General features: G+C 48.3%; 4 protein-coding genes across 4 annotated transcripts in view; all 4 read right to left on the bottom strand.

Moving 5' to 3' along the window:
- Positions 1–1,182: 1,182 nt before the first annotated feature.
- Positions 1,183–5,490, bottom strand: LOC135396893 (calcineurin B homologous protein 1-like). Its single transcript, XM_064628118.1, has 5 exons — positions 5,299–5,490; positions 5,007–5,079; positions 3,897–4,087; positions 3,070–3,173; positions 1,183–2,488 (listed from the first exon to the last, which is right to left on the bottom strand). The coding sequence occupies exons 1-5, from the start codon at positions 5,363–5,365 to the stop codon at positions 2,354–2,356; spliced, it is 570 nt and encodes a 189-aa protein (XP_064484188.1). The 5' UTR covers positions 5,366–5,490; the 3' UTR covers positions 1,183–2,353.
- Positions 5,491–12,124: 6,634 nt separating this feature from the next.
- On the bottom strand, positions 12,125–41,015 carry LOC135396894 (uncharacterized). Its single transcript, XM_064628119.1, has 28 exons — positions 40,741–41,015; positions 38,161–40,227; positions 28,509–37,679; positions 27,104–27,495; positions 25,974–26,101; positions 25,886–25,906; positions 25,793–25,834; positions 25,706–25,720; positions 25,355–25,444; positions 22,510–22,566; positions 22,276–22,446; positions 22,148–22,207; positions 21,439–21,629; positions 20,915–21,100; positions 20,618–20,701; positions 19,704–19,807; positions 18,972–19,200; positions 17,358–17,456; positions 17,219–17,296; positions 16,993–17,105; positions 16,851–16,909; positions 16,715–16,766; positions 16,176–16,243; positions 15,992–16,092; positions 13,591–13,659; positions 13,254–13,361; positions 12,413–12,507; positions 12,125–12,344 (listed from the first exon to the last, which is right to left on the bottom strand). The coding sequence occupies exons 1-28, from the start codon at positions 40,909–40,911 to the stop codon at positions 12,233–12,235; spliced, it is 14,133 nt and encodes a 4,710-aa protein (XP_064484189.1). The 5' UTR covers positions 40,912–41,015; the 3' UTR covers positions 12,125–12,232.
- Positions 41,016–51,070: 10,055 nt separating this feature from the next.
- Positions 51,071–59,007, bottom strand: LOC135398128 (tetraspanin-33-like). The gene is made up of 5 exons (XM_064629557.1): positions 58,826–59,007; positions 57,291–57,442; positions 56,314–56,571; positions 54,743–55,296; positions 51,071–51,506 (listed from the first exon to the last, which is right to left on the bottom strand). Exons 1-5 carry the CDS (start codon positions 58,851–58,853, stop codon positions 51,197–51,199), a joined length of 1,302 nt encoding a protein of 433 aa, XP_064485627.1. The 5' UTR covers positions 58,854–59,007; the 3' UTR covers positions 51,071–51,196.
- Positions 59,008–62,217: 3,210 nt separating this feature from the next.
- Positions 62,218–70,079, bottom strand: part of LOC135398129 (uncharacterized) — an 8,243-nt gene continuing 381 nt past the window's right edge. The window contains exons 3-8 of the mRNA XM_064629558.1: positions 69,441–69,544; positions 68,546–68,729; positions 65,893–66,042; positions 65,067–65,143; positions 63,796–64,000; positions 62,218–62,792 (exon numbers count right to left, since the gene is read on the bottom strand). Coding sequence (XP_064485628.1) covers positions 62,769–62,792; positions 63,796–64,000; positions 65,067–65,143; positions 65,893–66,042; positions 68,546–68,729; positions 69,441–69,544 — 744 coding nt within the window. The 3' untranslated portion in view covers positions 62,218–62,768. The remainder of the gene's footprint in view (positions 62,793–63,795; positions 64,001–65,066; positions 65,144–65,892; positions 66,043–68,545; positions 68,730–69,440; positions 69,545–70,079) is intronic.

Here is a 70,079-nt window from a genome sequence, read left to right on the forward strand (position 1 = left end):
CGACTACCAATGGGAACGGCTGTAGCTCTCCTTCCGCTGACGTCAGAGCTTGACGCGTACTTGTTGATATCCTGCGAAGTGGACACAGAAGAAAAAAAAAAAAGATTTTTGAATACTTTGGCATGTGATGCAATGCCTGCATGACTCATGAGCCACACACATTGTGTCCGCACTCACTGTGGTCAGGATTTTTCTAAATATAGGGAAATGCTTTTTTTTTTCAATTACAATAACTGACGATATGTTATTGGTCAAGTTAGCCACCTAATGACCGTCCTTGCTACATGTTTGCTAATGAACGAGATACGAGACAAAACTGAAGCCCAATGACAACATCTGTTCCCTTTGGTGCGCAGAAGCTGTTTTCGGAAAAAGGTTCCAGCAAAAAAGTGCGAGGAAATGGCGCCGGAAGAACGACAGATAAGGACGCCATTTTTGTAGCTACCTCAGAAACGGACTCTTACTCTACCCTAGCAACGCTTATTCTCCCTCCCCATGCCGAACACTCCCTTGCCTAACCTTGTAATCCCTGGCTACTTTATTTGTAAAATGCAACTGTTTGATATGGGTGTTACGCATTACTGCGAGATATTTCTTAAATTTATGGCTACTAAGCTTTGGACACAGGTAGAATGATCTCCTTGGCTATGTTAACGAGACGTCAAAGTGATGTGATCGATACTGTGTTGCATCAGTTCTTACACAATTATCACAGTTCATAACACCCTTTGGCAATACTTTTTATATTTGAAGCAGTACAGCTTGCTCCATCACAGGCCATAACACATTCATCGCCATTCATCAACAAAGAAATTATCAAACTAATCCCACCCCTTCACAAATTCTGCTACGCACTCAACTTAGAAGCAACACTCCTGCTCTTAAGTGAAGCCATGTCTTCACAAGATCACATCATCCACACAAACAAAATCAGCCATACTGAAAATCCTGAATTATATACCTTTCATCATTTATTGCTTACCAACCTATCAATGAAACCACCTCCCCGCATGCAGCACATCTATCTGGACATTGTGGCATAAGGAAAGGCTCACGGACAAAGCTGTCTGGTGATTGACAACTTTCGATTATGATGGACGAAAACCAATGTATGGTACCTACCCGACAAATACACCTCCAGTGATATTCAAAATCCCTAACTGTGCATTTGGTAGTGTCGTGAACATTTAATAAGTAAGCAACTTTTATTTTGCAACCATCTTGCATTACAAAATACTTTTGTGCAAAATATTGCAATACAAACAAGCTAATGACCCCCAATTGTTGTCCAGTATTATTGCCTCAATAAAAAAATATCTGTTCAGTAATACCCTCTTATGGTTCAATAAAGCACGCAGTGGAATACTGCTCCTTGGTTAGGAACTTCACCGGGCACTACATGAGAATGAACAATGGAACTTTAAATAAACCTCCTTTGAAAGCATGTTCTATATAACAGTGGTTGTATAACAGTACTAGATACATTAACCCTTACGAGCAAAACTACACTGCACAGAAACCGTTGTAAGAGACCCATGTGAAGAAACCCTTACAGAAACAAAATTGTGCCACAAGGTCGGAAGGCAGAGATAGAAAATCAAGCAAATGCAAACAGATTTGTACCTATCACCCAATGATGAACCGTACCAAGAAGACATTTTCTCTTTCTCTATTCATGGGACTACTCAGCAGCTCAGATTATGCTAATATCAACCTCAAGGCATTCTCTGATGGCACCCTGTACTTCAAGAAATGTTGTTCCCAATATGGACACGTTATATCATCGAGGCTGAACATAAAAATTATCTTTCTATATCACATCTCATGTTGCCAATCCACATGCAACTGCAGTTCTAACTGTTTCGCATTTCACACTGTGCAACAACCTGCTCTACGATGCAACTTTACAGGCAAACACTTTTCAACTTCTGCACCTGTACAAGAATCTTTACATAAAATAAACCATTTCTGGTCCCACCATGACACCTGCCATTCTCTGTAAACCTCACCCCTAAACAGCGCATAAAATCCCTGGAATTTACAACTACATGGACCTGCTGGACGTGTCTGTCACAAAGGCAATATCTGATGACAAGCAGCGCAGCCCTTCAAATATAGATGCAAAATGCAGGCATTACGTCTTAAACGCTCCTCAATATTAAGTATCTGTCTTTCAGCTCCATTTCCCATACATATAAATACAAATGCTCTCAAGAAACAAGGCCCAATAGAAAAAGCAACAGCAGCTAAAAGGCAGCAGAACTGCAAAAGACAGCAGGCTGCACTTTCGTCGCTATAGTGTGCGAGATACTACAAGTATAAGGGATAAGATTCTGCTCGAGATGTAGTTGTGCTAGTTGAGGAAGCGGATGCTCATCTTTTCTTCAACATCCGTCTTGTCCAAAGTAGCGCAGAACTCCTCGAAAGAGATCATATTATCGCCATCCTTGTCTGCTTCCATGATTGTGCGATCTGCAATGCTAGCCAACTGCGAGCCAAGTCAAGCCAAAAAATTAACATATTTTGTTTCTCCTTTCAGTACCTGAACTAATACAGTCACTTGCCGCTCATCCGGAACCCGGTACACCAGAAAACTTGTCATCCGTAAAGAAGACTTCGGAATGGTTCCAATCCCAATAGTGCTGCAGTGATCTATATCTGGAACGTAGTATCCCTACCCGGATATGGAAGGTTGGCAACATTTTGGACGTCTTTTAGCTATCTTGATCCCATTTTCTGAACGTGTGCCACTTAACCGCTGCCCTTCTGCCTAACTTTGGCACTGTACTAGCTGGTTTCCACGTGATTCAGTTAGAGTGTCCGTGAATTTGGGTACAAAAATCCAGACCTCGTGTACTCTGGTATATTAAATAAATGCGGAACTTTGTCGAGAGCGCTGATGAATTTAGTTTCTCTGCACTCCTTGCATACAGTTCATGTAATGCCCATTCATACAAAAATTTGTTATCTACATTGTTCAACCATGGAGACAGACAACGCAGGGGTCCGGATAAATGGGACGTGGCTGCACAAGCTAATATAATTAGCATATATAGAATGGACACTAACCTGTTCATCTGAAATGTTTGCTCCAACCATCATGTGCAGGACTGCAAGCAGCTCGTCCCGTGAGATCCTATTATCATCGTCCAAGTCGTACATTTTGAATGCGACTGAAACAGACAAACCACAAAATGTAGACTGTGTAGACTGAGGTACGATTACTGTCCACAGTTTCTGTTGGGTCACAAAGAACATCCTATTTCCATTCTTGGTGTACAGTAGCACACTGATTTTTCGGACACCGATTGTTCAGACTCGTTCGGTTAACGTTGAAGACCGAAGGCCCAGTTTTCCAGACTAAAACACTTGCGGACAAGCACTGGTGGGACTACTTTCGGCACTACGACAAAAGCTTCAAAACTGCCATTTTAGATTGTATGCTTGGATTGGATTGGTAATTTGAATCTTAGTGCGAGACTGCTCTAAAAATTTTGAGCTGTACCTCTAGGTGACGCCACAGCGGCGGCGATGCACGTCTTTTGGGGGTCTGTATTCTACAGGTTTTCCCGGTGATTTTAATCCAAGTGCCAGCTAAATTAATCCATGCCCCATAAAGTTTGCATGGCACATGGATTAATTTAGCTGGCACTCAGATTAAAATCGCCGGGAAAACCTGTAGTCGAGTTTCTGTTTGGGCACGCTTTCGCTGTTCTCCAGCATTCAACACTATGGCCACGTCTGTTCGGAAAATTGTGCAGCAAGTGCTCGAGCAGCTGTCACTATGAAGACGATCGCGTTGACTGCCTGTACCTGACGACCATTATTTTTCGTTCACACGTCGGACATGCAGTGATTCCTCCAAAAATTCGCGCCGGATCTTTCCTGATACTCACAGTGTAACTTTTCTTCCCTGCTGTTTAACTTGTTCTCTTTGTTTTTCTTCAGAGGCCTGAACCTTGACAGGACACGCACAAACTGGCGGAAGTTGATGCGATCGTCGTGCGCATCCATGAAGAAAGCGTGCACTATTCGGTCCCCAAGAGGGTTTATGGCTAATTCAGGAATGCGTAGAAAATCTTCACGACTGCAATGAAAGATATCAGCGTGCCATAGCACGACAGTAAGTACATCAGCAAAGGTGTTGCAGTTCATAATTTGACTTCCAACTTTTCTCTATTGAATCAATTCTCTCTATCTGAGGAAAGTAGCTGGAACACAGGTATAGCCGATTAGGCAGCGGCGTTTTTTTAATTTTCACGATTTATCCGCAGAGTAACAGACTAGGCGGCATTATGGACATAAAATTTGGGGGCATAATACGTCCTCTAACGTCTACTTTAGCTTTCTGACACTGTTCTTATTTGTCTTATCTTCGTTACAAACCCGAAGTTTATCTTGGCGAACCCTGTATATCTAAAGATAGGAGCAGAAACAAGAGAACATAAAATATCCTCTGATAAGCAACAGATAAAGAGTCAAAACGGAATATTCAACTGCAAAACCACAAATTGTCATGCTCTATCTGTGATGAGTAACACGAATTCTCTGCAATGTCTTTTTGGACATTCAAGCATTGCTCATACTTGTTGCTCGTTTACCAAGTCACTTGTTTATCAAGAATTGACATCCGACAACGAAGATTTACGTATCTATCTTTGTTTTTTTAGAACTCTTGGGCGGGCTATAGTGTAGCTAGTGCAGGAATCCTGTTGCAACTTCATACGTCAAACATAACAAAACCTGAGTAAACAACTATATTATAATCTAAAGCATTGCCTGAGTCACTGTCCAGACCGTAGACCAAACACGTACGTTAAGAAAGTACGCAAAGATAAACAGAGTAAACACCAAACTTAAGGCAATGTTCTGTAACTGTAGGATGATGGAACCAGTGTAGGCACGGCATGCACACCGTAACATGGATCCCGTATGTTGCTCGCGCATGAAACAGAGGAGTCGAAAGCAATGCAAAAACGCAAGCAATAAACTTTTGTGCGTCATACCTCAGAGTGCCACTGTCAGTTTTATCCAAGTTCAGAAATCGGCTGTAAAGTCGCTCGATTTGGTTTGCTGAAACTGAAATAAAGTGTACATCATTAGAACGGTTGTGACATTTCAGGATAGCACTTCGAATAGCGAAGCTTTCAACGCAACACCAGCTCCATGCAGGCGGTGCACGCATAACGTGCGACTGAAGCTAGAATTCGTACGTATATAAACTTGTCACCATCGACTAAAGCGACATTTCATGCGAAAATTCTTGTATGCCCAAAATCATCGATGCAATTCGCTTACATCCAGTCTCCTGCTGAATCTCTTGAATTTCCTCTTCTTGTAGCATAAGCGAAGATTTAGTTCCCATTGTGAATCGGGACCTGATCTCGAAAAATGACAGTCTAAAGTTGAATAAAAGAAAAACACGAAATGTAGGTCGAGGTTGATATCAGACGTTTCACTGAATTTGACTGGATTGGATAGCGGCTCAAAAATATCCACCAGTGTTGCCGGCTGGTACGTTTGACTCCGCCAATACACGAGCATATAGTCACATGCACCTGGGGCTTCGCACGAGTACAGGGCTATAGTTCCTTTTATCTCGTACAGGGAAACGATGCTATGTTTAACAACATGATCTGCCATGCTATGTTGCGCATTGCTTTCTCCGCGTTTTCAATGACGGTCCTCCATGGGTACCCCTGTAGGTGCCTCATATATTAATAATGGGGCTGCGGTCATGAGCGACGCCACTGTGATTGGGTCTGTGGATTAATTTTGCCCACCTGAGGGTTCTGTAGCGTGCGCCGAAGGCATACCGCATACCACACGGCATACCTTCGAGGGTTGCGGAATGGAGTCTCCCATTCCGTTCCATTTCCATTCCGAGGAATGGAAATTTGCGATAATTCCATTCCTTTCAATTCCACGGAATGAAAAGGTATGGTCAGTTCCCACTCCGGGAATGGCTTAGCAACCCAATTCCATTCCGTTAATTTCCTCAATAAAAGAAAAGGACCGGTAACCATACTGGCAAGTCCAGCAGTGCTAGAGGAGATTGATATTACCAAGCACGGAAAAAGCTCAAAGACAAGATTATTTCACTCTTGACCCTGTGCAGGTGCGGTGCAGAGGGTGCGAGGGCAGAAACCAGCACGTTGAAACAATAACAACAACAACAACAACAAAAAAAAAAAACTGCCACCGGGGCACCCAGACCATTCCATTCCCATTCCTAGGACAGTTTCCGACATTCCATTCCAATTCCATTCCGGGCGCTGCTAAATCTGGAATGATTCCAATCATCATTGCAACTCCGGAGTGGCAACTCCGCAACCAACTTTAATGTTCCTCGCAGAGGGCGGTGTGTTTGCGCAACTTGTACCCTTCCACCAAGTTGCCATTGTCTTCGACCGGGTTTGAACCCGCGATCTTGGGATCAGCAGGCGGGCACGCTACAGACTAAGCCACCAAGGGCGGCATGCCCATATTTGTTATCTGTGGTTGTGCATCGAAAGGTCGGTTGAAAGGAAATTGCTGAAGTCCTCGGCTACTCTGAACAGCTAACCTTGTTTGGAGGCAGTTGCTTCCATGTGCCTGCTGAACAATCGAGAGCGAACTTACATGCGATCCCCAACGTCACTCGACCTTTCGTGGTGCTCAACCGACATAATTCGCCACTTGTCGTGCGCTACGGATGTCGACACCTATAGAGGTAGCGATCATTTTCCCCTGTATCTTTCGCACGATAGACTGCCCCTCTCAGCAACTACTGAACTGATTTCTTTCACGAGCTGGAGACTTTTTCGTGAGGGCCTCAGAACATCTGTGCACACCGGTATGTCCCCACAGGCTCTCCCGCAAGCAAGTAGTCGCGGCATTCAGGACGCGGTGGCCATGTCTAAAAGGGCAACAGGCCATGTCGGTCATTCTCCAGCAATTAACCACCTTAGGGCATTACGTCGGCGAGCAGAAAGAATGGCTTGTCGGACAGGGCCTTACTGACATTGTGGAATACCGCCGGATGAAAGCGTTGGCGTACGTTTTGTTACCACCTTTCACCGTTTGACCCGGCCACGAAGATCTAGAGGACGATCCGAGCTCTGAAGCAGGCACCCCCTCAAAAGAATCCTCTCGGGGCCTTGGCGACCGTTAAGGGTGTGGACGAAAACACGCTAGCGACTTCTGTGTGGTACTATAACGACAGCGGCGGGTGCCCAGACTACCCCGGTACACCACAGTTTTGTCCACTGTTTGACGCCTGATATTCACCAAGACTGGCCCAGTCCACCGGAGGTTATGGACCTTGACTTCATGCTAATCGAGCTAAAGACAGCGCTGAAGCTTGTAAACTCCGGCTCGTCCGCGGGACCCGATAAAATCAGCTATGCCGCACTGTGAAACCTTGAAAAAAATGTCTAGGAAGCAAGCGAGGTGGTGAAGATGATGCATAATGTAAAACCCCGAGACTAGGCAACTGTTGTGTCTGTCCTTTCGTGTTCCCTAGTCTCGGGGTTTTACATTATGCGAAACCTTGACGGGCGGTTACTCCAAGCACTTCTTCATTTGTATAATACATCTTTGCAACAGCTAGGGATCTCTACCACCTACCTGGAAGGAGGCATTGGTTGTTCCCATCTTGAAAGCAGGCAAGCCCCCCAATGCAATACCCTCCTTTCGTCCTGTGAGCCTGACAAGCTGTATGGAAAAACTGATGGAGATAATGGTTTTGCATCGCCTTGATCCCGATGGCTCGAAAAACAAGGTGTGTTAACCCTCATGAAATGGCTGGATTCCGTCGCCGCCGAAGCTCCATTGATCCAGTTCTCGACCTAGTCTCTACAGTCCAACAGGCTCGTGCTCATCGGCGGCTAATCGTATCGGTTTTCCTGGACATCAAGCGCGCGTGTGATACCGTCTCACACATTTGTGTGCTGCACGCCTTGCGCTTTTTTTGGGGTATCCGGTCGACTATTCATGTGGCTCCAAAACTTCCTTTCGGACCGAGCTGTCACTGTCTGTACATCCCAAGGCAAAAGCCCTAATCATCCTGTTCATCAAGGCGTCCCCCGAGGAAGCATTCTGAGTCCAACACTCTTAATGTGGTGATGGCTGACCTACAATCGGTAATTTCTCTCAAAGTGTCGTTTTCCGTATATGCGGATGACGTCGTCCTTTGGACAGTAGGAAAATCACGTCCAGCCATTCCGCGCCGCTTGCAGCTGGCTTTAAATAATGTTCATATGTACCTCACGCAACTTGAGATGAACCTTTCGCCCGAAAAGTGCATCGAGCTCCCTTTCACACGCAAGTCTATGACGAATTTCCCTCTTTGGGTTGGTGCCAAATAAGCTTCAGCCTGTACGTTTTCACCTCTTCCTTGGCGGTGTACTCGACTCGGACCTGCGCTGGACTCGCCACATTAAGCACCTTGAAACCAAAGTGCAGCAATGGCTCCCTGCAATTTAACATATTTCTGGCTCAGGATGGGGCTGTGATCACCTCTTCCTGCTCGCAGTTCACGCGGCGTTGGTGAGGGCGACCGTGCTTCCCGATCGAAAAATCCATCAGAGCCAATCCTAATGGACCCATTAGGCCAATAGGCCTATCGTAATTTCGGACATCTCCAATAAAACTAACGGTTTGATGGGACCATTAGGACCTAAGGGTCTAATGGGAGCTTCACAAAAGTAAAAAATAAAATTTGTTCCTTTTTTTCCCGACCCCTGTCATGACAGAATTTAATTTCTCTTGCTTTAGTCTTTCTTTTGTTTACAAGACTTGTCAAAATATACAATGCGTGCAGCATTTCAAGAATGCTGCACGACTGACCATACCTGAATGAACAGAAAAAGTAAAAAATAAAATAAAACAAACGCGCCCCAGAAGTGAAGGACCCAAACCTCACTTAGGATGGCAGTGTCCATTTCCTTTGATACATTGGCATCCAAGCGGAAGTGGACGCAGACAGCACATATACTATACTTACAGCTTGTCTTCCGTGATTTGGCGAATCCGATAACCCTGCTTGCTGCCGCGGTTAAACAGAAGGGGTGAGATGTCTAAATCTATTTAATTTACTCACACACGCAACATTGAAGTGAGGAATGTCTTGGGGGTTTTAACTCAAGATTACCACAACGTCTGTGTTTCTTACTCATTTTGGTTTAGACATTCTGTATCCATCGAGATTCGATCTTCTGCAGTTCAATCGCGCGTTTTGTTCTCTCTCGCAGTAGTCCATTCCACCAGAGAATTCCGTTAATTCCGTCAAGACAAGCGTCGTGCGATGCTCAATCGCCTTTACACGCTGGGGCGTTCGCAGCTTGAATCTCTGAGAGCTAACCAGTTTTAGGGGCGTTTTACGGGGGTCACATATCACGAACGGCTGCATCTTGAAGAAATACTAGAATATTCCGAGTCGTAATAAGTAAGACGGCATAAAAAATTGCAGTCTGGGGGTCGTAGGTCTATCGGCAAGGACAATGCGAGCTGCCATATTGAATACTGGAAGGACGTCGGCTACAGGGTTGCTCATTTTTTATAACAGCTAGGACATTCGACACAAGGAAACACTAAAGGACAAGAGTAGGGCGGGACAGGACGCAGGTTCCGTCATAGCTTTTGCAATTATGTCCTTTACGGCGTCCTGCATGGAGTGTTTTGGCGATTATATACTATTCCATATCTCTGATGTCCCGTTAGGGGCCCCTGATCTACAATGAGGCATCACCTGTTCGATCGCAATGCCTCGTTGACGTACCATTAAGTTCTCCTTTGGGACCACTAAGCTCGCCTGATAGGCAGTTAGCTACCCTTTTTTGGGCCGTCAGTGGCTCTGTGGTACCATCAGGCCTTTTTGTGGGACAATTTGGCCCACCTGACAGGCTGTGGGTCAGCACTTGTCGGACCACTAACAGCCCTGTTGGACCACTAGGAGATGTTAATGTGTCGACAACCTGCTTTGATGGTCCATCAAAATATTCTAATGAACCATGGAGCATGCGGTTGGGAACGATAATGCAGCAGGAACCTGGGCCACTTCAGATCAGCCACAGCTTGATGGATTTTTCGATCGGGAAACTTACAGACTTCCCATCCTGCACAGGATCTCAACATATATCATCATTAAATAACATTCGGACCCTGTTTGTTCGAAGCCTTCGTCGCTTCCTTGGAGTTCCAAGAATAGCTGAAACACGACTGTCCTGGCTGAGGCTGGTGAACTCCCGGTTGAGGTTCTACATGAATGTGAAACGGCTCGGCACTTCCTACGTTTGCGTGCTTACATTCCCCGTCACCCGCTCGAGTCGTCACCTGTCGAGTAGCGCAGAGAACACGCCAGAGTCTCACAGGCTTCGTAGCTCTTGTAACACCGCCGGAAGCCCCCTGGTATCTGCCGGTACCACCGACCTTCGTAAGCCTTCCGAACCTTCTGGAAAGAAGAGGTCAGGTTCCCCCTCAAGTCCATCGAGCCAATTTTTATGCTCTGGTAGACGAGAAGTTTTCTACGTCTACTGCAGCATACACAGATGGCGCATCCAGAAACGACAAGTCCGCCTCGGCATTCGTCATCCCCTCCGAAGGCGTAGTGCAAGGACGACGGCTTTCTCATCCAACCTCATCAACAGCTGCGGAACTCTATGCCAATCTTTTCATTCTGCAGCACATCGTTGACTTTACCCCACGGGAATGGGCAGTCCTCACAGACTCAAAATCTGCGCTGATAGCTATTGAAAATTTCGGCATACGAGGCTCCTCCGCACCACTAGTCACGGACGCGTTAATGGCTTACCACCCTGTGTATACGACGCAGGCCACAGGCTGGTTCTTCAGTGGGTTCCAGTCCATTGTGGTGTCGTGGGGAATGAGCAGGCCTACAGCGCCACAGAAGCAGCTCTCTCGTATCGGAAGCGGACCAGTATTGCACTGCCGCGAGGAGACCGTCGTTCCATTCTGCGACGCCTCGTGACACCCCTTGCTTCCCGCCAATAGACAACCCCCCCCCCCCCCATCCTTGCTGAGGAAAGTTGATCCGACGCTGGCGTTACGCATGCCACGAAACACCTCTCGTCAAGATGCTGCATTAATTCATCGAATGTGACTCGATGTGACTTTTACAGCTCAGTGGCGTTACCGCTTGAGACAAGTTGACTCTCCCAGATGCTGTCACTGCGATGCTCTACACTCTAAGAAAAAAATGAGTAAAACGAGTAAAACGGGGAGTAATTGCAGCTTCTACTCCCCTTGTCTGCCCCCCCCAATTATTCCCCATTTTACTCCCCTAACCCAACATTTAGTCCCGACATTTACTCCCCAGGACTGCAAATTTTCACTAAACTTCGCGAATGGTCTCCTGAATGCAACAGTCTATGGAAATATGTGCTCTTGGTCAATGTGAACGACATAGGCTGTATAACTCAGACAACGTAGTAATTTTCCAGCCACACAGAGTAAGAAACAGTTAGCGCATCTTTCTTCGCAAATTGTTCCCTAGTATGGCGCAAGATTTTATATCACTCGATATATCACGGTTGACGGTTTGCTTCAAAGTATTTTCATGCATGCGCACCAATTATGTACCTGGGACTCTTACAACAGCGCGTGAAATGCGGTCTTCACTCTGACATTTGTTTACTCCCGTGCATTTACTCCCGAAAGGGACTATTTTTTTGTGGCAATGCAATTACTCCCCAAAAGGAGTAAAAGTACACCTTTTTTTCTTGAGTATAGACGGAGCACATTATTGCCCACACTACCAATCTTCCTAAACCGCTCTCTCCGCGGGCTCTCGCCCATTCATTGCTTGATTTTTGATTGCTTGATCCTTTGCCGAATCCGCTCTGCGCTCAAAGCTTTTGACTTTTCTGGACACCATCGGACTTATTGTGAAGGGGCTCATTATTGCATTCCCCACATCACCACCAGCAATGGGGTAGAGCATCGCCTCTGGCGATGAAACTCCCCACTCATCGTCTTAAAATAAAGTAGTATAGTAGTTCTTTGAGGCAGTTGCTTCTCGGAGCGAGAAGGGAATAATACTTAGGAGGTGAAACATGACTGTCACGGGAAGATGATCGTTTACTACCATCCGCAGCTGTTCAATAGAACTCGATGCCAACAGCAGTGAACGCTTTCTTTTTTTTATTCGAACAGCAACGGAAGTACATTCATTTATCCTATACATTGAGGAGCGTGTCACACTTGTTGGTCGATGGTCCCCAAAAAGTTCTGATCAGGTTGTCCAAGGCGAGCACTTGGAGCCTCTCATTGGATTCATGGGCGCGTCTCGCGGACACTGAAAGGCCTCAGCAAATTCCTGGGTGTTCATCAACGGGATATTCACCCTGTCAATACAGACAAATACCATCAAGCTCACGCTGATCCGTACCTATTTCACAGCCCTGCACATTACCTGTTTTCACGGGGGCTCTTATTTGCAGTCACTTTGAAATCCAGATCGGTTGCTAGCGCGTTAGGGTCAAATGTCTCTGGTACACCGCAGTGGCCCTGTAAAGTTTTTAGGGCAATGAAACCATGACACTCGCAAAAAATTCCACCCAGAATTTCGTCCTTGGGGATATGTTAGGCTCCGCAAGGGGGTGTATTTACCACGACCTACTAGATTATAACAAACATGTCATAATCGGCAACCCCAATGAGGAGCGCGTCCGCATGATCCGCTAGGGACGCTGCACATCGGCCCGCGAGATCTGTATCATGATTGGACAGTGGAAATTTGAATGTTGAACGCGCAGAAGCGGACGTACGACTACCGTAGCAGACGACAGCAACAGCTCCTATGAAGTCGCGTAGAATGATGATGATACTGAACTTTATAATGAAACGTCTTCCGTGGGACATCCACCGCTTGTACAAAAATACTAAGGTAAATTGAAGTACAAAGTATTGTGGAAATTGAAGAAGCAATAGCCGGGCCGATGAGTAGCGCCACCGCTAGCTTCCAAATGCGGCGCTGGGAAGGGGTGCCTATGATATCGTCGTTATAATCTAGTAGGTCATGGTATTTACGTGCTTTTGACGAAATATTGTACGATCTCACAATTTTTTTTTTCTTTTTGGGGGGGTCTCTTCCAGATTTTTGGGGGTGTTAGGAGGGAGTCTGGATAAACCACTGGTGCCACTATAACCCCTTGCCCCTCCATCCCCGAATTCACCTCCCCATTCAAGTTGCCGCTTGAAATCTTGCTGTGTATCACCATAGCACTGACAACGTCCACTGAGATCTCACTCACCAGGGCATAGTAGATGAAAAACAGTTGCCTCGATGATACTGCCGGCAAGTTTGCCAACCTGTAGTCCTTGTTCAGGTAACGGTTTGTGTAGAGACTGTCCTCGTATACCTGCGTTAAATTACGCACATTTCTTCAAGCCCACCAACGCTTCCACCAACGCACTGTAGGACTGCGGTCCTCAACTCAATTTCACCACATTACCGACAGCAATGGGATAGGGAATCGCACCTGGCGATGAAACTCCCCACTCATCACCATTTAAATAAAGTTTAAATAAAATAAAATAAAGTTTAAATATTTAAATAAAATTTAAATAGAGTTGATTTTTTGTTCCTACCTTGAGTGCTATCCGTATGGCCAAGTTATCTTCCACATCCGATAAGCCGGTAACCCTGAAGTGGTGTTTCTGAAACAGAACGATTTCAGTCTGCCAGTTATTTTCAAACTAGTCAGTCTGGAAGTGTGGGCAACGTGATTTGTCAAAAGGGGTGTGCCTGAGCCAAGCGGAATCGGTCACAGGGTTGAAAGTACTCCATCAAACAGTGGGTCGGGACCCAGCAAAATATTTTCGCAGTACAAAAGTCCCCGAAAAACCAGGAAGGCGCGTGTCAGCAACACCTTGTAGGCGTGGCCTAATCTTGCTGTCAGAAGGAGACGGGTTCAGATTTGTTACAGGAAATTAGTTTGCTACGAACACTGGTGAGCGGTGACTATACACACGCTCCGTCAACTTCTGCTCCGTCCACTAGAGTTTGGCCTCGCATGACCCCAGTTGGTCCTTTCCTGATCGGCACCTGGGTGTCAGTTCAGTGACGTCACCTGAACTCACTTCAGGTGACTAGCGGCAGGAGTGGGTAAAATCACCCGGTCGAGCAGGTCGTGCTGAAGACTGGGAGCGCGTGTGTTCGAATCCTCTCACCGGGCGCGCTGTCTGGGACTTTCCCTGGGTTTTCAGTCAGACCTTCCAGACGAAAGTCTGGAACACACACCTGAACCACAACCACTTCGCGGCCATAACACGGAATAAAAACTAAAATAAAATCGGATGGGGTGCTCGGAAGGTCGGATCACCAACCACGAACATACCTATTTGGTTCTTCCCTGGTCGTCGCGGGGTGAAGCCACCTGGATTAATTTCGAATGGGGTTCTCGGAAGGTCTGATCAGGCAGCGCGAGTAAACCGGTTGGTTCCTCGCAGTGGATGATCTAGGGGGTGGGGGGAGCGAACGTTAGTTTATACATGGATTTTCCTTTTCTCCCCCCCCCCTCCCTACGGGCTTCCACAAACAACCCCCCCCCCAAAAAAAAAAGAAAATTGAGGGTCTGGGTCGGCCTCTGGTTCTTCCCTTCTTACGGAGTGAGGTCACCTGGGCTCATTTCGTGGGGGGTTCGCAGGTGGTCTGGTCGCTCACCACGAGCAAGCTGACTGACTCATTCTACAACAGCACGAAAACACGGACAGAAGGAGACAGGACAACACAATCTGCTAGTTGGTTCTCCCCTTTATTGTCATGAAGTGGACCTGGACTATTTGGCCTGTGGTTCTCGGAAGGGCTAATCACAGACCTCCACCACGTTCATTGTTCTCATGCAGGAAAGCATGACATCTGCCGTGTATTCGCTCCAAAGACATTTCGCAGAATACTCCGGCGGAAGATGCGAAAAACGTCATACCTTTCTGCTGTCACGTGAACACGAGCGCTCACGGTCGTGTAGTCACCAGGGGATATTCCCCACTGCTAACCGTGGGGAATGTCCTGCGACGTAGCCGCAATAGCATTTACAGAAGTTTTATAAAAAAGCAACGAGAGCAGTATAGATACGGCCCAGGCGGACGTCCTCTCAAAAAAAGTGTGCAATTACAAGATGATTAATTACCTAAAATTCCTTAATTAACCTTAATTAGGGGATTTCGGCAAGAGCGAGATAGCAGATTGAGAGACTGTCTTATCTGCAAGCCGTGCCACGTTTAACAAATTAACACGTTTAACACGCGCATGCGTTTTAATATCCATCCCCGAATATATGGATATGCAAGTGAACCGAAGCTGAAACCGCGGCGACCGGTAACGCGGATAGTACAGCTACAGCGCTCATCTCACGTCAGAGGGCCACGTGATTTGGAGTGACGGAGACATGGATGGAGATGATTGGAGTAGGTGCCGCTCAGCTGGCCAGATAAACCGCTTTCCGGCCCAGATAAGCGTCCGTCGCCAAGGGTGACGCGCTCCTCAGGCGTGCTTTTTGGGTTCGGCTCATTTGCATATTAAAATTCGGGGATGGATAACGTGGAATGGCGTTCAACGAGGATAGTCTCTCTCTGTCTGTGTGCTATAGTTAGCCATCTTGTAGCTATACATATCCTCTTTCAGTGGATGTCCGTCTGGCCGTAGAACCGCAAAAACAACTATATGTTGCTCTCATAGAAAAATTCTGTAAAGGCTCCGTAGCAGACGACAGGAAAAGACGCTGACGGTGTCATCTGCTAAGTGTCGTCTGCTACGTTTGCAGTACGCCACTCCCTATATTCCGGCACCGTGTGAATGCTCAACATAACATGGGGCGGAACTTAGACGCCGTGAGCAGTTGTTTGCTTTTTCTTTCACTGGAATCTTCCGGTGAGGATTGTCGCTCGTGTGAATACACGATTGCCGTACCGCTACCGAAAAATGAACGAGAAATTTGACACGTTAATTGAGCGCTTGCGTGCCCTATGCATATGCAACATTTCTTCTTACGGTGCTCGGGGAATATTCCTTGCCATAGCAATTCTCAACGTCTCGGAACGCCGCCTTGGTGCGTTCCGTCCACCAGACGCCTTCCAGTTCGTAGATTCCGGCTGTCATGCGAAGATTATAAGAATAGACATTAAAAATATCCCCACAGAGAGAAGGAACAACAACTAGGAACTTGGCATCTTACTGTATTCTTCTAGGATCTTGAAGAAACAGCTGACCAGGCGGGGAACAGACTTCGGAACATGAAACATCCTGGAAGGAATATTTGTTCTTTATTTCCACTGAATAGTTCTCTCGACATTACGCCACTGCAGGTATGAACTCCACCCTCCCAACGCCAGTGTCCTTAGTTTTTATTATAGAACGGGCGTGAAGGCATCCTAGTTTTTGTTTGGGCGCCCTAATCCGAAACCTTTCACGAAAGTTTCAGATCTCGACGCTCGGTGGCGCTTGCAGTGTTAACATAGTTTCGGAATCGCTGTTTTTTTTTTCCACACACAATTATGATTTTGATAAAATGTTTTCCCACCATTTTCGCCAGTCCTCTTGCAAACATAAACGTCACACACAAAATATTTACGTTATTTTCTTTTCTGTTAAATTCCTGCACTCAAAATTCACTTTCAGAAAGTAGCGAATTTGTTTTCCAGCGTTTTCACTGTAATAGCTAGTACACAGACTCAGTGCCAGATGCTCCAGGGTGAATCGCTAGCAGCAACTCACCTCAATTTAGGTGTCGTGGGGATGGAAAGATTAAAAAATCCGACAGGCACATCTGCAAGCCAGTAAGTGTCCCTCAGTATCTTCTGAACATCGCGATATATAAAACATCCGTACCAATAGTGGAAAGCACACTTACAAACTATTTGCCGTTGAGGACTGTACATGCAATCGGGATCAAATATGGAATGTTTCCACCTGCACGAGAGAGAGAGAAAACAAAAAAGTTAACACAACCCTATACCATGTACAGCTACAGCTGAAGTAAGAAGAACGCTCGCCTTGGAACGTATAATTTGTTGGTTTGATCGTACTCTTCCACGGTGCTCACGAAGCGTCTCAAGTCAGAGTAAAACTTCGGAAAAGGGCTGTTGTAATTCACCACAGCTTCTATCTGTATAGGTAAAATAAAACTCAACAAGACGAGAAATCACAGAATTCGGTGACACACTGACGCTCATAATATGGCAATGGTTTCGTCGTAACGACCACTGGTTGCTTACGCACCTTCTTGACATAGATCTCGAGGTTATCCCGATTTGACAGCACCATTGGGTAGAAGGAGTAGATCTTGGTGTTCCGTGCCTGGTCGAAGAAACCTCATAATGAATGAGTACTGCGGTTTTGTGGAGTCAGATCGAGTTACCTTAATCTTGGCGATCAGCTTGGACCAGGAGTCGAAGAATATCATGCCGTCAATGTGTTCCAGGAAAGCATTGCGTCCTTCTTCGATCATTATGTCGCCCTGAAAGTGTACATACGGGATGATACAAGAAACCGGTAAGGAACTAATCGATATCCTCCTTCAGGCATTTTTCTTTCTTTCTACTTTCCTTCTTGGACAGAATATTGCCGCGTCGTCTTCTCGAGCTCATATGGCTGGGGCGAAGGCTTCAGATCAATAGTTCCTGAGGTCCTTATGCAAGGTACCTATACTGCCGTATTCTCACTCCAGCACTAAAGGATCCTTAGAGGACACTTCAAGGATCACTTTCTTACTGTTTGCTATAAGTCGTACAATCTGAGCGCTCACATAAGTCGGGGACCTGATTTTTAGGCACTAAAAAGGTCCATAGGCATTTAAGGCCCATGGATGAGGATACGGCCTTGATTATGTAGTATATTGACTTTCTTGTAAAGCTTTCCACGATATGCGATGCTGGTGCTTGCGGTCGTTGACACTATACAAGCTTCTAATTCTTCGTGAAAGAACACTTCTTTGCACGCTAGCAGAACTTTTACACTGATAGTCTAGTCTCTCATTGTCCTCAAAAGTACGCTTTAACGAACCATATGTTTTCAGTATCCCAGCCAGTGCCTTCAGCTTGCGGAATGAAAGAAACCCAAGGTCGTGAATAAGAGAGAGAAAAAAAGAAGATGAATATATCATTGTGTACCGATCTAATATACTTGCATGTCGCTTCTACCGTGGTCGTTGGAAGCCAAAATCAGGTCTTGACGCACGAGCAGCGTGGAGCGTGTCGCATAGTTAGTGCCCTCGTTCTTTGTTTTTGTGCGTAAACATACATTACAAGCGCGAAGAGGTCGACAAAGAGGGCTCCGACAAGGTCGTAACTATGGAACGAGAAGACTGGAAGATGTCGCGTTTAGGCGCTTTTAGGCATTTATAGGCAAATGCCTAAAGACCCGGATCCTACCATAACCTAGCTATGTTTCCCCCAACACAAGGCTTGAAGCTTACTTGGGACGCTCAAGGGCAACTGGAACGCAGGTGAAGGCGCTGAGCTAGAGTGAGTTTCGAGGTAAAAAGGGGAGCACACCAGGGTCAGCTTACTCGAACCTTTTGAAAAATCCTCAGTGCCGTCCTTAGCAGCTTTGGTAGTGCTCTACACACAAGCAACGTTGAATAGTGTAGCGCAGGGGAAACCACTGAAGAATCCCCTCAACGTCCGTGCAAGCGGGCCTTAGGCTCTATCGTGGCTCCAAGGGCGGAGCGGGAATACATTAAAAAGAGGGGGCCCCTTGAAGGACGCACTACGCTCTAGGAACTCCTGAGGGCAGAGTATGAATACTGTGGTAGGAGAACACAAGGTAAATTACGCGTGCACCGGAAAGAGCGCTTGAGAAAGCTTGCGTTCACTTTTAAATTACGTGACAATCAATAAATAGACAAACATACTGCGTTCCGTTGAACCGGTTACAGTTACAGTACCGCTTTAGGCCCACGTTAGGTGACATACTGTGCTCCCGGGTGATCATTCAGTTCTTTCGTCACTGGTACCTAATTTTTTTCTCTTACCATCGCCTCGTCAAATCCTGGCGTGTTTCTGAAGATGCCCTCGTAAGCAACCTGGACGAGGTTAGGTAGAATTCGTTCAGTCAAGTGAAGACAGATGTGGTTTCTTGAGGACGTCACTGAACTGTGACCACCCAGCGTAGCCACCAGCAAGGGCTGAAAATCTGGCACCCCCAGAAACGGTGATATGTGCACCAGGTAGTGAAACGACATGTACTGGTACAAGTCCTCCCTGCGTTGTTTATGGAACAGGAGAAAACGAAAATGAGGACAAATTGCTTGAGGACAAAGACTTGGTTGCTTTGCGGATTTTGAGTAGGCAAAGCAAATTTTGTCGTCTCTTCTGTACCTGCTTCTTTATGGCAAACAGAAATCACTTTCTGTCCCTAAGACCGTCAACTGCAGCGGCTCGAGCGCGCGATAGAAAGTGCATCCAGCAGAGCAGTCCCGACCTGACGCTTTGCTTGCCTTCATCGGATATCGTTGGTCTTTTCGGATCTAGTTTTGGTGACACTACTACTACTACTGGTACTACTACTATTGGTTTTTCGATCTATCCTAAATGTTGTTCGAATTCTCGTCTAGGGAAGCTGCCATAGATTCTGCTGACAGATCTACATGGCGTGACGCTGCAGGCTCGCGGATGTTCTGTTATTATATAGCTCTATAAAACCATAGTTGCGTGCGCTCCTTGGAGGTCGATTTTGGACATATCCCAGAATGGCAAATGCATACCTTCTGTAAAGGAACGATTCGTTGAACATCCTCACGTACATGGGTGCCTTCACCAGCACTCTTGTGCCGTCGTTCAATTTCCTCCCGAGGATGCCTTGGACGAGCTGAAAACATCACCTCCGTAAATGAACTTTCATGACACCTGTTCGCTATACTCTGCATTCCCACTGTTAGAGCGTTACTGCATTGTTACGGAAAAGTAGAGGGAACGCCTACTGGTGAATGTGCTACTATAGCCTGCACGCGTGGCCACGGACGTCACGGATGTGAACAAGGCGGGTTTTGCTCACGTTCTGTCCTGTTCACGCACGTACCGTCTCCCGTACCCTAAAAAAAAAGGTGTAAAACGGGGAGTAATTGCAGCTTCTACTTCTTTAGACCGCAATTACTCCCCATTTTAGTCCCCAACCCCGACATTTAGTCCCGACATTTGCTCCCCAGGACTGCAAATTGTCACTGAACTTCGCGAATAGGGCTTCTTTCTTCGCAAATTGTGTCCTATATATGTCGCAAGATTCTATATCACTCGATATATCACGGTTGGCGGTTTGCTTCAAAGTATTTTCATGCATGCACACGAATTATGTACCTAGGACTCTTACAACAGCGTGAAATGCAGTCTCCCCCCTGTGACATTCATTTACTCCCGTGCATTTACTCCCGGAAGGAACTATTTTTTGTGGCAATGCATTTAGCCCCCAAAAGGAGTAAAAGTACTCCTTTGTACGTCTTTGTCCGGCTGTGGCTGTCTCCTAATACAGCTGTGTAATATTACTACGTATTCTCATTACGCGATATTTTTCAAGCGCTTGCTCGTTTCTTCCTTTTTTTTTCACCTGAAAGCGGCGCTCTTCGTCACTCAGTCAGCTCTTACACGATCATCTCCACCAGACTACTTATGCAACTAAACTTACCTTCCGAAGTACTCCCAGCTCACTAACGGTCCTTATTTCGTAGAAGCTCATTCTGTCAGACATGTGTAAATGAGCCACGGACACCTGCCGAAGAAGAGGCTGTGAGGATCTTTGGACCCTGCATTGTGCGCGTGCCCGAAACGAATAACCAAACCCAGAAACCTCGGGAGTACAACAGGAAAACCATTGCCGGAAATCAGGTGGTCGGCATCGTCGGTTGGTGAGACAGCTTCCATGAGCGTTTCAAGGGTTGGGTTCTCTGCTTCGGAGAAGTATATGGACACACTTTACACTCACATTCATCATGTCATGAGCGAGTACCGAAAAGCTATTGCAGTCAGCACTATAGTCGACCTGGGGTCCTTCTATGTACGTAACAACTGCACACGCCCACGTCGCGAGTTGTCGCATCAGGGTCTGAAGGTACATGTTCCTGGGTCCTACAATGGATCCTTTTCCCCAGAAGAACTCCGGTTCGTTCAACTGCAAAGCAACGTAATTGTAGTCTGTAAGGACATCGGTCAAGGTCGGTGGTCATGAGAAATGTGTTGAGAAAAGTCGCTCGATGAGGCTCCATTCAGGGACATAACTGTCCTATGCTTTTACATGTCTTGCGAATGGAAGCCCTGTATCTCCAAGGCACTCGCATACAGCCTCTTGCAATTCAGGTTATGGAAATAAGGGTACGGCGACAGCGTGGATTTCTCTATATACTGAGCACTTGTTCTTCCGCATGTTTTGTGCGAGCAGCACAGCACGACAGCAATTTACCACGGTATTAACGTGTGCTACAGTAAGGGACACCGCCATATGTCACTCACTGCGACGATGGTCTTTGATTTTCCTTCGGGGTCCCTGTCGCGCTCCACAGTGAGGATGGACGAGAGAGCGAAGTCCCTGGCCAGCCTTTCGGCTGCAGTGAATACTTGGTCCACGGTAACCACAGAGCGATACAAGAAGTGAAGACCGTATTGTGTGAGCTGTTGTTTTATATCCTGGGGGGTGATGGCGGCTGTCAAAATTTAAAAAAAAAGCAATTAGAGGACTATTCTATTACAGGGCAATAACCCTACTGAAAGCACACAGCTAGGACGATACTATTTATGGCGTTGTGTATTTTAACGATATCACTTATTGCGTTTCGTATGCACCGAACGATACCACTTATTGCGCTATGCGTATGCTAAGAACAATTCCGCTTATTGCGCTCCAGTGGCTCTATTGCGCTCCATACGTTAAGAACGATACCCCGTACTGCGTTGCGTACAGCGTTGCGCGCGTTGCTTATTGCGCTGCGTGCTAAGAACGAAAACATTGTGCATGGCGACTCCTGATAGGGTGCTTGATGAATGAATTATAGCTGTGTGCTGGTCATTTCTGAGAGAAATCCGAGACATCAGACGTCACTTCCTTGCTTTTGGCAAGTAAAATTTAGCTCCTGAGCAGCCCATCAAGTTGATTACGAGACGTAGAAGTGCGGCGTGCCGCTGCCGCTGCGTTCGAGCACATCACCAGAGGACTATTGCTCACCTGCCTGCTTGCAACTGCGCCAGAACTGAAACAAGGGCCGCAGCGTGCTGTTCTCAGGCCCTAAAAATGGAGGTCAAAATGGCCAAATGGAGATCGCCCTGTAAACGGTTCAAAAACGCAAAGGTTACCATTCAAATACGTTTCGATGCGGTGCTCAATGTTGCCGGACAGGAGTTCATCCACACTCTTTCGCTCAGCTATCGTATCCATGTGCATAGCGGGCCACTGACCACAAACGTGCTGATAGAAATTGTTGCATGGATCGACGTTCGGATTCAATAGTTGAGTCAACATTTGCCCTGCGTAGAATATAGAATAAGTCTTAGATATATCTAACGAACGCGCAGTCCGACAATTCTCACCTTCCAATAGGCAGAACTCCGAATTGCAGAGCTCGGCTTCGCCTGCAGGTCCCGTACCTTCAACGATACATGGGCGTGTTAATACATGCCGGGCAACTATTATGGCTTTGACGCGCTGAACATTACCGAATGAACGGATGAGCTGATCTTACATGGGAAAGGACGAGTGTGTCTAACGAATGTGCGATCGCCCGCTTAGTACGTTGGAAGCAATAATAGCTGCCGTCTACGCCATTTTATCAGAACCAATAGAACCATTTTGGTATCTTTCTCAGCAACTTAAATCGCGACCTAAACATCCAACGGAACAAGACTTGCGCCTACTAGAGCAACGCCAGCTGCACCACCTGTCGGTTTAGTAGGCGGTCAGCAATCCGCAGACAGTCCGTGGACTGTTGTCTGTGGACCGCGGAACGTTGTAGCAGGCTATGGGAGCGCGACCATTCTTGGATAGTACCCATGGAAAAGTAATGGTGCATATATTTGAAGGGCTGTTCGCAGCTATGGTGAATAATGTCTGAAACATGGTGAACGGAGCTGAAGCCCTGCACCATCCGGAGAGTTAGACCTCTGGCATCTCGGTCGATCTTGCGTTCCACTCGCAATAAACCCTACCTACTCCGTTTGTTTGCAAAATCTGTGCTTGCTACCGTGTATTCTTTCGTGACAGCTAGATCTATGCTTGCTGTATTGTATCCTTTGGTGGCATCATGGAAGCTCACGACCTGCCCACGCTACAAAAGCTTTGCCTCTCCGGTCAGAACAAGAGAGAGGAAGTCGCCCGTGTGGACGAAGTACGGCGACAACAGTTTTTGTTATCCTTTTCTTTTTTTCTCTGCTGTTAAGTGTAGACAGGAAAGAAAGTTTATTTCCTCTAAAACTGGGCCATATATATTGAGCTCAGATACTGAACCATTTCTGCGTCCCGTGGGAGACGCGGATTTTGAGAGCCGGATGCGGAAGTTGCCGGTCGCTGTTGCGGATGCGGGTCGGATGCAGATGTCAAAAAGCTCATCCGCGCAGGACTTTAAACGAAGCTATCTGACCACAACTACTTGCACAGCGTATTTTTGAACGTAAAAGGGGTTTGACACCGATGTGTCTGGTTGAGTGTTAGGTCATTGTAGTTTAGAGCAGAAATATCACCAACCAAGTTCCAGCAAACATAGAGGGACCCTTCGTTTCGAAGCATAGTATATTTTTGCACGACTTCATATAGTGTCCCATACAAGTAACATGCTGCTCGTGCATGCGCAGACATTATTTTGCTCTGTCAGACATAGTGGTGAATGAACAGGTAATATGCGTCGTAATTCATCAGTAAGTTTGTGAACGCAAAGGTTTTTCGCGACCGCGTTGCCTTTATGCATTGAGTAAAACTACGCATTGTAAATTACAGTGAAAAATCCGTTCTGAAATTTCTCTGGCAGACGTGACGTTTAACGGGTTACTATAGCGTTACTATATAGCGTGCTGAACGTATAGCTGAAATTTTCCCCAGAACAGCGCATCATTATGCCGCAGAGTCTTTCCAGTTTTGAATGTATTACCATGAGTTACAACACTTAAGGGCAACCTCCATGGAGCGAATTTTTGCGACGAAGTTCGCGCGGCAGACTGCCACGCGCGTTCCGCCGCCAGTTGTTCGCCGGCACCAGCTCCATGGAGCGAAAAACCAGCGGACGGCGTCGGGAAGTCATGCTGTGATGTCACTGTTGCCAGGTGAAAGCTTAGTGAAATCAATTGCTCGAAAAAGTGCATTTAATGTCACAAATTTTGCAACTAAATCCAACATCTGTCTGAAAAGATGCGCCCAGTAACGTACTGAAAAGCATATTCACTACTGCGAACAGAAAATATGTTTCTTGGCAGAGAATGCCTCACGTTCTAACGATGCAGTTGGCGAAACAGCGAGCAGACGACAGCATCCAGTTGCAAGAAGAGGACGATGACGATGATTCACGAGAGCAGACGACCACGTGCAGGCGATCTGGCGTAGATTCGTAGCGGAAGAGCACTTTGATTGGTTCATCTGCAGTTGACGCTTCCGGAATCGCGGACGCTGGACGAAAATATCTGGCACGGGCAGATCGGCGGCGGACGCTCACATTTTTGACGCCTCGCGCAGGGCGTCCGACGCTGAGCGAAGTTCGCAGCTTTTTCGCTGTACATTCGCTCCATGGAGGTTGCCCTTTAGTCTGTCCATATACAAGGCGTTCATATTTATCCGTTGCAGATTTTTTAGCTATGAGAGCAACATAGGTGTCGTTTTTGCAGTTAATCCATATGGCCAGGCGCACGTCCTCTCGAAGAAAGCATGTAGGTATGAAAGTAACTGGAAGATGACTAATGACCTAAGATTCATTATCTTTTTAATTAGGGAATTTCGAACAAAAGCGAGATAACAGAGCGAGAGGCAGTCTTCGCAGAAAGCCATTACATGTTTAGAAAATTCTCATTTGATATGATATGATTTGATTATATATGATATGATTTGATATGCAAACAACCCGTAACCGACGGCGACCATGAGCGCAGGGAGCACAGTCAATCCCACCTATAGAGACAAATCCTGATTGCTTGGGTGACGTGACGGAACAATTAGGAGTCCACCAATAACGGCGTTGTTTTCAGCGACTGTATCAATAGAAACGGGTTTCCACCAGCCGTATGGGCAGTCATATCGTGGTTACATCCTTCCTTCCTTACTTACTTTCTACGTTGTTCTCATAGCTTTTTATAAAAAAAAATCTGCACCGGACAAAAATGAACACCCTGTATAGATAACCCACGTTTCTACGTTTGACCTCTAGTATTTAAACTGTACACGGCCCGTTTGCCTTACTTCCTCCCGGAAGTGTGCTGTCTGTCTTGCCCGGAACCGGAATGTGAGTCGACCCGGATGCGTGTGGCCGACTAGGAACAGTAGCAGGGCCTGGAATGGAATGCGATGCAGTTACTGGTGGAACAGTTGTGGCACCGAGCAGAAGACAGGCACCGTAGAATGTACAGTCCTGACCTGCTCTGCCGAAGGTAACGCAGAAATCAGCAGTGAGACGCGTGTGTGTAGTCACCTGAGGTGGCTATGAAAGTGAACGCTGTTTTTTTTTTTGTTTTTTGTTTTTTTTTTCATTTACGCCCTTAGCCTCTAGTACAATCTCATGGGCACTGCTGCCCTAAACAATGAAACACTTACCTTCCGGGTAAAATACTAGAGAGGTTAAGAGTAAGGATGTCAAAATCTCCATTGATACAATACTAACAATAGTGACATTATACATACGGAATGTCGGTAGTCCCATTGGTCCAGCCTGTGTGACTAGACCTGATAAATTTTTGTTAGTAACAGCGGCACCAATTGTCTATTCGGCCTTACCCTTGGTTGCTGGAATGAGTTCTGCAAGAAAAATAAAAAATAGTTTTTAAGGCCAATCAATAGGTAGGATGTGGGAAAGTAGGCGTACTGGGATGCCTTGTGCTGGTCCACGAAAGCAGTGCCGCAGAAGAAACCAGTACCATCAGTAGGGCCAACAAGAAGCAAGCTACGGTCATTTCTGGGAAGATGGTTGCCACTTTCGAAGTCCGAGTTACACTGCGAAACGTTTTGTCGATCATGCATCTGGTAATGGGTCGTAGTCCCGTTGTTAGACTAGTACGTTATCTTATCCGAGCAGGACCAGTTAACGAGTTCGGTCGCAGAGAACCTCTAGCGTGGCGAAATAGCAACTCCTCAGAAACTCACGAAATAAATGCTACGTATGCCGGTACGTGCTGTGCAGAAAATGTGCATCGTGTACCAGCCTACGGAATTTGGTATTGGATGTTGTACCATTCGCATCCGCGCAAAAATGCCGAATGGTAAAAAAAGATATTGTCTCCCAACCTGACACCCCAGCCGCCCTTTTGGATAAGTGCCCTCAAAAACGTTGTTGCAGCCAATGCATGACGCATTGTCGAAACCAGGGATTTCCCAACACCCCCCTGTATTTTTGCAACCCCCCCCCCCCCGGAGATTTCTCAGGAGACCCCACCCTGTTCGGTCACCAACACGTTCTGGTAGTGGGACCGGCGAATTACATCCTGTGCTGTCAAACTTGGGCTGTAGGACCACAGTCATGCAGATGATCATACCATGCATTTGTCCAAAATCATTTGAAAGTGAGTGTGCAATGCAATGAGTGGGCATATACGAGCAAAAATGCGTGCGGGCACGCGAACTCAATGTGGATCATCAAGAGCCATTTGCGCCCAACTCAATCAAGCGAGGTATTGTAAGGTTTTCACCATTGGTTTCTAGGTGTCCATTGACATGATGCTAGTCTATTTTCTTTGTCGGTCGTGTGATTATGCATCGTAATGTTGAAATGCAGTTCACAATGAATCTCTATTCTAATGTACTGTGTTCTAAAGTAATAACATATACAAATAAACCAAGAAAGCTGTGCAGATGTGTCACCATTGTGCCACGATTCTTCACGTGTCTAAGAAAAGTTCCGTAAGTGAAACCTTCACCAAGCATGACCCCCCCCCCCCCTTGAAAGCTCGGCACCCCCCCAGTATTGAATTTCTGGGAAAATCACTGGTCGAAACTCACTTGCTTGTAGTCTCTAGAGACGTCCGTCGCCTGTCTGCATCGCCACCGGCGCGATTCACAAAATATCCTACGCTGGACGAATGTTCGATGGATGATGCGGTGCGCAGGAACGGCGGGGTCTCCTCAGCTGAATATTTTTGCTCTTCGCCTAATGGCTGCGGCCCAGGGGGCCCGGGTTGCGCTGCTAAAAGGACCGGTGCGTCTCCCACCGGGTACTGTGCTTTGGCCACGGGCTGCATTCTATCACGTGTCGCAGGTGAACTGGACCTTGCTCGTTCTGTTGAAGAAGTCGTACTTGTTGTGTCTACACGGAGCGTTGGAGGAGGCGTCGCAGGGGAGGTTTCACTTGAGAGTACATGTTTTTCTTTTTTCTTCTTGTGCTCCAAGCCGTCCTAAAGTTCCAAGGGTGATAGCATTGATGAAAACCATCCAGTATAAAGTAGAAAGTTATAGAGAATTCAGCGAACCGGCGAGCAAATGTTGTGGGAAAAGATTCAGCACAAGAGTCGCCGATATTTTGAACAGCAAATATCGGAGCCTCTTAATTATCGTGAGGCTGTTCCCTGAACATGCAGCACAAAGAATCGTCATGAATAACGAAAGGGGGCGTCGGAGGTCCGTACAAGTGAGCATGCAAACCTTGTAACAGTGGGCGTGTCAGAATACCAGACCCCTTTCCCGACTTCATGGAAGTCGGGGGGGGGGAAGTCGGGGGATGTCGGGCCAAACACCCCTTTAAGGGGGGTGGGGGTGTTTGGCGAGGACCCCACAACCTGCGATCAGATGGGTCGTCTGCCCCCGCTTGTCCATACCTTCCGACGTCCCTAATAATGAATGGCGTATTGCTTTCGAGTTGTTATTGTCTGGTACACTCAATGCTGAACAAGAATTCTCAGTATTTGAAGGGATTTGAAAACTTGTTGGGAGCAACTCTACGTACTACACATGCATATCACGTGCCCCCTACATGAGTCCCATCGCCAACGCCATTTTCATGAGTTTTATAAACACAATTTACCACTCCACCCAGTCCTCCTACTGGGCGATGAGCCCTGATTGCCGTTTTTGAGGATTTACAACTTTTTTAGAGATATTGGTGGCCAATCAGCTACATGGTTTTATATACGATTTTACCGCATGAGATCATGGTTTGTGTGACATTTTGCCAAGTGTATAGTTTTAGCTAAATCGTATGAATTTTAACTGGTCATAATTTTCACGACAGCTTTGGCGCACTATAGCCATCATAGTAAGTGAGCGTAGAAAAGCTAGTCAAGTCAGAACACGCGTGCAGTTAGTTCTTCAAGTGTGACCACTCTTTCAACACCGAACAGAATTTCAATATCGAAAGCAATACCTCATTCGAAAGTAACGCCTTACTAGAATGCAATGTATGAACACTCACGTGATCACCATCATCGCGATCTTCACCGAAAAGATCACCGCAAAATTCGATCCGATGTTCCACCTGTTTCTCTATGACAAACTCTTCCATCACACACTCGTCTCGCGTACCGCTCGGCGGTTGGAACGTCGATATTGTACTTGTAGCCGTGTCTGCTTCTTTACCGTACAAAGCTCGGGAAAGATGTCCAGAGTAGGTTACACCTAGCGCAGGTGGGGTAGGGCCATGAATACCTGCGTAATGCATACGAGGTGGTGCTGTAGACAGCTGTGGTGTCGCCTGCGGAAAAAACTGCGGCGGCGCCGGACGAAAGGGTGCACTTGGGTAAGGAAGACCAAACGGTGAACTTGGGTATGGAAGTCCATATGGAGGACCAGGTGGTTGGGGTCTGTACGGCTGAGGGTTCCTGAATGGTTCTCCAGGTCGAGGTGGGAAATACTGGTGAGGGGGCGGACCGGTCTGGCCACCGGGGTGTGGAGGAAGACTCTCCCGCCCAGGGTATGACTTATCGAACTGGAGACTAGGTTGTGGTGATGCGGACTTCCTGTCAAACTGTGGGGCGACAATTGGTCGAGTGGGAGGTAGTGGGCTACGTGGGGCACCAGGAGGCAGTGACCCGAGGGATTGACTAGGTCGCTGCGTCCCATCAGGTGGAGGTGACAAGGAATCACGACCCTGTGGTGAAAATTTGAATGACTCTTCTATCACCTGTATTCTAGTTTGATGATCTAGGGATAATGATTCGAACGGTTCGTCCACCCAGGGCCGGTCGCCCGAGTCCAGTAATTCTTGTTTCTTCTGTCTGGGGTCAGAAGTTACTATCTTCTGTGCTGGCGGAGGAAATTGTGCATCTCGAAGTGGAGCTCCAAAGGGCAGGGGGGTCCTGAACTGTGGCGCCCTGAACGGTTGACCCTGACTGAACACTGGGTACGGTTGTGGCACCTGCGTAGACGGGTATGGTTGCCGGGCTCGAATTTGGTATTGCTCGGGCATTGGCGAAGCCTGCAGGCTATATGCGCCAGGAAATGGCTCTAAGTTGTCTGTCTGTAAACCGGCATCCTTTGTCTCCATTTCCGGCGGGAAGAGGTCCCGGAATATGGCGTATGGCTCCTCTGATTCTGGATGTTTGTCATACAAAGGCGATGGCGAACGTTGTGGGGAGTACGGAGGAGAATACTGCGGAGAAACCGGTGGCGAGTATACCGGAGAGTACGGTGGAGAAAGCGGAAGAGAAAACGGTGATGAAGAGAGTGGCGGCGAAGGGTACGGTGACCTCGGGAGCGCATGTGGGTAAGGAAGTTCAACTTGAGTCTGCAACGCTGCGTCTCGTCGTAAAGGTGTGCACGACACTTGCGCAGACACGGAGCACTCGGGTGTTATCACGCTGATGGAGCTGCCTGGCTGAGATAACGTCTCACGCTGAGGTTCGAGACTGTGCTCCTGCGGAGAGTGATGATAGCAGTGTTCGTGCTCAGGTTGAGGGCTTGGTTCCTGGAGAGTTGACGGAAGGAAGGATGGTGTTTGGGAAGGTTGGTAAGACGGCGTTTGAGACAAGTAGGATGGAGTATGGGAAGGTTGGTGAGTTTGCGCCTGAGCAGAACGACAAGGAGGAGACGGGGGTGGGTGGTAGTGCGGAGGAAAGTCGGGAGTCTGCGCACACGTCGCATGCGCTTGAAGAGGCGAGTACGGTGAAACTGGGGAAGGCGTGTGGAGAACGGGGTACGCTTGCACTTGGCGCACCGGCGGTGGCGGCAGTGGTCGGCGTTGTACGTGCTGCAGTGGCTCGGGATGTTCAGCTTGGGTTGAAGCGTTAGCCATAAGGGTGTCTCCGAATAGCTTGTCGAGCGCTTTCTCCAGGCTTCTTCGCTTCTCGACGCTTCCTTGAGACATACTGACGGAGATCTCGGAATGCACTCGTCTGATTGACGTAGCTTTCACAGTCTTGGTATCCTGTACTTCAACTCCAGTCCGCTCCTTGTAGCTAAATGATGGCGCGACACGCGGATAAGGTGGGGGTTGCGAATGAGGTCGTTGCGGAGGCTCTGCTGCGACTGACTGCTCCGGGAAAGGAGATTGCTGATATTCGGGCTGCATCGTTTGTGACTGCGCGTTTTGCTGAGCGTGAACGCATTGAGGCTGCGCATGAGCGCCTGATTGTGGCTGTTGCTGAATCTGCCGTTGTAGCTGTGGTTGTCGGTGCATTTGTGGTGGAGGCAGCCTTTCCTGCAGAGGTTCTTCTCCAACTTGCACGTGAGTGTCAACGACGACGTGCGACTGATGGTGCAGCGGCGAGTGCGCATGCATGTCATGCTGAGTACCTGACTGCACTTGAGGCTGCAGTTTTACTTGAGAACCCGCTTGAAAAGAAAAATGCAAATCCCGCATTTGTGGTGGTGCCAGCGGATCCGGTTGCTGCTCAGGACGGGTGCGCAGATGCGGTTGGGCACGCAGTTGGAGAAGCGCCTGTGGATCAGGTTGTTGCCTAGGATGGGTATGGAGATGTGGTGGGAGCGGCGGCTGCATATGCGGGTGCGCATGTTGTTCAGGTTGATGTTCAGGTTGTTCAGGCTGATGTTCAGCATGCGGGTCCACGTATGGTCGTGCCTGCAGTCGTTCCATTTGGAGAAGCTCCTGTGGATCAGGTTGTTGCCTAGGATGGGTATGGAGATGTGGTGGGAGCGGCGGCTGCATATGCGGGTGCGCATGTTGTTCAGGTTGATGTTCAGGTTGTTCAGGCTGATGTTCAGCATGCGGGTCCACGTATGGTCGTGCCTGCAGTCGTTCCATTTGGAGAAGCTCCTGTGGATCAGGTTGTTGCCTAGGATGGGTATGGAGATGTGGTGGGAGCGGCGGCTGCATATGCGGGTGCGCATGTTGTTCAGGTTGATGTTCAGGTTGTTCAGGCTGATGTTCAGCATGCGGGTCCACGTATGGTCGTGCCTGCAGTCGTTCCATTTGGAGAAGCTCCTGTGGATCAGGTTGTTGCCTAGGATGGGTATGGAGATGTGGTGAGAGCGGCGGCTGCATATGCGGGTGCGCATGTTGTTCAGGTTGATGTTCAGATTGTTCAGGCTGATGTTCAGCATGCGGGTCCACGTATGGTCGTGCCTGCAGTCGTTCCATTTGGAGAAGCTCCTGTGGATCAGGTTGTTGCCTAGGATGGGTACGGAGATGTGGTGGGAGCGGCGGCTGCACATGCGGGTGCGCATGTTGTTCAGGTTGATGTTCAGGTTGTTCAGGCTGATGTTCAGCATGCGGGTCCACGTATGGTCGTGCCTGCAGTCGTTCCATTTGGGGAAGCGCCTGTGACTCGGAGTGCTGTTCAGAATGAGGATGCAGATGGGGTTGGGCCTGCAGTTGTTGCATTCGTAGAACCGCCTGCTGATCGGATTGCAGTTCAGGATGGAGAAGCAGATGTGGATGGGCCTGCAGCTGTTGCTTTTGGCGAAGCGACTCTGAATCAGGTTGATGCTGAAGATGAATGTGCGGATGCGGCTGAGCCTGCAGTTGTTGCATCTTGGGTCGCGATTCGTGCACAAGCTGACTAGGATAATACTGCAGGGGTTGCTCTTCCGACCTTGGTGGGGTTTGTGAGGGCTGTTGCTGATGAGGAGGGCTGGACGCCTGAAATCGAGACATCAGTTCTACTTGCGCTTGCATTTGTTGCTGTTGCTGCCGAGCTACGTGCAGTTCGACTTCAGACTTCATTTTTATGTTTGAACTTGACAGTTGGTAGGGGAGCGGTTGAGCTGGGGAGTAGCCCTGCACAGGGGGCTGGTATTCTACTTGCTGTTGTGTCTGTGACTGAGGACGGGGGTGCTCTGGTGACAGGGATCGTGTACGCTCTTCCTGTTGGTACGTTGTGCGATGTTGAGGTTGTGTTTGATGATGAGGGTACAATTGTACTTGAGGCTGGGGCTGGGGCTGTGGTTGTATTTGGGAATGTGTATGCCCTTGTGATTGGGGAGTCATCGGCTGTTGAGCCTGTGTCTGATGATTGGAATGCATTTGCGCATGAGGCTGTGTCTGTTGTTGGGGGCGTAGTTGGGGGTAAGAGTGTCCCTGGGGTTGGGGCGTCACCCGTTTAAGTAGTAATTCGGAGTGAGGATGCAGCTGCACTTGATGTTGCATTTGCTCTTGGAGTTGCACAGGGGAATGGGAATGTAATTGCGCTTGAAGTTGGATTTGTTGGTGTGCCTGATGAGTCAGGAGTTGTTTTGGTTGCGGCTGTTGGCAGGAATGCACTTGGAGTTGGGAGTGCTCCGATATTTGACGATGCGTGTAAGTATCCTGCACTTCGGACCTCATCACGGAGAGTTGCTGATGAGAGTGCGGTTGAGGATGTGAATGTTGTTGCGACTGAAACAGTGGAGGCGGTATATGAGAATGCTGGTCTTTAGACTGCATCACGAGCTCTTTCTGTTGAGGCTGCAGTTGGGCATGTGAGTGCTGTTGCACCTGGAGCAGTTGAGATTGCGTATGAGCATGTTGCGGGAGTTGCTGTTGAGACTGCGGTTGGACATGTCGGAGGTGCGAATGCTGTTGCGTCACCAGTTGAGGTTGTGTATTAGCATGTTGCACTTGAAACAACTGTTCCTTTGCTTGTCTTTCCGGCTGGAGGTGTGAGTGCTGTTGCGTCTGTAGCAGCAGGTGATGTTGATGTAAATGAGGCTGGGACTGCACCTGCAATTTCATTCGAGACTGCTGCAGTTGAGGGCGAGGATGCACGTGAACAGATGGCTGCGTTTGTACGGACAGGCTTTCAGGCTGCACATGCACGTGGGATTGCATCTGCTGTTGTGGTTGAGACAGTGGATTGACGAGAGTCGGTGACGGCGATCGGTGTTGCAACAGGGGCCGCTCATGCAGCGACAGATGCGTATGGATAAGTGGCTCCATTTGCTGTTTAGCTTGCGGTTGTGTATGTATGTGAGCTTGGGACTGAATTGGCGCTTGGGATTGTGAATGTACGGGAACTGGGGTCTGTATTTGCTGCTGCATATGAAGATGAGCCTGCATTGGTTTCGGGACTGGATTTTGAGGATGTATATGAACCTGTGACCGGATAGGACCCGGAGTTTCGATTGGCAGGTGTACATGGACTTGTGACTGCACCTGTTGGTGCACGTGCGCTTGTGGAATGTGCACTTGAGACTGAATTTGTTGCCGCGATTGAGGTTGCGGTTGTATGCTTATCTGCATATTTTGCTGCACCGGTGGCTGCAAATTCGTATGATGCTCGGGTTGCATCTGCTGCGATGTTTTAGCCTGCGGATTAATGTGCGCATGCGATATCGCTCGAGACAGCGTTTGGGGCTGTGAAGGATTTGGCGACTGCACCTGAGCTTGCGGATGCACATGAGTGTGGGACTGCACCTGCTGCGTTAGCTGAGACTGTAATTGATGCAGAGAACGTGGATGTGATGGCGTAGGTTGCTGCACACGAGACAACTCATATGCTTGTTGATGAACGTGGGATTGGAGCTGCGCATGCTGTTGAAGCAAGTGGGACTGGGACTGGACGTGCTGTTGGGGCTGCAGTTCTTGAGAGCTAGGGTGCATATGTTGTATTTGTTGCTGTACCGACTGGAGTTGCACATGCTGATGCGTGGGAGAACTCAATTGTTGCGATTCAGGATGTAGGTGCGTTTGGGGCAGTTTTCCCTGCTGCGTCTGCTGATGCTGTATGTGACGGTGCTGTGATTCGGCATGCCCGTGGGGTGGATGCTGTATCTGTTGCTGCACTTGAGTGTTTTGTTGCACGTTTGCTTCTATGTGCACATGCGGCTGATGTGGCGATTGAGGTGGAGACGGTATTTCAGGTTGCAAGCGAAGTTCCGCATCCATGTGCTCTTTCACTTGCACTTGAGTTTGCGGTGGTGGTGATGGTGACTCGACCTGATGATGTGGTTGTATTTCGATTGGATTGTGCAGTTGTACTTGAGGCTGCAGCTGAGTTCTCATGTGAGTTTGAGCTTGCACTTGAGGATGCACTTCGGGATGAGAGCATGTTTGAATTTGGGTCCGCAGTTCAGCTTGGTCCTGCGGCTGTAAGTGGCCCTGCAACTGCAACTGAATCTGCGACTGAGCCTGAGGAGCAGCATGAGCGTGCTGTAGAGGATGAGAATGTGTTTGAAGCTGATCCTCTATCTGAAAGTGAGTGTGAGCCTGCTCCTGCGGTTGAAAGTGGTCATGCTGCTGCGACTGAGGCTGAGCTGCAGCCTGAGCGGGCGGAAGAGGATAAGAACGCGCTTGAACTGGATCCTGCCTTTGAATGTGGGTATGAAATTGGTCTTTTAGTTCCACTTGGCCCTGCACATGCGACTGTACCTGCAACTGTTCCTGCGGCTGAGCCTGAGCTTGTGGTAGGGTATGAGAATGCGTTTGAAGCTGATCCTCTACCTGAAAGTGAGTGTGAGCCTGCTCCTGCGGTTGAAAGTGGTCATGCTGCTGCGACTGAGGCTGAGCTGCAGCCTGAGCGGGCGGAAGAGGATAAGAACGCGCTTGAACTGGATCCTGCCTTTGAATGTGGGTATGAAATTGGTCTTTTAGTTCCACTTGGCCCTGCACATGCGACTGTACCTGCAACTGTTCCTGCGGCTGAGCCTGAGCTTGTGGTAGGGTATGAGAATGCGTTTGAAGCTGATCCTCTACCTGAAAGTGAGTGTGAGCCTGCTCCTGCGGTTGAAAGTGGTCATGCTGCTGCGACTGAGGCTGAGCTGCAGCCTGAGCGGGCGGAAGAGGATAAGAACGCGCTTGAACTGGATCCTGCCTTTGAATGTGGGTATGAAACTGGTCTTTTAGTTCCACTTGGCCCTGCACATGCGACTGTACCTGCAACTGTTCCTGCGGCTGAGCCTGAGGTTGTGGTAGGGTATGAGGATGCGTTTGAAGCTGATCCTCTATCTGAAAGTGAGTGTGAGCCTGCTCCTGCGGTTGAAAGTGGCCACGCTGCTGCGACTGAGGCTGAGGTGCAGCCTGAGCGGGCGGAAGAGGATAAGAACGCGCTTGAACTGGATCCTGCCTTTGAATGTGGGTATGAAACTGGTCTTGTAGTTCCACTTGGCCCTGCACATGCGACTGTACCTGCGACTGTTCCTGCGGCTGAGCCTGAGCTTGCGGTAGGGTATGAGAATGCGTTTGAAGCGCATTCTGTCTTTCTATGTGGGTGTTGCCCTGCATGTACATTTCAGACTGCACTAGTGGTTGTGGCTGCATGTGCAGCTGGGGGCTAAATTTCATTTCAGACTGCACCAAACGCTGTGGCTGAACCTGTTGTTGGGGAGGGTACTGCGAGTGAACATGTGGTTGAGACTGCATTTGCACTTGAATGTGAGGTTCAGCATCAGATGGCGAATACGCTGCGGGGTCTTGCTGCTCCACTCTTGTTTCAGCGTGTAGTGCCTGAAGACGGGTTTGCGACGTTACCTGTACTCGTGACGGTTCCCGGCGTGTTGACTCAGAACGAGAGTCCATTTGGACAGCGATGGACGTCCCTAGCGGCTGCATTTGTGCGAGCACGTGGGGAAGGGGGACTTGACTCGCAGCCTCAACTTGAATTTGAGCGTCCAAAAGTGATTGCGACCCACTTGCTCTGGTCCCAGATCCTGAAACGACCTGCAATCGAAGCTGAGGTTGACCGCGATCTTTGTATTGCGGTTGTAGATCAGCTCGCACTGGAGACCGTGGCCCTGGCGGCGAGAAGCCCAGCTCGTCGTTCCATACCGTCTGCCCAAAGTCACGCATAGAACCTGTAATCGTTGACTCGTGTCTCAGAATGCGGTCCACGACAGTTCTCCGTTGTTCGTGCTGCTCAACTTTCCTCAAGACGATTTCCGACGACAGCTGTCTCTGAACCAGTGTCTGATGGGATAGCTCTCGTCTCAGCAGCTCCTGCTGTCGTAACAGATCACGATGTCGCGCTTCAGCTTCACGGATTGCATCGTGTCTCATTCGCTCTTCTTGCGACAACTCGTCGAGCGTGATTTTCTTTTCAGCGAGAGCCTGTTCAGCAAGACGTTGCTTCTGCACCTCTTGTGTCTGAAGTTGCTGCTGAAGTTGTTCTTGCGCAGCGATCTGCTGTGAAAGGCGTTTAAGCTGCTCTTGCTGCTGTTCAATAATATCTTGCTGAATGCGTTGCTGGCGAGCCAGCTCCTGTTGGACCGCCAGTCGTTGAGCGAGCTCTTGTTGGTGCATGCGTTCCTGCAACGTTTCCTCCTGCATCAGGAGATCTTTCTTTCGAAGGTGCTCTTGCACAGCCTGCTCGTTCAGCTCCATCTCTCGCTGACGCAAGCGCTCCTGCAGGGCCTGTTCTTGCAGTTCGTACCCCTTTTGGCGAAGATGATCTTGGACGGCTTGTTCTTGCATTTCCAACTCCTTCTGACGTAAACGTCCCTGCATAGCTGCTTCATGCATCTCGAACTCTTTCTGAAGGAGACGTTCCTGCCTTACTTTTTCCTGAATCTGGAGCTCTTTCTGCCGTAGTCTTTCTTGCATAGCCTGTTCTTGCATTTCAAAGTCTTTCAATCGCATCATCTCTTGCATGTGCAACTCTTGCATTTCCAGCTCCTTCTGACGAACACGATCCTGCATGACTTGTTCTTGCATTTGGAATCCTTTTAAGCGATGTCTTTCTTGCATATCCATTTCCTGAATCTCCAACTCCTTCTGGCGCAGACGCTCTCGCAACACACGTTCCTGCTGCTCAAATTCTTCCTGTCGTTGTCGCACGTCTGCGAACATTTCATCCCTTTCGATTTGTTGTCGACGCACGCGTTCCTGCAGGTCCCGCTCCCGCATCGCGAATTCTTGCTGACGCTGAAAATCCAGCTCAGCTAGGCCCTGCCTTTCAAGCTCTTGAGCGCGCAGCCGGTCCCGCAGGACCTGCTCCTTTTTCTCGAATTCCTCCTGGCGCAAGATATCGTCCATAGCTTGTTCGTGTCTTTCCAACATTTGCTGATGTAATAGTGCCTTTATGTTTCGCTCTTGCCTTTGCAGCTCCCGAACCACTTTGTCCATTTCCTGTGGCACGCTTTCATCTTGAGGCGCCGAAGACGATGCATTTCGCGCAGTCTGCAAAGCGAAGTCGCGTACGGAGGGCTGTGAGAGCGAATCATCGGTGTCTACGGTGTAGACCTCCTCGATGAACTGCAAGGGTTCCTTTCCTTGAAGCTAGGGTAACAATGGTACATTGAATGATTATCATGGAGAATGTTTCGGGAAGAGATGAAGATAACTTCTAGGGGACTACGCTACTTTGAATGAATTCACGATGAATGCGCGCCCCCGAAAGCAAGCAGCAGTTGATTAGATTCAGCGAGGAATGTTAGTTAACCAAAGGCATGTTCGTCTCCCGGTACCAGCTCTGCGGGGCTGCCTATATAGTGTTTTCCGCGTGCTATGGGATTCCTAAGCAACGTGTCGCGAGAACGAACGTGTGTTCGAAGATAAACTTGCCCTGTGAGAAGTATTCCCATTACATTGATCATCGACAATTTACACTGGCTGATGCCATAAACGTCAGTTTTGAAACAGCTAGCGACTATAGTACCGGTCACTCTCAAGCAGCACTTCGTGTTTTTCTCGCCAATCAGAATTAATGAGGAACTTGGCGAGATAAATAGCACGTAAGCCACGATGTTGAATTACTGACCTTTAGGTGTTCTTGCCACTGCCCTTTCCCTTTGCGGGACTGGACGCAGTGAATTTCACAATGTTCTTCCGTCGTTCCTTTCGGATGCTGCTGTTGAACATCCACTTGAATGAACGAATCTGAGGTATTTATCGACTGAGCTGTCATCTGCTGAACAAAGCTTCGCAACGATGCGCTTTGACTGTCGGAGTCTATTGTCTCTTGCAGGCAGGCTTCGAATTCGGGTTCACCGTCACCCTCGACGAGTCTACGGGGAAATGCATGCATGGGACACACCTGAACCGCACTTTCATCTTGCGTAGTGGGCCGAATCTCTAGTTGCTCTTGGGTTCGGAATTCAGGTGGCATCTGTGGCTGAGTCAGCAGTTGCGCGTGAGGGCATGGTTCAGCCGTTGTCTGCACTTGCGCTGAAGGCTGTACCGGGCTTCGTGGATGCTGCTCGACTTGTGGTGAAAAGGGGCGAACGGGGGACGGCGAACGAGGTGGATGGTGATCAGCCTGGAGAACACCAGCATGTCCCATTCGAACCTGTTCAACTGAAATATCAACGTGAGGTTCTTGCTCTAGGACGGCCTGCGTGAGTGCTTCTTGTTGACGCTGTTGCTCCAGCTGTTGCTCCAGCTGCTGATGAAGTTTCTCTGCCATCTTTTGCTCCATTTGCGATATCTGTTCCTGGAGCCTATGCTGCATCTGCAGCTGCATGTGCTGCTGTGCTTGCTGCTGCATGTGCTGCATCATTTGCTGCTGCATTTGTTGCTGTGTCTGCCTTTTCACTTCCTCTCTTATTATGTCAAGCTCTCTCTGCATTTGTGGTGACACTTCGGGGTCCTGTTCGACGGTGACCAGTACGTCGTGCGCTACGTTCACTTCTGGCGGCTCTCTGTCTTTCCCTTGGTCGCCAGTCTCCATGTTCACGAAAGTCGGCATGAAACGACCTTCTTGCAGTATCTGGAACACTCCTGCTACGGGGGAATCTGCGGTCTTATGGTCGGAGGTCGTGGTAGTGGTTTCCTCATCACTAGACGAGGAAGAAGATTCGCCGGCAGATTGCCGTCGTAAAGGTACATAGCTTGGTGTCATCTGTCTTATAGTGGCATAGGGGTGTCCCGGTGGGAAATTAGAAGGGACGAATGGTCCGGAAGGAATGACTGGCATCACTCCTTGGGGTAGCTGTCCTGGGGTGAACGGTCCACGTGGCAATATGCCTTGTGTATACTGGCCCTGTGGAATTGGAAGCCTTTGCATTTGTCCTAACGTCACCAGACCCTGACCTTGCTGCGAGAGATGAGCTTGTTGCTGCTGGCCCTGCTGTAACATTTGGCCGTGTTGATGTATTTGGCCCTCTTGCAAGATCTGTCCCTGCTGATGTATTTGTCCCGAAAACATTTGACACTGTTGTGGCACTTGATTTTGCTGAGCTTGAAGCTGGGGACCCACTTGTCCCTGTTGCATCTGCACCTGTGGAGCCATTTGAGGTTGTTGCATTTGGACCTGTGGAGCCATTGGTGCCTGCTGAACAACCTGAGACTGCTGTTGCGTTTGTCCTTGTTGCAGCTGACCCAGCTGCGGCATTTGAGCTGGAATGGACTGTACTTGTGGAGGTTGCCCAGGTGCCACTTGTCCCTGCATGTTCTGCGCAAACTGTCCTGGTAATGCCTGTCCTTGAATCAACTGCACTGGCGGGCGCTGAGTTTGTGGAGTCAGGACAATTTGCCCCCGCACAACTTGTCCTTGTAAAACTTGTCCTTGCATCGATGGTATTTGTAGTGGCTGTTCTTGTTGAGGCTGGGTGGGTTGTCCTTGCACAAGCTGTTCCTGTCTGAAAGTAGCCATCTGCACCGATGCCCCTGCTACAGTCGGTGCATTGGTTCGTGGTGGAATGTTCACGGGGAAGTCAGAGCTGGGGTTCGCGCCTCGTGTCGCTGATTGGATCTGAAGGCCTTGGTTGGTGACGGCTATTGGGATGCGGGGACCCGGAGGTAGATAGATATTATAGCTTAGACCCTGCTGCTGTGGGCGTACGGTCACGTTCTTTATGGCGACGTCCGACCGAGACCTGCATGCTGTCTGTACGCATTCATGAATATATTAGTTCCAATGATTCTTCATATGCACACCCCTTTCCCAAAACCTATTACAAATTACGCAGGGAGACATTAAAGTCGCACGATATTTCTAAAAAGAGCCGACACCCGCTTATGAAAGTTGCAAACATTCAATGATTGTCATTATGAAAAAGGTGAGATGGAACTAACTTCACTGATATTTTTTAAATGTTTGCACTAATGCCCCTTTAAGTGTAAGTACAGATTTCACTCCATTGCCCGATCTATTACGATGTTACGTAAGGAAAGGAAAACTATTTTGTACTATATGTGGTCCCGTGTAATTGTTTTAGAAAAGCCAATGTGCGATAAGGGGGTACAAATGTCAATGATAATCTGAAGGCCGTTCGCAGGTGTGCTGTTCAACGTTCAGCTATTTCGACGAACCTCTTACACTGAGCAACCGCGATGCATGTTAGCCACACTTCTTGCTCCAAACTTCGGGGTCTACCGACACAAAGCTTTGGAAAGTTACCTCGTGACTGGTGGTCTCCTCGTCGTCTTCAGAAGTCGTAGTGACCTGCAGCAGCGGCGGCGGTGGCGGCTTGGTGACCTCGAACACAGTCGTCGAAGTGCTATCGGACGTGCTGCTGCTCGAAGACGATGTGGAATTTTTCTGTCTCTTCTTGCCCGGGTTTTTCGCCATGTCGCGAAGTTCAGAATGTAGAGCAGAAGGCCAAACCCGACAGTTACAGCATGCGCACTTCTTCTGCGGTTATTCTAAACCCGCGCCTCAAAACTCGCAGCTCGTGCTCGTGATGCTCTTGTCGATGGAATGATTGTGAGTATGTTTGAGAAGAGGAACAATTGTCAAAATAATAGGCGTGTGTGCTCCGACAGATATCGAGCTGATTTGAAAAATGCCAGCAGCTTTGATGAATACTTGACAAAATTTCACACAATCAGCACACACATGTCACGTCGCACATAACGAGATCGACATTGCGGTTTTCTTTTTTATTTTTTATGCGAGCTAACGGAGAGCTCCTACGCACGAACGTACAAGAGTACGCGACGGCTCAACTTTTCCTGCGGTAATGGTGGTGGTGAAGGGCCTCGCCGTTGTCGGCCCCACAGAGGTGGGCAACTTTACGACTGATGCCCTGGGGGAATGTGCGTCCTGGGCCGGCTTCTAAGGGAACTGTCAACCGTCTGAAAGCGTCTGAGGAAAACCCAGGCAAAACCGCAGGCAGCACAGCCGACACCGGGATTCGAACACGGGTACTTCCCAGGTACTGGTGCCTGCCCACGTGCCCCCTGGTACCAGGTACCAGGGTACCGGAGAGCAGCGCGTTCGGCGTAGCGAAAAGACCAATCAGAGCCGCGAACCTAACGCATGCGCAGTTTGTACTCGGTAGATAAACAGCAGTGGCGGCCAACTGAGCCGCGTTGTGTGGGTTGGTGCATCTGTTGTTGCCTTGGGCTTTGCAGTGCAATAAATGCTTTGCTGCGAAATTGAGAGACAACAAGACGAGGCTACAAAAAGGCAGTGCAGCATGAAAATGCGTGTTCTTGTCTCCTTCAATTTCTGATGCAAAAGTGGCGCTGTCGACGAGTACTGAACCACAAGGGGCCAGTTTATTGTGTCAGACGTCTCACGTCTCCATATAGATGGCAAGGCGCATGCAAGCATGGCTGAGCGTCACCGTTTCCGAATCTTCGATATCGAGGCACCACAGCACGCGAACAAAACGCTTTTAAAACACTATGTTCAATCGTAGTGCCTTCGCTGTGCCTTCGTCTGTGCTGTATGGCATGCGCTGAACACACGGGAGTGCGCTTCGTCGACCACATGTGTCAACCACATGTGCTACGACGAACGTAGTAGGTCCGTGGCAGTTTAGAACATGTCAACGCATTGCGCTTCATTGAGCACTGACGGATGCGTGCCAACGGAACGTATCCCTGTGCGTGAAAACGTACACGCTTTTCCTGACCGCCGACATTCATGACTTTGCCATGGTTGACTTTGATAACGTGATTCCCCTTGCGATTTCGAGATTCTTTCCAAGCAAAACACGCACATAACAAAAACACATTGGTATAAGGACACGTCATGACACATTTCTCGCTGATGAAAGATGAAAGATGAAAGTCACTGAAAAGGTTAGCCGGATGCAGGCTCATCAATTGTCTCATGCAGAGCCGTCGCGAGGCAAGTTTGCGCCCGGGGCAGGGCTAATCTGAAGCGCCCCACTTCCTTCACTGCCTTCAGAAGCATTGTAAACAAAGCAAAGAAAACGCACATTTGCGCTTCCGAGACCGTAAATTCAAATTCTCTTCATTCTTACTTTGTACTGTCCAACCAACTTGCCAGGGCTTGCCGTTCAATAACTCGTAGACGCACACTTAAGGCCTGTTCCAACATATAGCGATTTGCTATATAGCGCTAGAAAATAGCGCAATATTTTCCGCCTCGCAGTGCTCCAAACCGCTAAAAATTAGCGCTTGCCGAAGTTGAGCTCGTGTCAACTTTTTCAGGGCTAATATTAGCACTACATTCGTGTGGTCAATGAGAAGGCCCTTCAGTGATGACGTCGCGGAAGTCGGGGAGTTGTTTTGCTTCCGCATTTCACGGCATGGCGACCGCATTGGAAGCGGCGAGTCTGTCATCCAACATGTCTGGTAAGTTTTCGTTCAGTCAGTTGATCGAACTTGTTCGTTTGCATGATGTCGAACTCCGGAGGCGCCATGATGGAAGAAACTGGAAGCGACCACCGAACTTCCGCTAAATTATAGCGCTAGCGCCGCTTTGCAAGTGTGAACCGTGCGATAACAGTAACAGTTCTGTTTTTGCGCGATGATTTGTAGCGCTATACTAGCGCGCTGCTATATGTCGGAACAGGCCTTTACTTTGCGTCATCTGCCGACTTACGTCGCAATACTAGCCGATCATCGTGATTTGTTACAGAGGTTCCGTGACGTGGAACACCCGGGGTATATGCGGTATATCAAGCGCCGCGTCCGAGGCCTCTCTCGGCGAGTTCCTGGTAAGTTGTTGCTCTCTTTTGTCATTCCCGAACGTCTTGTATGTCTTAAAAGGGGTGTGGCAATCTGTGAACTGGGTGGTTGACGGTGCTTTTGACTAGAATTTCATGGCGTATTGTGCACGTATGCTTGTCGGGCAATGAAAAAAAATAAAGAAAGAAAGAAAGAAAGAAGCTTCACGGTTTCAGACTTTCGACGAATGTCTTTTCGTAACTTCAACTTCAACAACGGAGTAGTAGGAGGACAAGGAATTTTCGGTAAAGTCGTGGTCCTTTTCAGGATTACCAATTTATCTTCTGTGTGTGCCACCACGTGGATCTGCGCTGGATGTGCCGTGTGTGTGTGTGGTGACATCTTCGCTGTATGCATTGTATGTGTGTGTACCTTGGACGCTATACAGTGACGTCGCGGGAGTTATGCTCTGCCTACGGTGGATCACTGGTGATGGTCAGACGGAGTTATAAGTTCTTCCTCCGCCAAACGGCTTCTTTCCTCGCACCTTCTGTAAGAAACTGCTGACCTCCGTTGTGTGTGTGCCATAAAACCTAATCTTAACTGATTCCTAGTCCGATAGCCACGTGGCCCTTATCGCTGTATAGGGGACGCGCGCTTCTCCAAGCTGTGCGCCAAACACAGTGGCGACAGCGCAAAAGTAGAAGAATTTTAACTCTCCGGTCGCTGCCTGCATCGCCTTTTCATCACTACCGATTTCAGCTGCACGTTCGTGAGCGTTCGCGAGCGGCAGCTTTCTCAGTTCCGAAACTTTACTCCACGGTCCCTATACAAAGTCATTCAGGTGAATATCTTCAGAGTTCTTTTTTTAGTCGAGTATCTAGGAAGTTTTTATTTCGTCGGTGGGCTAGCTGGATTTTATCGGGATAGACACGACCAGCGATTTATCCAGACCTCCCCTACATCCACCTAACATCTGTGTAACACCTTCACCTGTGTAACACCTACAGGGGGTGCCCTTGCGATTTCAGCTTTAGACACATGTCGGCAATGATATGTTAAGCTCTAATGACGTAACTATAATAATGACCCCCTCCCGAATTTTTTCCAGCACCCCTTCGTGCTTGGGATTCAGGAATAACCACTGGACACAACTATTTCATAGTACCCCACAGATTTTAATCGCCGCAAAGTCACCATTCCAAAATTTCGTCAGTCTCATTCCGACGTGAGAACATTCTCGGCTGCACGCGAATTGGCTGTTTTTCGCAGATCGTGCCTTGTCTTGTAATTGCGCTTTGCAGGAGACCAAAGAGGCGCCAGGACTGTCCTTTGGGCCTGCGGGCTATGTTTGCCGTCCGTGACACCCTTACATCACTCCTCAGGTCTTATAATACGTAGCCTATAACACGTAACGTTCATTCTCTTCTAATCATAGTGTAGTCTTGATAGGTTATCTACTTCATATATCGCATTGTCCCTTATCGTAACTTCGACGACCAAGACGTCAATCGTGTTTAGTATAACCACTGTAGTGTCACCTATTTCAGTAGTAACCCAAGCAGCACAATGTACTGAAAGTCGAGTGCAATAGGGGTGGACGGTATGTGTCTTATCCAGGGTATCGAACCGAACCCGAACCCGAACCGTTATTTTTGCCGGAACCGAACCCGAACCCGAACCGAAATTTTCATGACACTGTTGAACCCGAACCGGAGCAGAACCGTAAAAAATAATAGCGGTAACCGGTTCGCAACAGAACGGTTCGGGCATAAAAGGAGTCAGCATAAGAGTTCCTCTCTATCCCCGAACGAAGACACATTGGTATCATCATCACGCGCCTGTATCATAAATTTCAGAAATGTTCACCTAGCAGTCAGACGACGACGTATAGTAAGTATACTTTCAGCGTCTTTTTAACATGTTGAAGCGCAGTTGTCCTTGTGAGTGCCGCGGCTAGCGCCCCACGCACGCGGTGCGGCGTCTACTCTTCAGAGACCAGGTGCCACGCGGACGAATGAAACACGAATGGAGTAGGCCAGTTATATAGCTCTACAGGACAAATATGTGATCAAATAAGCGCCCAAGATTTTCCTTTACACGTGAGCAGCACAAATTAAACAAGTCAGAAACATGAGAACTCGAGAAGGAGCGTACGCAGAACGGTGCCTGTTTGATTGGTCGTGCTTTGAAAAGTAAATGTGGTTCCGCTTATTGGTAGCGCAGTTGTGTCGTCGTGACACATTGCCGTTGTGTTGTGGATTAACAAGTACACTGCTGTGAGCTCGGACAGAGTAAGGCTTGCAGGCTTATTTTCGACATGCTTCAGTACGGTTTCAGATCGATTCACGCTGCGAAGGCAGTGTGCCGGCAAGTACTGTCGTCTGTGTTACGCTGTCCATCGTATTAGGCTTCCTTTAAGTGTATCTTGCTGGCACTGCGCGTGTGAAAAAATATATTTTGGGAACAAAAAGTAGCAGGACTACACCGCTTCAACAGCGTGAACTCTAGTTGCAATAAGTGTTCATCCATTTCTCATTTCTCTCACTAAAGGGCTACCTCACCGCTAGAGACGTCAATGCAGACAACAGCAGTATGCTATTAGTCACGCATTTCCTGATAAAAGCAGTTTTATGGAACATATATAACGGAAGCGTTGAACCGGTTCGCGAACCGGTTCGGGGCTGCGAACCGGTTTGCGAACCGGTTCGATTTCTGGCCTGGCCGAACCGGAACTGAACCGGAATGTAATGAAAACAACGCGAACCCGAACCCGAACCGAACCCGTATTTTTTGCGGTTCGACACCCTGGTCTTATCAATGTTCTTTAGTGTCATCAGTCTGTTCAAGGCCTTCCACCTACCCGTCCACCCCTATTGCACTCGACTTTCAGTACATTTTGCTGCTTGGGAAGCTTAGCAATTGGGATGAATTTTACGATAAAACGTGCCGCCCCATCCTCACTGTATGCCGATCGGGGAAGGCCGATCGGCTCTCCCCGCTGTGCTTTGTCTATGGCTCTGTCTTTGTCTTTGTCTATGGCTATGTCTATATGCCGGTCGGCCTTGCCGATTGGCATAGTGAGGACGCACCTTGTACAACTCTTGGCCCACCCATTACAACGCTGGCCCGCGAAGTCCGAGACTTGCTCTGATCTCGATAGCTGTAGACATAAGCGCGTTGCAATGGGTGGAAGCTTAGGCGCGTTGCGGTTGTCGCCCTATGTACTGGTTTTGCCACCAGTTCAAACTGCGTTGGCCACGATGGGAACTTCCGATATTATAGGGCTGTTGCAGTGAAGTTTGCACAGCGCCATTTCGGGCCCAAACGGCCGCGGATCCCAACAGTAAGGAGTTCCATCAGCGGGTTTTGCATGGTGTGTCAAACGGTATGGTGCCAAGGAAGCTACAAAACCTGTAGGAAATCAACAGAAAAAGCGGTACTTCTTGAAAAGCGCGAACAACTCGAAACCGTGTACTTGAAAGTGCCGCGTCGTCTGCTAAACTGGGGAATGTTGCATGATTTGGGGCGCTGATGTTGCTGCTCACTCGCGCCACCTGGCACAGAGCAACAGGCCCATAGCGAACGTTCACATTGTTCACACTATGTTCACCCTGCACCACACTAAACCCAGCGATGTCTTCCTTCCCTGTGACAGTTTCAGCTTTCGTTGCGCGTCTTCACCGCTGCAATCCCGTGCCGACGCCTAAAACACCTACTCACTTTTTGCTGAATCACTATGGTTCACAGGGCCGGGTTGGGAAGGCTTACGAGTGCATGGTGGGCCTTGTACGCTTGGGTGGGCAAAGGTGAGCGCAATACGAAAAGCGGCGAGAGTCTCAGCTTTGAGGAACGGGCGAGCGCTATATAGCGTTATGCCGTCGTAGCTGGGTGTTCGCCTTTGGATGCGGAGCGGTGAAAGTAGACAGGGAATAAAATTTGCATAATGTCTTGCACATTGCAAGGTAAGGGGACCCTGTGGATGTGCAAGCCCTGGGAGCATGATTCGGCTAAGTAAGATTTAACACCGAGACCAAAGCGTTTTTCGTGTGATGTAGCACAAATGCAATGCCTCAGTCTCTAATAATTTAAAGCCACGTCTTTCGTTTCGAGTGAGAAGTGAAGCGATTGCTTATCGGCGTTTGCCTCTCTACTCTCCGTAAAGAATCTCAACAGAATATAATACATACCGTCAGTGATTTGTCCAGACACCCTACAACCACTTTGCCTTTCCTCCCCGTGCACCCGTATGACCCGTGTGGCCCGTTGTTTCAGCTTTGAATACCTGTCGACAATGACACGTAAAGCTCTCGCAACATAACTCTGACGATGTCCGTCCGCTGTCCACCCTTAATTCCACGTTATATAGGAGGGTCCAAATTATCACCAGCGCGCTTAATTGCATCCCATATTTATGCTCAACGTCTAGTAATGACCCCACCCCTTTCATTTTTTTGTGTGTGCGTTTGTGTTAATCGTTGCCCTCTACCCCCCTTCCCGCCCTGGTGCTCCATTTGAGCTTGAGGTTGCTGGAGCACTGCAACCTTCTATATGAATGGGGCGACGTAATGTGTTTGAATACGTATAATGCCGAGTTGCATAGCTGCTGCCGGAGAACCCTGCGACAACTGTGAAAACTTCTAAAAGTAGTCCAGAAGTCCAACTTCTATCGTACGTTGTTTCTCCTATGGCTACACGTCCTCTGTATAGGCTTCTCTGTAGGGGACAATGTGCTCTCACCGGCAAACATTGCTATATCCTATCACAGCTGTGAATTTGTACGCAAAGTACATCTTGTTCACAGTTGCAACGTGCTCCACTATCGATTTTCTCTACTGGTTCACCTTCGCTTGCTCTGCATTTCTATCGTAGCCTTCCTTAGCTTCAGCTTGTGCGTCAGTTGCCGACCTTCGTCTTACGAATTCGCAATACGTGTACATTGTGTCATATCATGTATGGCTTTCATTTGTTAGGCTCGTGCGGTAAACAGTAAGTATATACCCTGTTGTACTTCAGCAGCGTTGTGTGCCACACATTTTGTCATAAATGCCGCAGTAATGCTTTTGTTTAGCTGTCAGCTATGGTATTAAAAACGTGGCAATGTGATGGTAAGGTATGGGAGCGTATAAACTTCGGCTGTGGAAAACTGTAAACGAAACTGTAAGACAAAGTAAACTTACGTCCAAGACCCCAGGTTCGGCATCTTTTTTATTGTGTATGTTAACATCAAATGATGGTATCAAGCTTACTCTGAAGCGTTGCAGAATAGACTTTGTTGATTTTGTAAATTCTTTTTTTTTTTTTTTTTTTTTACTTCAGAGATATGCGTTTGCAACGTTCGACGGCCCGTTGAAACCAACTGCCTCACCCCTTAGAAGTTGACACACTGGCCGCACCCTTGGAAGTCGCTGGGGAGGTGTGTTAGCTTAGCTCAATTGGTAGAGCCCTGGACCGGCAATCCAGAAGATGTGGGTTCGAGTCCTACAGCTGGTTAACCTTTTCAGTGACTTTCATCTTTAATCGTTGGCACTTTGCTTTCACAAGTTCTTTATTTTCATGTTCAAGTGGGTGCTGAACGTTCCAAGCTTCATCTCTTTTTTCCTAATCTGACAATTTCCCGCGGGGGCCCCGCCATTTCTGGCTAGGTCCAAGGTTACAGCCCGTTGGAACATCCGGGACTCCGCCTGAAATGTCTCAGCAAAGCTCTCCATCCAACGTGAAACAAGGTAAGCCACGCTTCTTGTGCCTTCCTATAGCACCACTGGCACAACGCATGCGAAAGGCAATTCCTGTAGGCGTTCGAAGTAAATATGGTACAAGCTTTCGTAGTTCATTCCTCGATCGATTGAGATTTCAGAGCCTCAGTATAATAATGAAAAAATGGCTAGGAGGGCTCAGTATAATGATCGCGTTCGTCTTGTAATGGTACCGTTGAATAGACCTCTACCAGCCTCATGATGACGTTTCTCGGGTAGACTGAAACGGAAACAAATCGGAAGGGGAGGGCAGAGTTCCATGAATGGGCACTTGCTCGCTTCCTCCTATTGAAAGAAAAGTAGGCCAGAATGTCGCGTCCCTTTCAGTTAGATTCACTAAGTAGGGACTTTCAGTGATTATCTTAATCCCCTCAATACTGTGGCCTTCGGGCGCGACCTTTTTCGCCCCCTAGCTTCGAGCGTAGTTCAACTCTACAAAATTTGTAGCGTTATCGAACACTATGACGTCATTTGTTTACAAACAGGGAAAGGACTATTGTCTTAGATCCTTCACCCTATACGTCCGCTTCTATTAGATACGAGTGAACAAACACCGTGAATGCAGCGCGAATAGAGAACTCCGCGCATGGGCCTTGTATCGCCAACTGTAGGATGGGGCTTTTTACATGGGCATTTTTACAAAAGCAGGCGACACCTGTGGCACGCAAGGGATCATGGGAATTTAGAGCATTACGAGCCGCCCGGAGACAGAGGTAGAACAACAACAACAACATTCCCGGTGTGCGCAGCAGCAGCGTCAACCGGGGTAAACCATAACCGAAGCAGACGACAGAGCAGTGTCCCTCAAAGTTCCCATGCTGCTTTGCGCCACGCGCTTGGTGGCGCGCGCATCTTTTTAAAGTAGTCTATTCCTTACGTACGCAAAGGTGATAGCGTACGATGCCCCGCCGTCTGCCAGAACGTTCCCGTGACGGGCCCGAGAGACCGAAAATCTCAGGGCCGGCTCTGCCTAGCTACCCTACTCTGTCTCTTACTCAGGTCCGTCTGTTCCCGCTCATTGGTGGTAGCCAAGGTCGTGCTGAAGACTGGGAGGTGGAGGGTTCGAATCCTACTACCGGCTGTGCTGTGCTGAGGTTTTCTCTGGGTTTTTCGAAGACGTTACAGACGAATGTCGGCACAGTTCCCCCTGAAGTAGGCCCTGTCCCCCACTCTGCTGTTCTCTCCCCATCTGTACGCTGCTCATAACCACAGTTGCTTCGCAGCGTTAACACGGAATTTGAAAAAAAGCCGAGTCTGTCTTTCAGAGCCACGAGCGCGATACGGAGAAGCTTCCGAGGCGGCTCGTTGGTTTTCCCGACCTCCCCTTCCTCCATTCTTCACGGAGCGGAGCCCCCAAATGGACCTTATTCGCAACGACCTATACGCATGCGCATGACCTTGAGGCGCAGGAGAGAGTTATATCCACCTTCCCTAGATGGCGCAGTATGGGAACGACAGAAGTGCGGACCAGTGGGTAGACCGCACGAACCGCGCGAGCTCTTCGGTCCCACTCCGGTTTTGGTCCTTTGTGCTACCCATGTGGATTTGTTTTGACGCGCTCAGAGCGCGGTTCGCTGGAGAGCCGCTAGGAGGAGACACGTGTGCGAAAAAGGTCCTTTCTCGCTGCAACGTGTTCTGCAACGAATAAAATGAGCTCTTGCGAAAGGAACACGCGCGCAAGGCAGACCTTTAGAAAATTCTGATGGCAGTACGATATTCAAAGAAAGATGGGTAATGTCTTGTGTAAACAGCATATCCGAGAACGAGGGAGAGTTGACATCACGTGGTCTCCGGCACGTGACGCCTGCACAGATCAAGCACGTATAAAGAGCAGTGCATGACCCAAGAAAAATAAAAGGCGGGAGGCTTTTCCACGTCACGCGAGGATGGTGTCTGCCGTCCGCGGCTGCTTTTTTTCCCCCCCCGACTGTATTGGAAATTTAATTGAGCAGCTATAATACATAGCAGAGCGAACATATTTTGCGTGGTGACTCCGGAAGGACGCCTTGACAGACTTCCCCACGCTATATTCCTCGCGGCTACAAATAAAGGAGTACACCTACGCTCTGCTCCACATTCGCAAGCATTCCCGCATCGCCACTGTTATCCACTTCTCGCTGCATGCATGTATTTAGATATTTACATACATCATGTATTCGTTATTTTCCTCTAAAAATACCACGTGCATTCGTTTATACAAGTAGTATGGGTAAGTGTCTACGCCCTTAACTATGCTTAAAGGCTGTCGACCACGTGGTGCCCTCTGTGTGGCGTGCGCGGTGTCCCCGGTGATCTCAGCTGTTCATTGCGGACGCAATGCCCACAGCTCGGGTCGAATACGCTGTGCTTCCTACAGTCCCAGGAAAGGAAAACCTTCACACGTTCGTCACGACACCGTGCTACGTCGTGTATGTTTTCGCAGCTGATGGCCCTGTCGAAAGGTGTTCCTGGAGTCCTGCAGGGCTGGATCAAATGCAGTTTCCCTTTGGTGACAGATTTATATTTGGGCTTTTTAAACGACTCCTCCAGGTCGACCACGAACTTCCTGCAAAACAGTTCAGTAAACAGGTTGAATGTGCTCGCCCCCAACATACGTATCATTATAGGTGCTGATATATCTCGATTGCCATTCATTATATCTAGAGCCCGGGAAAAAAGTTGTTTTTGGCGCCTCTAAAAGCCTTTAAAAATCCTGATCTAGGCACTAAAAACGGCATTATAAGCACTACAAATTGACGATTTTTTTTTCACCAGCAATACTGACAAAACAAAAACAACGAGAATAAATCAGTTCCATTCACAAGAACAATACCGTAAATTGGTGCTGTGGCTGTTTCGCTAACCTTTTCCTGCTCGAAATGCAAAACTTATCCATCCTAGTACGGTCACACGGCTTCTAGCCATTGCCACCGTTCCATGGCACATCAGGAGGACTTGTTGCGGCCAACATACTGGCGAAAAGCGAGATGGGCTTCGAGCATCGAATCCTTTAGCACTACCAGCTTAAGTGAACTAGAGTGTGCATCCAGTGTGTATAAGTATCTACGTATAGTCGTAGCTTTTGACAATAAAAATTTTGGAAGTGAGCCATGTTGTAACAAAAAGTAACTTGAAAGTAACTCAATTACTTTTTGAGAGTAACTGTAACTCAGTCACATTGCTCTGCCTCCACCCTACTGCCTCTTTACTACTCTCCTGATCCTCGTGGACCGTCGAAGTTGCGGAGGGGCTTCTGCTGCGGTGGTAGTGATGGTGTCATCAACCTGGTCCACGCGACGTTCGGTCAGTGTCTGGATTCTCATAGTACGTGAGAGAGGGAGAGAAAAATAAAGGTGGTGAAAGGTGCGATCTCAACAAGTGTAGGTCAATAATGCTTCCTTGGCGTTCTTCGTGGCTGGCGACGTGACCTTCTTGTCATTGTTGAAGGGACGGCCCCTCTCATAAAGTGTACCATTCGATTGCCCTTTGTTGAAAATGGAATACCGCAAATTTACCCGACAAAACACGCCACGGTTATTAAATAACTGAATTAAATTGACAAAGATTGTAGAGCATGCCGCGATCTGTGTTGGCAACAATAAGAACGGCCACGTCGCCCTGCGGGTAAGTCTGATAGGATACAGAAATAGTCTGCTTTTGCGCGCGCTAGTGCACCGGCGTGAGCAGACGACTTTCAGAAGTTACTGGGCACTGCGGCAACTCTGGTACGTTTTCTTTTAGCTCTCAGAAGAATTGGCAAGCATGGTGGTTTAGAACAACTTTGTCAATCGCCATCGGCCATCGGCCGCTCCTGGTTGCTCGGTTGCTCCTCCCCGATTTTAGCTCCGCCAGTCGAAGTGGCGTTCCAGTTAACTCTGCTTCGAGCTGTACTTAGGATTTTCACGCGCTTAGGAACCGCTCACCCTTACTCCCTTCCCTGTTAAACGGGAGAAGCGTGTCCTTTCATGTATCTCGCTTTCGGTGGTTCTGGACACTTGGATGAAAAGAGCATTTGGGGGATATGGGTCACTGCCACCCGCATGCCCAGATCAACCGAAAGCCCAGAACCTTCGAATATTTTTTCGGAGGAAATGAGCTTTTGCTTAATTTGGGGGGGGGGGGGGGGCATCGGTGGAAATGGGCGTTTGGAGGATATGAGCTGCTACCATCGGGGTTGCCCTTATCTTGTGTTGCATTTCCTGTTTTCTTTTAATCTTTTTCCAGGACGCAAGAGGCGATAGTGTGCTCTTTCCCGATCTCACATTGGGGATGAAGTAAATACACGTCTCCGAAGATGCGCAATGAAGAAAATAAAGAAAAAAACTTTTCCTTCACGAATTTTTTGCCGACGATCTACCGAACGGATTTTTGTTCTGAAAACGGCCAGGATATCAGGTGACCGAAAGGAACAGATGTTCTCATTGGGACAACTTTGTAGCTGTTACAATTAAAAAGTTAATTATTGAAGACATTGTCTTAGGAGTTTGCTAATGCCCTCCTACGGAGTGCCGTTCAGCATATGCTATATGCAATTGATTTCTTCTCGGAAAAAGTGATATATATATATATATATATATATAGATACTCATGGAACGATGCGACAGCACCAAAGGACAGGTGTTTCGCCGTGTTTGCGGCTCGTCAGCTCTGGGTAGCTGCGCATCGTTCGGAATTGGCAAACCAGGGGTCACTCAGCGAGCGATCTACACCTGGGAGGGTGACTGAGCACTCCTCAATGCCACAGAGCAAGCCAGTCAATTATAATGCAGGAAAAAAAAAGCCATTAAATAAACAAGTAAATGACACTAGTAGTTCTCTGGTAGTAGTCTCTAGTAGTCCTCTGGTGCTGTCGCATCGTTCCGTGAGTATGTTTCACTGCGTGCAGCCATAGAAGCCGTCTTAATATGCAATTTTGAATTTCAAACACGTCTAGTGTCATCTTCTTGTTTATTTAATGTTTTTTTTTTGCATTATAATTCACTGGCTTGCACTGTGGCATTGAGGAGTGCTCAGTCACCCTCCCAGGTGTAGATCACTCGGTGAGTGACCCCTGGTTTGCCAATTCCGAACGATGCACAGCTACCCAGAGCTGACGAGCCGCAAACACGGCGAAACACGTGTCCTCTGGTGCTGTCGCATCGTTCCATAACTATCTGTTTCACTGCGTGCAGCTATAGAAGCCATCTTAATATGTAATTTTGAATTTCAAACACGTCTAGTGTCATCTACTTGTTAATTTAATGTTTTTTTTTCCTGCATTATAATTCACTGGCTTGCACTGTGGCATTGAAGAGTGCTCAGTCACCCTCCCAGGTGTAGATCACTCGCTGAGTGACCCCTGGTTTGCCAATTCCGAACGATGCGCAGCTACCCAGAGCTGACGTGCCGCAAACACGGCGAAACACGTGTCCTCTGGTGCTGTCGCATCGTTCCATGAGTATGTTTCACTGCGTGCAGCCATAGAAGCCATCTTAATATGTAATTTTGAATTTCAAACACGTCTAGTGTCATCTACTTGTTTATTTAATGGCTTTTGTTCACACTTTGCTTGGACACCCTGTATCTTGCTCAAAGGAAATATATCTTGCTATATCATCAGTGAACAGTAGTGACAACCAATTTCTGTAAGAACCCAAGGCAACTAGCAAGGCAAAATCTAACTCGATCGAGTCTTACACCCCAATGCTGGAAACGCAGAAATAGCCGGGATTTTAGGATCCGGGATATCCCGAGTCCCAACACTACCTGCACGTGCTCGCATTTCATGTGAGGCCCATGTTATCGAAGAGAGAGATCACTTACTCTGGAAGGCTCTTCACGTCTTTTTTCACGGTTTCTTCCTCCGCGGACAGTTTGTCCTTGTGACCCTTTTTCAAAGCCTTTTCGTACTTGTCGTATGCCTCCTTTAAGGCCTTCAAGTCGCGCAATACATCTTCGGCCACCGACTGCACTATAACCAACGCGAACTGCACGACTATGGTGACTGCTATCAGGAACAACGTGTTCCTTCGTATTATACCGATCGACGCGTCTACGCAGTTCCTGCTGTAAACTACGGCAAACGCTTGCGTCTTTCCCATTGCCAAGACTCCGCTGGAGCAGTATTTGTGCTTCAGGGCAGCTTCAATGTCTTCGGCTTGCGCTAATATGCAGCAAGATTCGGGAACGCTGCAGCGTTCACTGCTCGGGTTATCTTGACTGCAATTGAAATATATATTCCGGTTCCAGTCACGGTAGCCGCGCCGGGTAAAACCGCAGCATTCGAAGTTGGTCTGCAAGTAGTCCACCACTGAGCGGACTTTGTCATTATCCTTGTAGTACTCGACGAGGCGAATGTTCAGGAGTCTCTCGACGATCTGGAGAGAAGGAATAGTAGTGTTGTATTTTATTGCCGCGTGAATTGTTAACAAGTAGCAATTAATGTATTCACGATTTTTCAGGAACGTGCAAGCCAGTACAAGCTTCGACTTCACAAAGAGGGCGATCCCCACTACGCCCTCAAATCTTTAGAGATACCATCCTCACTGACACTCTCAGTCTTAAGGGGGCAAACTTGAGACACGTGTCGGCAATGATGCATGACCTTTTTCCAGTCTGTTTGGCTCGTGTTTCAGGGAAGCCAGCAGCTTTGGAACATGATCCCGTAGTCACGCACTAAATTACTATGTTGTACTTTACGCGCGAGCCTCACAAGGAATCAGACATATAATTATGTACCGTACTTTCACGCGTATCAGCCGCACCGCAGATAAGCCACAGGACGCGTTTTTAGCAACGTTTTGAAAATTTTCTGGCAGATAAGCCGCACTCGCAGATAAGCCGGGGTCAATACGAGAAGACTGATTTGCGCGACAAAGGAGACCATAGAGAAGGTCACAAACCGTGTGGTCCATACTCAGGGTCGCCATAGTGTACAACAAAAGAGGTCAGCTCTAGAGTTCTACAAAGATCGGATTGTGCCCTTGTTGGGCGTTTTTCATGGATTGATGGGTCAGTGGTCACCACTTTCGTTAAAGCTGCTTGGAGGAATGCACCAGGAAGATCAATCTACTCGAATGTGGATCCGTCCCTGTTACGCACTGTTCGTGCATCGGCAGGGCGGTGCTGTTCCAGAGACACTGTCGGCCCTTTCGTTAAAACCGGCGTATCGGGAAAATGCCAGGAAAAAATAGTCATCAGATAAGCTGCACCGGTGGATAAGCCGCAGAGCGCCAGTGAGAAAAACAAATCGCGCATAAGCCGCGGCTAATACGCGTGAAATTACGGTAGTATTCTTAAGTCAGTCACAGTCAAGCTCCAGTTACGCTGTTAAAAACCACTGAGCGTGACTTCAGTCACCAGTGTCATTCGGAATTCAGCATCTTCAACCTCACCTGTGGTGCTGCAATCGGAATCGCGACCAAGCCCAAGCCAGAGATGATGTTCAGCATCATGAGAAGACACAGCAGCCACGAGTATGCCGACAACAATCCACTGTTCTCTCGTACAGTGCCAAAAAATCCAAAACATCCAGTCACGAGGCACAAAATGCCAAAGACGATGAAAGGGAATTCGAGATTGACTACGATGGTGAGCGGTAAGGAACCGGGAACCACAATGACGTCGTCCCATCGGCCGAACAATGAAAACGTCTGTGAGGGGAGATATGTGAGTTAGTCAGCGTTACTACTTCGTTGATAAGCGATTCATTTCTGTGTCAGAATATTGACTAAATGTAGCACTATCAGATCCTGGACCGTTAGATCTTGATGGCTATCCTTGATGGTTGATCCTTGATGGTTAAGCCCCACATAGAAACGATTACATTTTTATTAGCAGCAACATACGGTGTTGACTTTCGTTCAACTCAAATTTTTCGTCTCTCTTTTGCTCTTTTTTCTTTCTCTTTTTCTTTTTTTTGTCGATGGACGTAGATCTCTGTAGCACTGTACCGTACACAACAAAAGTGATCGTTTGCATAATTCAAGAATACTTGACCTAACGTAATGTAACGCTTCGATTGTTCGCCTGAAACGTTAGACGAAACGTTAGACGAAACGTTCAGACTAATCTAAAGGACGGTTTGCTTGGAAAGGTTGCTTGGGCGTTCGGCCTCAGCGCTTTGCGTTACCTCGGAGTGGCTGCGGTCCGCAGTTAGGAATGAGGAAAGCCTGTGACACGAGTTTTGACATGCTTCAAATCTATCGTACCACAAGAAACACTGTACGTGGATGCACGTCAAATGTCAAGAAATCAAGGTGGAGCAAGTGCTGGAGCAACTAAATCGCGTTAAACTTCGTATTCATGACTGCCCCGGTACGTCTGCTGCCGTTGGAACCTGCACGAAATAGAATGTAGTTTGCAGACTTACGGAGCCTACAGTAACGACGGTTCCGAATGATATGACGATGACATTAAGGACGATCAATACGTAGCGGTGACATTTATCGATGTCGCCCCTGAATGAGGTGTCTTCTCCAGTTGTTGTCTTGGTTCTCTCAGTTGATGTTCCCTGTTTGGACCCTATGCAAGGAAACGGGAAAATATCACTTGCACAACTGACAGCATTCGTCAACACAGGCGCGACATGCAAACGCCTTTAGCATAGTCAAGCCAGGAAAGATCGGTTTTCGTTTTACGTTTTGAGGGCGCCCTTCCTTGGTTTCTAAGTGCACATAGACGTGCTGCATGTACCCTGCTGAAGAACGAGAGGAACGATGGATACCGATTTCGGACCAGCTTCCAGACGCTACGACTTGCGACCCCGCAGACGGAGCACGTAGCAGCCACTGTTTCGGTCACAAAGAGCTAGTGCTCGTGGCTTAGCTGGCCACAGTGTGATTTCTGCTTCAGTCTTCCCTCTTAAAGAGCTCAAGGTTGGGCACCTTTCCAGCCCGCAACACGTGGACCTCCGAGGTGCCCACAACGAAGCCCCGATTAGGCTCCCCGGGAACACCCGCGACCAATTCGGCGACCTGGACCATCATTGCAGACAGTCGTCTGATCTCATGGGCCTCCAGGACCCAGGATACGAGGCGTACAATCCGTATCGTGACGACCATATTTCTTTTGCTGGAAAGTTTCGGTGACGTTGGAACGTATCTAAATTTTAGAGGTATACCATAGCTGCGTGACTACTGTATTTTTTTCTTTTTTTAGGAATAAAGCGGAAAGCCAGAGTGTCCCTTCTACGAATGTCCCTTTAAACAGACCTCTACCAAAGAAACGTCATCATGACGTTGGTAGACGGACTGAAACCGAAGCCAATCGGAAGGGGAGGGCTGGATTCCACGAATGGGCACTTGTTCGCTGCCTCCTATGGACAGAAAATAGGACTGAAGTTCGCGTCCCTTTCTGGGACTATCGTAATCCACTCAAGACCGTGGCCTTCAGGCACGACTTTGTTCGCCCCCCTAGCTTCCAGCGTAGTTTAACTCTACAAAACTGGTGGCGCTGTCGAACACTATGACGTTATTTGTTCGCAAACAGGGAGAGGTCTATCTGTCGGGAATAAACCGAAGCGGACAGTGTTTACGACAAGTTTCTAAATTCTAATACGAGCATACACAAACAAAAAAACCATATACAATACATAACGAACAAACTGAGCCAACATCTTCAAAAAACACTTAATTTAGTGCCGGCGCAGCCCCCCCCCCCCCCACACACACACACCGAAGAAGCCATAGAGAGGCCAACCTGACCTAACCCGACTTAACCACCACCACCACCACCATCACCACCTCCCGCCACCTCAGCAGCACCACCCTGCAGTATGCTCACCTGCTAGGGTGCAGTCAACCCTAGCATTGTATGGGTATGCTGGAACCCGGGAATTTAAACTGTGCTTTGGGATTCCTGAAATCGGCTGAGGTATTTTCAACGATGCGTCGAGGCGTACGTTACCTTGCATTGACTTGAGTGCGGAATCCATGAGTAAAAGAATAAGAATGGAAGGGAATCCTTTCCTGTCTTCTCGTTCGTGATGTGTTCCTAGCCGGAACAGAACAACGGCCGTCCACTAGCGTCGCGTGACACAGCAGCACGTAGAAACTCTTCTTCTTATTCTTCTACTTTTTCCCATGGGGAATCGCCATTAGGCATCAGGGAGATTCTTCTTCTTCTTCTTCTTCTTCAGCCAGGAGGGCAGTGGCCCATAGCCACAAAGGGCGATTGGCCAGGGCAGGTGATGGAGTTGCAGGGAGATTAGCCAGGGCTACCAGCTCCCGTGGCTCAGTGGTTAGCGTGCTCGCCATGTCACGTCGAGACTGGGAGGTACCCGGGTTCGAATCCCGGTGCCGGCTGTGCTGTCTGGGGTTTTTCCTGGGTTTTCCTCAGACGCGTTCAGACATATGTCGGCACAGTTCCCTTAGAAGTCGGCCCAGGACGCACATTCCCCCAGGGCGTCAGTCGTGACGTTGCCCACCTACGTGAGGCCGACAACGGCAAGCCCTTTCACCACCCACCACCACCACTTAGCCAGGGCTATGGAGTTTTTGTTCTTCTTCTACCAATACCGCCGGATGAAAGCTAAAGTAACACGAGAACTTAAGAAAGAGGACAGGAAGCGTTGGCGTAAGTTTTGTCACCGTCTTTCACCGTTTGGCCCGGCCACGAAGATCTGGCGGACAATCCGATCTCTGAAGGAGGCGCCCCCTCAAAAGAATCCTCTCGCGGCCTTGGCTATCGTTAAGGGTGTAGACGAAAACACGCTAGCGACGGACTTCTGTGTGGTACTAACGACACCGGCGGTTGCCTCGACGACACCGTTACACCGCAGTTTTGTCCACAGCTTGACGGCTGAACTTCACCAAGACTGGCCCCGTCCTCCGGAAGTTATGGACCGCCACTTCACACTAATCGAGCTAAAGGCAGCGTTGAAGCTTGTGAACGCCGGCTTGTCCCCGGGGCCTGATAGAATCACCTATGCCGCACTGCGAAACCTTGACGGGCGGTCACTCCAAGCTCTCCTTCATGTGTATACAGTGAACCCTCGTTATTATGACCATGGTCGTTCCCGAAAATTTTGGTCATAATGCGGAATTGTCGTATTAACGGGGGGCATTTGCAGAGGTTTCACTAAATTGTTCCCCAGGAGTATATGGTCGTAAAGCGCGATGTCAGATTATAGGGGGGTCATATTAACGAGGGTTCACTGTAATACGTCTTTGCAACAAGGATCTTTACCAGCTACCTGGAAGGAGGCATTGGTTGTTCCCCTCTTGAAACCAGACAAGCCCCCAAATGCCCTATCGTCCTTTCGCCCTGTGAGCCTGACAAGCTGTATGGAAAAACTGATGGAGATAATGGTTTTGCATCGTCTCGACTGGTGGCTCGAAAAACAACGTGCGTTCCCTCAAGAAATGGCTGGATTTCGTCGCCACCGAAGCTGCATGGATCCAGTTCTCGACCTAGTCTCTACAGTCCAACATGCTCGTGCCCAATCGGTTTTCCTCGACATCAAGCGCGCAAATGATACCGTCTCGCACATGTGTGTGCTGCACGCCTTGCGCTCGTTTGGGGTATCCGGTCGGCTCTTCATCTGGCTCCAAGACTTCCTTACGGACCGAACTGTCGCTGTCCGTACGTCCCAAGGCCAAAGCCCTCAGCATCCTGTTCATCAAGGAGTCCCCCAAGGTTCATCAAGGTTCATCAAGGAGTCCCCCCAGAGTTGTCATTGACTAGTACATATCCCGCTGTTAGCTGATGGTTACCATTGTGCATATCTTGTTTTCGTAGATTGAGAAGTTACCCGTCAAAAAGAACTCCTTACGAGTTAAGTTACCGTGTGAAAAATGTAATTAAGCTAATAACGAAGTTCTTCAGCCTGAAATGTAACTCGCACTTACGGAGTTACTTAAAAAAGGACGAGTTACTTCCAAATTACTTCGGACACAAAATAGCATTGCGCAGGTGCACCGCGCGTGAGCAGTTGAGTTAGACCTTGAGTTGCGTGCGGAGGAGAGCAACACGCTTAGACCGTTTTCGTTTATGTCCAACAATAGACCCCGCCCTGTTTGTCAATAAGTGATACCATAGTGTTCGACAGCGCCACAAATTTGGCAGAGTTGAGGTACGCTCGAAGCTAGAGGCGAACAAGGCCGCGCCCGAAAGCCACGGTCTTGAGGGGATTACGATGGTCCCTGAAAGGGACGCGACCTTCGGTCCTACTTTTCTTTGAATGGGAGGCAGCGGACCAGTGCCCGTTCGTGGAACCCAGCCCTCTCCTTCCGATTTGTTTCGGTTTCAGTCTGTCTACCAACGTCATGATGACGTTTCTCGGGTAGAGGTTACACCTCGAACCCTGCTTGCTTTTACCTGCCCTGGCTGTCAACTGACTGCCGGCAATACCCACAAATAAACACATAGTATGAGGCGAAGCCTTCTATACCGCAGAAGCCAGAACGTCAAAGCTGCGCAGGTAAACTAATTCCGCTGGCGAATTCTGCTGCTGGCGTTGTAGCGCAGAAAAAAATTGCACTGGCTCATGCACGTCACTACGGACGCGTCACTGCGGACGCGTCACTGCGTCGCGTTTCACGCTTCCGCGGTCTCACGCGGTCCTCCCGTTCGCGCTTCGTTCCTTTCTAGACTGAGCCCACACCGGACTCCCACCACACCGCGCTGCACGAAAACAACTAACGCAATCCGCCAGTCGGATATATGTTTGCACTAGGTTCTCGCGTTTTGCACTATACTGTCACTTACAGCGGCACACATACAAGCAAGCCTTGCACTAAGATCTGACTTGCTGTCAACTTCTAGTGTTATCCATCTTGATGTTACTCATCACGTGAAGTACACAGTACGGGCAGTAGATATAGGTGTTGTTCGGTTTGCTTGCTGTTGACTTACCCTTGGTTGTTTGCAGGAACTGTAGTGTCCACATAGTTGATGTTCGCGTAACTTTCCAGCAACCGTTTATAGTCAGTGACAACTTAAGTCCTACAATTGGGACCGCCCGCTCATCCGTGGAAGGCTCCTGCGATTGGCGACCAGCCTTTGCACGACGCCCCCGCTTCGCGATGTAGTGCCGCCTCTCTCTCTCTCCCCTGGTCCTCACTTGACCGCGCCGCACTACATTCCCGTGCGCGGAGCGATTCTCGTGTGGGGGCGGGGTCAAGTGTATGACTTATCTTGTCACTGACTATAGTTTCCTTTTCTTTCTTTTTTTGCGGTCGCTGAACCGTAATTAATTATAAAAATACTAGTGGGCTGTCATCGCACTCCTTTTCATAGGCATCCATTCACTATTTTCTCATTTGTCCGTTGACTGACTTCCATGCGGAACTCTAATGGCCAAAGCATACTCTGTTTATTTACGTAAATAAGCACATATGCACACTTAAATACTTAACATATTAACACTTACACCTGCACGCATGAGATTGGTCGTGAGAGCGCAACTTTTTTTAATGCAACATCCGTTACGACGTTTCTCGTGGTGCCGGCGCACGTTCTTCTTCGGACGTCACCAATGATGAAGACGAAGACCTTCCTACTGATATTTCTGGTTTTGCTACACCGATTACAGCGCAACGAAACGTGTTACTAAGGCGAGCAGGTTGCACCCACCGAAATCAATCTGGAGGTTTCGAGTGCCCTGATCAGATACATTAAGTGACGTCGTCGCTGCTGTTGAGATACTTCTTAAAATTTGCATGCATTTCCATTCTTTGCGCTCCTGGAGCACTTCCATTGCAGTCTCATGTCTTTCGAGTTAAAATTGACGAGGTTACTTCGATTTCTTTTCTATATATAGCGTACGCAACCAATCGGAACACGACGAGACAAACAAGAACATATACGCAGCACAAATCCTATCCAGGTTCCGTTCTGCAAATGGGTTTTACTTGGGCTTCGGTCCAGTTTCCTGAAAAATACGGACACATGAGTACACGTAGTACAAAACAGTGGTCATGTGCATACAACACATGGCGCTCGACTGAATGAACCGTTCAACAGCATACGGTCAAGGCAATCTCTTTCCTATTCCTCTATCCTACACTCTTAAAAATGAACTTCACCGCATAGCACGCTCCTAGCCAACCATTATCTCGAATGATATCGTTATCTGCCCTGATTTGTTGAAATCACGGGGCGTACGCCTTTTCTGTGACAATTATGAACAGCATAAGTGTCACAGAAATGGCGTACGCCCCCCGTTTTCAACAAATCAGGGCAGATAACGATATCATTCGAGATAATGGTTCGCTAGGAGCGTGCTATGAGGTGAAGTTCATTTTTAAGAGTGTACAGTCCAAAGATCATCGACGGACATAGTAAAGGGGGCATAACAGATGAGACAAGTCCAAGGACAGTAGACAGGACAGCATAGAGGATCTGGGAAACAGCAACGCGGAACGAACATCTAAAAAGAAGCCATGTTTATCCCGATTACCTTGGTGTTCGCCTCCTCTATTATGTGCCGTTCCCATATTGCCGGGGGTAAGGGACATTCCTTGTTGTCTCTTAGCTTTGAAATGTACCCGTGGTTTCCAAGTACACTACGGGTTACGTTGAGCCGACTCCAACTGCTGCGCATGTATTTCAAAGCGATAGATTTATAGGGCCAACAACCCTGTAGGTCCGTCCACACCAGGAGGCAGTGTCACGTGAGGCCAAGTGACAGAGCCACCACCCTTGGCTGCAAGACTGCGGATTCAGAAAGAGTTTCGCGAGAAATTTACCGCTATAGCAATGTTCCTATAGGAGCCTCATAATGTCCATTTTTTCCCGTCTCTCTATCTTTGGTTGTACCCCATTTCTGAAATCCTTTCCCTAACATTTCTGAAAGGCTTTCCCTACCGACGAAACACTTTTCCCTGATCTATGAACTTGAGTCTTGTTTGTAGATAACTATAAGTTTGACTTACAATGCTGACGTTTCTAAGGCTCAGCTGGTAGGAGAAAGTCAGTTCCATCTTTGTATGTCCCGGTTCCCGGTCGACGGCTTTGTACTGCTCTGGATGGTCGTTGTCCAAGGCAATCACCTTACCGCCATAGCCTTTGAAGACCAGGCTCATTCTCTCGTGGCCCTTGAACGTTGCCACCGTCTTGCCGTAATATTTTATATCTACCCTGCAACGGCGGTGACACCCCCTGTTAGGTCTCCACCTGTGTGGCACTGCAGCGTGGGAAGGTTGTTTGATGCCAGTTGTACGCACGTGTTACTGTTTACGAACCAATCACGGTACATCCCGTTTTGTCACGTGCAGTTACTGATGTTCAACATTCGGTTTAAACCGTTTGAGCTACCATCTCGATGCGCAAAATCCTATCAAGAAAGGTTTAGAGTAACGCCGGACAGATTGATGCCCCGACGAAACGGCGTGTCTGGAACAGCCCCTGTGCATCTACTGGTACTTCAGCAGCACTTTCAAGGGCATCAAACAATCAACGAACATGCCGCTACATGATATATATAGTTGTATTACCACGATCTGTGCCTTTACCGAAATGTCACTAATTTGTGGGTAGGCTGATTGATTGATTTGTAAAAGAAAAAAATGGAGATGTTAGTCCCGAGCCACCCGGGACTGACTACTCCAGGACGCGTTATTCAGAAAAAAAAGGAAACTTCACAAATCTATACACTTTCAAACGGAATGGATGAAAACATCAACACAAAACTTGGCACCAAAAGCAACAGTGTAGGAGAGTCCACGTGCGACATCTCAATGCACAAAAAACAAAGAGCGTAAGAGCTCTTTGTGGATAGGCTATTGAGACCATTTCCAATGGCTTCTTACTAGGACTGCGAACTCATGGGCTGTCAAATTCCTCCCCCCCCCCCCCCCCGTGTCAGTTGCCCTCACCAGCTTTCTGAAGTGTACGTCATTGACAAAACACATCTTTACAGAAAGCATACGCTGCTAACACGTTACGACAGTGTTATGTGCACTACATTTTCCCTTTCTTTTCGAGGATTTGTGTTACAAGAAAAGCAGCTACAGAACTGGAAGTAGCGACCATTACCGGGTGCCAGCTTATCTTCACCTGTAACAACCCATTGAAGAGAATCTTGTAATTATAAGGAATGATCTTCGTCAAGGTACTTCGACGAATCGCCTGCTAGAGCTGTTAGGCTACTAGGGTACTATAGGGTACTCTACATCTACGAGAGTTATGGGAGAGCTTTGGTTACCAGTCATATCCGTCGCCATCGCAGACAACGAAGCCGTCATTGTACAGGGGTACCCAAGGCGCTTTGAAGTCATCTTCCTATGTGTGTGGAAGAAAAATCGTTTCGGTAAAGGGTTGTATAAATGACATTTCCGAAAACGATAGTCTATGCTGAATCGTTATGAGCACAGGACGCGTCGGTGAGATGTTAACCTGTATATAATTTATTGCATAAACTGCATTGCACAAACAGGGCAGAAGCAGTTCCCTCCTCACTAGAAATTATTTTTTGCACGGGGCCCTAACCTTTTGTGTTTATTCTGAAACACCCTTCTAAATGTTGTATTCTACGAAAAGCACAATTTCAGCAGGCTCCCGTATCTGACTCACCGACAACCGCCTCGATGGCGTGCTTGTACCGATTGTGACGTCACGTACCAAACCTCTTTAAGGAATCTGTAACCGCCTGTGCATCTTTTGTCCTGACGAAGACAGTGCCACTGTCTAAACGTCGACCCTTTTTCATTTAACTTATAAGTTCTGCCCACTAAATGAACTAGTGTTCCTAACGTCCCCAAAAATCGGTTGTCCGCGTCTTTTTTCTTCCACAACTGTAAAACTTCGTGGCCGTTTGATTTTTTGTACTTCCCTCGACCTATATATATATATATACATATATATATATCCAAAATTTTACTGTATGGTTGTAATTGGAGAGACAAGTGACGATTGCGTCACGGCCGAGTAGCGATAAGGCCTTCTTTTTAGCCTTGAGGCGTTTTCACAACCCAGTCATTCATGTTGCAGATCTACGAAACCGCAGGACACACGCATTGCGTAAGACTTACGTCGTTGAAGACCGTGTGTGGATCGTCATAGTAGGTCACGTGGCTTTCGACGAGGATTGGGCCCGAAGGGTCGCAGAAGTGCGTCCTAGTGCCTGTGTGGTCCGTCTGCTTGATCTCATGAATGGGGTGCTCGGTGCCGTTCATAAGAAACTGCATAAAGTGCGAATGAATGTGAGTGTGGAACCTCAAGTGATCTGAGCTAAACTTGCATACCACAGGACGAAATCGCTGTTCGATAAGTGCTGTTCACTTTGGAAGCCTTTCAGCGATTTAATGGGTGCCAACTTTTCCCAACGTATTCACGCTCCGACGTCCGCTTTGTTTGAAGCCCATCAGAGAAACTCAAGAGTTGCTTGAACGTGGCCCAGAATACACTTGCATAGAGGAAACGGCAAGGAAGTGCTCTTCCTTGTCGACCGGGAACATGCTCTAGGGGTCTTCGAGGGCGCAGCAAGAATAAGGGATGCTCGTGAGCGGAGTGAGAAAACGGCAGAGGAAGAAATCCCCTTTGAAGCACACTAATGATCCAGGAGTCCTCGTGGGCGGAGCGAGAAAATGGCAGAAAGAGAGAACTCCGTGAAGTACACTATAGGCTCTAGGGGTACTCGTGGGCGGAACGAGACCACGGCAGAAAGAGAGAGCCCATTGAAGCACAATAGACTCTATAGGGATCCTCGTGGGCGGAGCGAGAAAACTGCAGAAAGAGCGAACCCCTTGAAGTACACTATAGGATCCAGGGGTACTCGTGGGAGGAGCGAGAATACGGCGGAAAGACAGAGCCCCTTGAAACACACTAGGCTCTAGGGATCCTCGAGAGTGGAGCGAGGAAACGGCAGAAAGAGATACGCCCTTTGAAGCACACTAGACTTTAGGGATCCTCGTGGGCGGAGCGAGATAAATGTAGAAGGGAGAAGCCCCCTCTGAAGCACAATAATGTTCTAGGGATCCTCGGAGGTGGAGCGAGAACACGGTGGAAGGAGAGAGCCGCTTGATGTGCACTAGGTTCTTTCTGGGATACTCGTTAGCGGAGCGAGAACACGACAGAGAGAGATACCCCCCTTTGGAGCATAATGCTCTGGGTATCCTCGAGGGCGGAGAGAGAACACGGCGGAAGGGGAGAGCCCCCTGCAGTACACTGTATGCTCTAGGGATCCTCGTGGACGGAGCGAGAAAGCATCAGAGGTAAACCCCTTTGAAGAATACTAATGTTGTAGGGATACTTGAGGGCGGAGCGAGAACACGGCAGAAAGAGAGAGCCCCTTGAAGCACATTAGGCTCCAGAGATACTCATGCGCGGAGCAAGAACACGGCGGTAGGAGCAATCCCTTTGAAGCGCACAATGCTCTTGGGATCCTGAGGGCGAAGCGAGAATACGGCGGAGAGAGCGAGAGACCCCTTGATGCAAAGTAGACTCTATGGATACTAGTGGGCGGAGCGAGAACACCGCAATTTTAGTCGTGTAAGTTCACTACGAGTCACATGAAGTCTTGGACTGAATCGACGCTCGCGTGGAAGACACCTACACATGTCATAGACAGCATGGTAGCCAGAAAAATACTTCAGGGGGGTCTCTGGGGACCTTGCATGGGAGAGGAGGTGTTTCCCTCTCCCGAATGCGCTGCCAAAAGTACGATTTCGGGGGAGGGGGAGAGTTGAACGCCCTAACCCACCAACCCCTGGCTACGCCCATGGCTTGTTCACCAAGCGTCCAAGTGGAGCAATTAGGATATCTACCACAAATGAATGATCAAAAAGCAGAACGAACCCTCAGCATCATCATGTCTACTGTCATAGCGATAAAAAGGCAAGATGCCGGAGGGTTGGTTGCTGATCATGACGAAAAAAAAAATATAAGAGTCGATGGTCGACTAAAGCAGACGAACACGTAAATATCTACGATTTAATATTTATATGTATGTACGCTGTCGTCTGCACTTTCCTTCTTCCCTACATACACTCTTAAAAATGAACTTCACCGCATAGCACGCTCGTAGCCAACCATAATCTCGAATGGTATCGTTATCTGCCCTGATTTGTTGAAAACTGGAGGCGTACGCCTTTTCTATGACAATTATGAACAGCATAAGTGTCACAAAAAAGGCGTACGCCTCCCGTTTTCAACAAATCAGGGCAGATAACGATATCATTCGAGATTATGGTTGGCTAGGAGCGTGCTATGCGGTGAAGTTCATTTTTAAGAGTGTAGAATCAGTTTTGTTTTTCCAAATAGACGCGTTTGTAAATTTGTTTTTGAGTCGCCCTGCGCACGCGCATGCTCCGAGTGCATGTGTCCGGTGCCTTCAATGCCTTCTAGAATCGATGCTGGATCGTCCTTTGGTACCCATCCTTCTGATAAGGAGTATGGGGCAATTCAGTACAGAAGAGCCGGTTCTTTAACGTGTGTCAAAACTCTCCGAGACACCGTGCGGTAAGTGATTACTACCTCCCCCACATTGCTACCATGTTTAGTCGGTATTTTTGTTTTTTTTCTTTTATTTTAGCATAATGGCAACGTCTTTCGAGGCTAACCAACTTTTGCAATCCTGTGCTATGAAGACTTTGAAGACCAGGTCTCAGTGGACACCAGTTACGAGTATTGGCACAGTGGGCTATAGTTACTAGTGGACGAGCAAGCACAAGTTGTAAAACGCACCTTGACAACTCCTCCGATAACCTTCCACTGAAAGATGTAGACACCGGGCTCAAAGTCCGACGTGATCCTCGTGCCTTGGTTTTCCGGCTTTGTTGTCTCGCAGCTGCTGTATACTCTCAGTTCCTTTCCGCCAACGAAAATTTCGAGAAAATTTGACGGGTTCTCCAGAACGCGGAACTTGGACCTGTTAACGGGTGAAGTACGAATTTGTGAAGCAGTAAACCCCATACTGTCTAAACGCCATCGTCTTGGGTAGAACGAACTCTTCGTTTCTATTTCAATCTTGCAAGAGAAGTGTTATGTTGTTTTTGAAGCTGTCGCAGTTGCATACCCATAAAAAAAAAACTGTAATGCGACTCAGCTTCATAAGCCAGTTAACTAGTTTTTTTTTCAACTTGGGCAACAAATATTTTGCTAGTAGGCTTTCATTCAAAAAGCACCTGCAACGAAGGTACACATGGCACCCCCAAGATTGGGCCGTGACTCAGAAAATGCTGACGGAGGTGACATAGAGTAGCCTTTGTGCGAAACTCTCACAAGCTATCCAGCTGACGTACGCAAATCACGAAAGAACACTGACACTCTAGTTTATGGTGCATATCAGGCAGACGTAGTGAACTGTTTTACCGAAGTCACAGCCCTATAAGGGTCCTCGCGGTATTGTGCGTTTATTGGGATATGCTAGCTTCTTGTCCCTTAAATAATTGCAGTTCATAAGCCGCCAAACGACATCCAGCGCAATATCGTTATATGAGGAACTAACGGGTCTTTGCTTGAATGTAAGACGTGCTTTGATAGCTATATAGGTAGAGTGACACGAAAGGGATAGTACAGCCTCCTTGAGTTGCTCATAACATCTTCATTCCGGATATTACCAGAGAGGGAGGCAGCTTACACATTAGTGACATCTGTGTACTTGATGACATGAGTCATGGTGATGTCAGGTTCAAACCCTTTGGGGAAGTCAAAGTACAGGTCGTTGTTAGTTTGAGCACCGCCCTGCAAATAACACGTGCATGATTGACGTCTTTGTCTGCGTCCCTTGTTATTGCTATAGCAAATGTGTAGCGCGTAGTAGCAACGCCACCTACAGACAAAGAAAGCCCGACTGCAAAAACGACGGCATAAGAGTCGGCCAATCAGGACGTATTTTCTTTTTTAACTTCCGTGTTAGCGCCGCGAAGCAACTGTGGGTATAGGGACGTGGACAGATGGAGAGAGGACAGCAGGAAGGAGTGGAGGACAGGAGGGTTAGTATGCGTCCTTGGCCGACATCACTGGGAAAGCGGTCATCCTAACCACTCTGCCACGGGAGCTGGTACGTGCTGGTATATGCTAGTACGGCAGCATATATGTATATATATATGGATATGATTCACATGGGGAACCACTGGTAGCTACAGTAGTCATGTATTTGAAATCGTCTGGGGCGAGCGGCTAACGCAAAGAATACCGCGACATGTCTACTTGACGAAGGAGTGATCGAGAAAAGACATTCTAAGCGGGCTTTTGTATCTATAGATGGTGTTGGTAG

The sequence above is a fragment of the Ornithodoros turicata genome, chromosome 6, assembly GCF_037126465.1.
Source record: "Ornithodoros turicata isolate Travis chromosome 6, ASM3712646v1, whole genome shotgun sequence".
Classification (NCBI taxonomy): Eukaryota; Metazoa; Arthropoda; class Arachnida; order Ixodida; family Argasidae; genus Ornithodoros; species Ornithodoros turicata.

Excerpts from the sequence above, each read along its gene's own strand:
- LOC135396893 (XM_064628118.1), bottom strand. The coding sequence starts at position 5,365 with ATGGGAACTAAATCTTCGCTTATGCTACAAGAAGAGGAAATTCAAGAG. Across the intron at positions 5,080-5,298 it reads GATTCAGCAGGAGACTGGAT|TTTCAGCAAACCAAATCGAG; the intron begins GTAAGCGAATTG and ends ACTTTATTTCAG. Across the intron at positions 4,088-5,006 it reads ACTGACAGTGGCACTCTGAG|TCGTGAAGATTTTCTACGCA; the intron begins GTATGACGCACA and ends CTTTCATTGCAG.
- LOC135396894 (XM_064628119.1), bottom strand. The coding sequence starts at position 40,911 with ATGGCGAAAAACCCGGGCAAGAAGAGACAGAAAAATTCCACATCGTCT. Across the intron at positions 27,496-28,508 it reads ATCGCGATGATGGTGATCAC|GACGGCTTGGAGCACAAGAA; the intron begins GTGAGTGTTCAT and ends TTGGAACTTTAG. Across the intron at positions 25,907-25,973 it reads GACCAGCACAAGGCATCCCA|AACTCATTCCAGCAACCAAG; the intron begins GTACGCCTACTT and ends TTTTTCTTGCAG.
- LOC135398128 (XM_064629557.1), bottom strand. The coding sequence starts at position 58,853 with ATGGATTCCGCACTCAAGTCAATGCAAG. Across the intron at positions 56,572-57,290 it reads CCGTCGTTACTGTAGGCTCC|ACGTTTTCATTGTTCGGCCG; the intron begins GTAAGTCTGCAA and ends CTCCCCTCACAG. Across the intron at positions 51,507-54,742 it reads GACGTGAAGAGCCTTCCAGA|GAAGTTCGTGGTCGACCTGG; the intron begins GTAAGTGATCTC and ends ACTGTTTTGCAG.